This window comes from Papaver somniferum, chromosome 7 (assembly GCF_003573695.1).
Source record: "Papaver somniferum cultivar HN1 chromosome 7, ASM357369v1, whole genome shotgun sequence".
NCBI classification, from domain to species: domain Eukaryota; kingdom Viridiplantae; phylum Streptophyta; class Magnoliopsida; order Ranunculales; family Papaveraceae; genus Papaver; species Papaver somniferum.
In genome coordinates, this window is record NC_039364.1 from 76,014,017 (window position 1) to 76,086,105 (window position 72,089).

General features: G+C 36.3%; 2 protein-coding genes across 2 annotated transcripts; both read right to left on the reverse strand.

Annotated features, from left to right (window-relative positions):
- Nucleotides 1–12,068: 12,068 nt before the first annotated feature.
- LOC113294783 lies at nucleotides 12,069–12,665 on the reverse strand. Its single transcript, XM_026543163.1, has one exon. It carries the CDS (start codon nucleotides 12,663–12,665, stop codon nucleotides 12,069–12,071), a length of 597 nt encoding a protein of 198 aa, XP_026398948.1.
- Nucleotides 12,666–23,909: 11,244 nt separating this feature from the next.
- Nucleotides 23,910–25,741, reverse strand: LOC113297665 (protein GPR107-like). The gene has a single exon (XM_026546221.1). It carries the CDS (start codon nucleotides 25,575–25,577, stop codon nucleotides 24,255–24,257), a length of 1,323 nt encoding a protein of 440 aa, XP_026402006.1. The 5' UTR covers nucleotides 25,578–25,741; the 3' UTR covers nucleotides 23,910–24,254.
- Nucleotides 25,742–72,089: the final 46,348 nt, after the last annotated feature.

The window sequence follows — 72,089 nt, forward strand, 5'->3', positions numbered from 1 at the left end:
GAGTTATATCAATTTAAGTTATTTGGTGGATTCTCACCATTAACTAGGTCATTTTGTTTGACCAAGTCAACATAGCAAGCCCTCGGGAATTTGGATGTCATTCAGATCCACATACGGTATGAGCACAAATACAGTTTCGTTCACTTATGGTAATTTATATACATCTTGGCACTTTGTTGAAAAAGTTACATCAAAAACTTCCGCAAATCATTTCGGGAAGCTAGCAATCTATGAAACAAGTTCTCACTGTGTTGAAGAAGAATGTAGACTTCACAAAAGTATTAGTCGATGACAATACTGTTTATCCTACACAAAAGAAGACTTCATTAACAATCTGACATCTTTATGAAAGCACATTAATCTTCTGCATTTAAGAAATCGTTCTTCAAAATTGGAAAGTCTCGACTCAAAGATTTGCAAGCCAAGATTTGAATGAAATATTCACCAGGGGGAGCGCCATCATCAAAGGCATTTACTGGACTTATCACGTTATACTCTTTTTCCTTTATCAAGGTTTTGTCCCACTAGGTTTTCCTTGTCAAGGTTTTAACGAGTCAACATGTGCGTGTCCAACCCTGTTTCTAGTCTTTACGTGCTTATGCAATTTCAGGTTTTTCTCTTTTGAGTTTTCCTGGTATGTTTGTAATTACTTGGACACTGTGGTCATCAGGGGAGTATTATAAACCAATGTTTATTTACTAAGATGCATTGTGTATAAGATTGGGATTTCTCCTATCCCTACTAGCAAATATGCACGCGCGATGCAAGTGCCTTACGATTTCAAAAAGTTCTTCTCTTTCAGTTTCCGTCATTGTCGTTAGTTTAGCTAAACACGGTAATTGTGTAATTGAATCTCTCTCCAATGTTGACGCTGATACTTAACTTCTAAATGAATATGATCTTGTTCTATGATGGGTGTTGGTAGTGGCTTGTGCAGAACTTGGACGTTCATCTTGAATCGCGTTTGAAGAACTTGTGGATCTTCGGTTCTTCACAAAAAATGGCCTCGCATATAAATTAGTGCGTGTCCTGTACATCAAGATATACAACTTGGATCGGGGTGAATGCATTACAGACTTCACTGTTGTGTTTTTTTTTTTTTCCTTTTGAATAAAAAGTGTTTTTCTGGAAAAAAAGAAAATAAAAAAAAAACACTTAGACTTAGTCTTATGGGCTAGATAGAAGGTGCTAGATTAGCACTTAAGTGTTACAATTCAAAAAAAAATGTGGCAAAAAAGTTAACACTAGTTCTCTCTCCTACCGTTTGCTAGCATGTGAAGTAGTAGCTAGATAGTTTCGTTGTATGATTCAGCGCTGAGAAACTACCTTTTCCCAGAGCGAAACATCGCCAGAAAGAATATTCCAAGCATATTTTCTGAATGGTTCAGCATCAAGCTCTAGCGTTGATTGGAAATGCGCCACACGTTAGCGTTATATCATTCAGCGCTTGACCTTTTTTTTTACTTTTTTACTCCATCGGTAGTTCAGTAATTAAATTTTATACTGTTTTCATTCTTTGTTTTGTCACACTCATGTTATACCACCAGACAGGTATGTTTTCAAATTTTGAATTTTGAAAAGTTTGACAATTTGTTCCAACGGTTGTTTGTTTCAAAATTTTAAAATTTGGCAATCTAAGAAATTTTTCATTACATTGCAAAACAATATTGGTAGAGCACTGCTCGGTCGAACTCGCATGCGTTGATATCTCAAGCATGTTTGTCAATATTAGTGATCAAAACTATAAGTCTTGATTTCTAGTCTACTATAGCTACGTCTCGGACTAGGATAGAAAGTGTAGCTGAGCTCAAGAACTCCATGGCGATCATCATACAAGACGAAGAACTACTCAAGGAACTGGTGGAACTTCATCGACTAAAAGGTATGAGAAGACTTGAACTTATCTATCACTCAAAAGTATATCTACTCTATCTCCTATCTTGAGACAAAAGTCGTTTTTCTATATAGACTTTGATTATACACATTTGTTATTTCGAGCGGGGTTTATCTCGCTTTTCTCGAAATATGTGTTGGTAAGCTTTCGCTTTGGCCAAGTTCATCTTTACCTAGTGACAAAAGTCATGTTATGTTTCAATCACTTGAAAATGGATTTGACGAAAAATGGTTTATGAATAACAACTATATAACGTCCTCTAAGAATGTTTCAATGATTGAAATGAGAGTTTAGATTATATAACTAATGTTGGATATAAGCATTGTGTGGTAACACATACATGTATAAGTCCTTATTCCTTGAACCAAAGTCTGTGTACTTTGTTGCTCAGGAAACCGGAACAGAGTCCGCGAACCCAGTCCGCGTACTGTAGGAGGTTCTCTTCCCGAGAAAATCTGTTGGAGATTGTGAGCTATTTACAAACTTATTCAGGGTACTTAAGTCCGCGTACCTGGTCCGCGTACTTAGCTTGGTTATGTTCTAAAAACGATTATTCGTGAACTTATACTTATATTAACTAAGGAATGCAAGTTTGCAAACCGTGGCTATAAAGTTCATGAATCGATTCGAGTGAATCAAATCATTTTGCTTCGACTGTGTCTTGTATAATTCTATAAGATCTAATCAATTGAACAACTCTCTAACTAGTTCATTTGAGTCATTTAAACTAGTTACGGTGAAGAAGAATATGGTTGATGTGAAAGTGCTCATATGGCTAACCATTTGGTTGACTACTGTTGAACCAACAAATGTACATGTTTGGGTACGGTTACACAAACCTAAAATGTGCATTTCATTTGTGTGTAACAAGCTAAGTTTTCGATCTAACGGTTGAAAGATATTAGCTTGAATCTAATTAGGTTTTCATCTAACGGTGAAATTGAATGCTTTGTTACTAAGCTAACATTGATTGCAAACCCTGATTTGAAAGACTACATAAGGGAGAACTCTAGCAAGTGGGAAACTTAATCCCCACACCTCCTGTGTGATACTAGTTGTATAAGCTAGAGTCGATTCTCCTTTAACCTTAGGTTTCTACCCATGTAGGTTAACGACTTGAAGACTTCATTGGGATTGTGAAGCCATACCGATTCTACTTTCTTGTAGTTGTGTGATCTGATCTTGATGTTTCTATCGTATTGAGTACAATCGTGACGATTGGCTTGAGATTGATATCTTTGATAGGCAAGATATAAAAATAATCACAAACATCTTCGTCTCATCATTTGTGATTCCACAATATCTTCTTTCGCCGCGTCGATTAAGATTATTGTGAGGTGATCGATAATACTAGGTTGTTCTTCGAGAATATAAGTATGGGTTATCAATTGGTTCATGTTCGCCTTGATTTATCAAAAGACGGAATAAAACTCGTAGGTATTTTTGTGGGAGACAAATTTATCTATTATCGTAGATTTTTCTGTGTTATACAAATTTGTTTATTAAAGTCTTCGACTTTGGGTCGTAGCAACTCTTAGTTGTGGGTGAGATCAATTAAGGGAATCAAGTACATAGTATCCTACTGGGATCAGAGACACAGGAGCATAACTGTACCTTGGATCAGTGTGAGATTGATTGGGGTTCAACTACAGTGCAGACTGAAGTTATTTTGTAGTAGGATAGTGTCTGTAGCGGCTTAATACAGTGTGTGTTCAATCTGAACTAGGTCCCGGGGTTTTTATGCATTTGCGGTTTCCTCGTTAACAAAACTCCTGGTGTTTGTTTTATTTCTTTTCCGCATTACATTGTTTATCTTTATAATTAAAATATCACAGGTTGTGCGTTTGAATCAATCAATTGATTCCAAACTTTGGTTGTTAATTAAAATTGATTGATATTTGAACATTGGTCTTTGGTACCGTTCAAGTGATTTCTCTTGTATTCAATTAGGCTCGCATATTTCTATTTGCTTGAGTAAGTATTGAACCAAGAAAGAGAGATATAACTCATCGATATACTTTATTAAGATTGAGTCTAGTTGATTCTCTTGAAAGTATATTGGAGTTAGTCCATACATATTGCTAATCAAAATATTGGGTGTGGTTGTTGTACCCCCGCTTTTTCAATTGGTATCAGAGCAGGCAAACACATTGAAGACCTTATAAGTCTGTGGTTGTAGCGATCTGATATGGACAGAAGTGTTATCTCTATAAATGCACCACCAGATCCAGGGCTTTATGAATTCTCTTCCATGAATGATTTGATTAAATCAGTAAAAGAAATTCTATTTAAACCTCGTTCAGGTTTGAAATCCCTTGAAGTGTCTTCAGGGATTGAAAAGAAACTGGAAAGCTTATCTCTTGATGTTGAGTTATACCTCCAGAAAGAACAAGAATCTCTTGATAAGCTAAATCTAGTGATGATGAATAATATTCATGTCGAGGTTGACATTGATTTACTAATCAGTGAAAGCAATAGTCCTCCTCTATGTAATCCAACTAGTTGTATCAAACTAAACGGTTTACAAGAAGAGTTTAAGTTTAAGTCTTCCGACTGTACTACCTCTAAGCATGAATCAATTCATTGGTCAATTCCTGATACAATGTGTCATGATAATTGTTTTTTTTACTGTTGTAAACATGTCAGGATGTCTCCTTACACCAAAAGAGTTTCTCTGCGCAGTACTAAACATTATCTGCAGACACAGTTTTTATTAAGTTTTAAAATGAGACATCAGGGACTCAAATTTTTGTGTATCTCTCTTTTGCAAAACTTGTAAAAACAAATTCTTGGATGTTTCTCAACTTTGTGGAATGCAAAAGTTGTTGTAAAGAAACTATTTCTTGGTGCCATGGTGAGCAAGATATTGTTCGCCTCAACACAACTTGATTGTGTTGTAAGTGCATCCTCACCAAGGAATGTCCTGCTATGTATACGGTGAGGGAAGCACGAGAATTGAGGCACACAGATTATATTCGATAAGGCTGTAGAATTCGATTGGATTCTTCTAAAAAGGTATGTCTATAAACTTGAGCAATATTTGTGTTTTTGTTTGCTTATATTACTTACAATGATCCATGTACCTTGCTTATCGTTCATTTCTACCTAACTTGATATGTGTTTAAGGTTATTATATGTTTAGGTTTGAAAATAGTAGTTCAGGATGTTTGGACTACATGGTACACATACCAGGTATGCATGACATCATTTAAAATCAAAATCCATGGGTTTTAAGTACGCATACCCGTTTGCATACTGCTCTAGGATACGAAATTTCGTTTGTAAACCCGTATGCATACTTGACGTCGATATTCGGTTAATTTGTTTTGGCCGTAACTTCTTCGTCCGAACTCGGAATGACCTCATTCTTTTTGAATTATCTTCCTCTTTGAATTGTCTTCCAAATGGAGATGATAAACCTTGAATTTGGATGAGTTAAGATTGGTATTTGTCTTGTCTCTTGTTTTTGAGTGTTTTGGTCCGTTTCGTCGCACTTGTTCCACTTCTCTTGGACTTGGGCACTTGGATTCTTGGAGTAATAATTTTCTAAGCTAATTTGTAGCTTTTACAAGAATATTGTTGGTGAATCAAAAAGAAGGAAGTTCAATAATGGGCAGTAGTACGCATTGCTATGTGATTCTTGAATGTTCACAACCATCCTTTGTGAACTATGGTGCATGGTCGTTAATGACTTTGTATGTTCTTCTTTGTTAAAAAATATTTTTATACGCCTTTGGTAGTTATTCTTGGTGTAAATCCATGTGAAAAAGATTGATTCTACCCTCTAAGGACAAATCATCGTGTATGTGCATTACGAGTTTGTCTTATGTTTAGGAAACTTCTTAATGAGAATTTATTCTTGTGATTTTAAGAAGGGATTACTAGGGTTTGGAATAGCCATTATTGTGAGTACACATAGCTATGTCCAACGTTTTCATCTTCAATGTTTTTAGATTTATTTATTAAAATTCTAAGTTTTTGGAAGATAATTTTTGCAATCTTAATCTCTATGATTTTATATATTGCAAATTGTTATGGGATATGTTGTTTACGTCTGTGAACCCGTGACTGTCCCATACTTGTTCAAAATTTATCTCTATTATGCCGATATGAAAGTATTGATAAAAGATAGAATGAACTTTTGACATTACAAAAGTTAAAGCCTTTTATGTCATTGTTTTGATGGAAGAAAGGATAAAAATTTTGTTTACAAGGATTAAGTCTATTGTATGTCATTGTATAAATAGTGACGGAAAATAAAATGAATCCTTGTCTATTCCGCAGTATTGGTGGATTTCCGATCCACATTTCTGTGCATGTGTTGTGTTGCTCCATAAGTTTTCTTATGTTTGAGAATGACCTATTGAATTGATCATTCTCTTGTGGTCAGTTTAGTTGTTACTCCGTAAGATTCTCTTATGACGAGCATGACCAATTGAATTTCACTAACTTGTGGTTAATTTGGTTGTGTATTCCGATTAGATTAATCATGGGTTTTCTTGTGGTTAATTTAATTGAGTATTATTTGGATTCAAATTCATATTCGTATGTGATTTGTTATGTCCAAAGAAATCCTTCTTTTCTTATGAAATTAAGGCCGCTCTTGTCGTTCTTTCGGGAATGACATTTTATGGGGGAGAGTTCTTAATTGAACTTATGCTTAATTGCCAAATCTTTGTGGGGAGTGCGGCTGTGGAATATTATAGGTGTTATCTTGTATCTTTACAAACTCCTTGATGAAAGCATTTAACTTCGGCTATATGATTGCATTTAAATAAGCTGATATGTGCTTTCTTTTGGTCATGAAATGTCTCTATGGAAATTTTCGTTAGGATCCCATTTTCGTACCTTTGCCAAATTTATTGACAAAAAGGGGGAGAATTAATGTGTAGTTCACACTACAAATACATATGGTTTTCGGATCATTATGTAAGAGGGAGTGGTTTCCATGTGAGATGGAGTATTGACCAAGGGGGAGTGATACATATAACCATAGTATTGTTGTCGAAGTTGTGATACAATTGAACTTTGATGTTGTATAATAATACTATGACACTGTATAACAATGATTGAGAATTCTTGTTTTCTCATTGTTATAGCTACGGATTTTCAACAACGATGATGCTAAACTTACAACCTTTGGAATCATTGGAGTATTTGGAAGTGATGAAGGTTTCGAGTAATGTTGAAGATTAGGCATGTGGAAGAAGAGATGCAAAAGTTTATTTTATATATTTTTGTATTCCATATGTATTGATAGTTTTGTCACTAAAATTGACAAAAGGGGAGATTGTTAGAGCACTGCTCGGTCGAACTCGCATGTGTTGCTATCTCAATCATGTTTGTCAATGTTAGTGATCAAAACTATAAGTATTGATTTCTAGTCTACTGTAGCTGAGTCTCGGACTAGGATAGAAAGTGTAGTTGAGCTCAAGAACTCCATGGCGATCATCATACAAGACGAAGAACTACTCAAAGAACTGGTGGAACTTCATTGACTAAAAGGTATGTGGAGACTTGAACTTATCTATCACTCAAAAGTCTATCTACTCTATCTCCTATCTTGAGACAAAAGTCGTTTTGCTATATAGACTTTGATTATACACATTTGCTATTTCGAGCCGAGTTTATCTCGCTTTTCTCGAAATATGTGTTGGTAAGATTTCGCTTTGGCCAAGTTCATCTTTACCTAGTGGCGAAAGTCATGTTATGTTTCAATCACTTGAAAATAGCTTTGACGAAAAATGGTTTGTGAATAACAACTATATAACGTCCTCTAAGAATGTTTCAATGATTGAAATGAGAGTTTAGATTATATAACCAATGTTGGATATAAGCATTGTGTGGTAACACATACATGTATAAGTCCTTATTCCTTGAACCAAAGTCTGTCTCAGGAAACCGGAACAGAGTCCGTGAACCCAGTCCGCGTACTGTCGGAGGTTCTCTTCCCGAGAAAATTTGCTGGAGTTTGTGAACTATTTACAAACTTATTCCGGGTACTTAAGTCCGTGTACCTGGTCCGCGTACTTAGGATGGTTATATTCTAAAAACGATTATTCATGAACTTATACTTATATTAACTAAGGATGCAAGTTTGCAAACCGTGGCTATAAAGTTCATGAATCGATTCGACTGAATCAAATCTTTTTTGCTTCGATTGTGTCTTGTATACTTCTATAAGATCTAAGCAATTGAAAAACTCTCTAACTAGTTCATTTGAGTCATTTGAACTAGTTATGGTGAAGAAGAATATGGTTGATATGAAAGTGTTCATATGGCTAACCATTTGGTTGACTACCGTTGAACCAACAAATGTACATATTTGGGTACGGTTATGCAAACCTAAAACGTGCATTTCATTTGTGTGTAACAAGCTAAGTTTTAGATCTAACGATTGAAAGATATTAGCTTGAATATAATCAGGTTTTCATATAACGGTTAATATTGAATGCTTTTCTACTAAGCTAACATTGATTGCAAACCCTAATTTGAAAGACTATATAAGGGAGAACTCTAGCAACTGGGAAACCTAATCCCCACACCTCATCTGTGATACTAGTTGTATAAGCTAGAGTCGATTCTCATTTAACCTTAGGTTTCTACCAAGACCCTGTAGGTTAACGACTTGAAGACTTCATTGGGATTGTGAATTCAGACCGATACTACGTTCTTGTAGTTGTGTGATCTGATCTTGATGTTTCTATCGTATTGAGTACAATCGTAACGATTGGCTTGAGATTGATATCTCCGATAGACAAGATATAAAAGTAATCACAAACATCTTCGTCTCATCGTTTGTGATTCCACAATATCTTCTTTCGCCACGTCGATTAAGATTATTGTGAGGTGATTGATAATACTAGGTTGTTCTTCGGGAATATAAGTCTGGGTTATCAATTGGTTCCTGTTTGCCTTGATTTATCAAAAGACGGAACAAAACTCATAGGTATTTATGTGAGAGACAGATTTATCTATTACCATAGACTTTTATGTGTGATACAGATTTGTTTATTAAAGTCTTCGACTTTGGGTCGTAGTAACTCTTAGTTGTGGGTGAGATAAACTATGTGAATCAAGTACGTAGTGTCCTGCTGGGATTAGAGACGTAGGAGCATAATTGTGCCTTGAATCAGTGTGAGATTGATTGGGGTTCAACTACAGTGCAGACCGAAGTTAGTTTATAGTAGGCTAGTGTCTGTAGCGGCTTAATACAGTGTGTTTTCAATCTGGACTAGGTCCCGGAGTTTTTCTGCATTTGCGGTTTCCTTGTTAACAAAATTTTTGGTGTATGTGTTATTTCTTTTCCGCATTATATTGTTTATCTTTATAATTGAAATATCACAGGTTGTGCGTTTGAATCAATCAATTGGGAAATCCAATCTTTGCTTGTTGATTGAAATTGATTAATACTTGAACATTGGTCTTTGGTACCGTTCAAGTGATTTCTCTTGTATTCAATTAGACTTGCAGATTTCTATTTGCTTGAGTAAGTATTGAATCAAGAAAGAGAGATATAACTCCTTGATATACTTTATTAAGATTGAGTCTACTTGATTCTCTTGAAAGTATATTGGAGTTAGTCCATACAAATTGCTAATCGAAATATTGGGTGTGGTTGTTATACCCCCGTTTTTTCTAATATTACAATGTTTTTTGAAATTAAAAATTACATTGAAATTAAAATTCTACTTCTAAAAATTAAAAAAGTACATTAAAATTAAAATTCTACTTCTAAAAATTAAAAAAGTACATTGAAATTAAAATTCTATTTCTAATTCAAACTTAAAAATGAACTTCTAATAACTTAAATTATTACTCATAAATCACTTTAATTTATGGGATTGGTTCTAAGCCATTACGAACCAAAATCTCGTTCCTCCATTTCTTGTAAAGGGGTATCTCCCAATCCGCTACTTCATTCAAATTTTGGCGTAGGATCTTCAAGTCCGATTCTCTTTTTTGGGTTTGTTCCAAGATTGTAGTGTTTTCCATATTTTTCTTAAGGAACTCTTCCTTCGTTTCATACTTTGAAACCCTTTGTGCTTGTGCATTTTCAAGAAGTTGTATGAGCTTGTCCACTTTATCATCTGCTCTCTCCGATGCTTTAGCCTCACGAGCCCTTCTTTTTGAAGCGTATCTCTCTGAACTTCTAACATCATCTGTTTGTTCGAAATAGCGTCTTCTACGCGATATGTCTAAGGTATCAGAACCTTGGGTTGATGATGATCTAGCAAACCTTGCCATATCCTCCAAATCTTCATCCATAGTTACTGGAGCGGAAGTACTTGGTTGAGTTGCTTGAGTAGGTTGAGTTTCTTGACTAGGTCCAGCATCATTATTCACCTCTGGATTGTAATCTGGTTGATAGGTCTTCAGGAGCTGGAATCCCGATTCATGTATCCAACGTTTACCCCCTGCTGCTTCATAATTTTGTGTTCCAAGGCTATACTGTGGAAAAAAATGTATTAGTGTCTTATGAATGAAATATATTTGGAAGAAAAAAACATCAATTTTTTTAAGGTACTTACATAATCTTTTTCATTCAATCCCGAAGGTTTATTGCGGATGTAAGGTCTTATGAATGAAACATATTTCCTCACTTCGCTTCTCAACGTGTTACACCTTGATTGCAATGCTTTTTTTTTCCCTATCCTTACCTTGCGGACATTTTTTTAACGCACTCTTGCATAATTCTCTTCCAAAGTTGTGAACCTTTTTGATCTTTTCCTCTAATCGAATCGTTACTTTCTATAATCCAAGAAATAATTAGTGCATCATCATCTTTTGTTTGAAAGTGTGTCATATTTTGTATGAACAAAATTGTAGAAGATGGAGAAGAAGAGAAGAAAAAGAAGAAAATCAATGAAGAAGAGAATCAATTGATTTTGGTGTGAGGGATGAAGGATAAGTAGTTCTCTATTCATAGGGAAGCCTGAAAATATAGCTGTTGAGGTTTCAAACGGCCATTAACTGAATCGTTGAAAATGCAACAGTCATCTTGATCTGATGGCTGAGAAGAAAAGCGCTGAATGGTCCAGCGCCAGGCGCAGAACTGTCCAGCTTCCGGCGCGGAATGGTACAACGCTCAGTTCCTATCCGTTGAGAATAACGTCTAGTTTTTGATCTAACGGCTGATAGGGCACAGCGCTGGATGCAGTTTGGTTCAGCGCTTTTGTAACGGCTACATTTTCCAGCCCAAAATCATATCATTTCTTCTCTATATATAAACTCAACACATGAACTCAAAATCCCCACCCCAAACTTGTTAAGTTTCACTATCTTCTTCTACTCCTAAATTCTTAATTCAAAATTCAAGCATGGTTGCATTCTCAATTGCCGAAGACAATGATTTGGTGAGAAGTTTTCACAAAATTAACAACACAAATCCTTTCGAAAAGTCTCAATCAAGCAACACATTTTGGGAACAAGTTGTTCAAGAATTTGTGAGAATCAATGGAAATCATAATGGAAGATGCCAAAAACAATTACAGACTCGGTTTGCATGCATCAAGCTTATTGCAAACTTTTTCACATTTCATTAAGGGCGTTAAATGGTAATCGTGAAGATACTTTGAATTTATACCAACGGATCATGGAATTCCATTCATTCATATCACCGCTTTGGAGATATTTGGTGGAGCTCGAAGTTGATTTGAATGAAATATATGCATGAAGAAGTATTATGAAGTTCTAGTTAAATATGTAATGTAATTGTAAACGTGCATGAAGAAGTATTATGGAGTTTATAAGAACTAATTAAATTGTCTACTTAATGAAAACGTGCTTGATTGAAAAATGGAGTATGAAATTTACTCCCCATTCTCATAAAATGCTCCATCTCCTTGAGGGTTATATTGGTCTTCATCGGTGTCCACGTCGGTTGTACCCTCATGAACTTCCGGTAAGGCATCATCCATCACTAGGTTCGGAATATCTCCATCTCTCAAACCATCTCCATGTCGTAGCCAAATGTGTGTAGTGAGTTCTTCGCGAAGTTCCGCCCAACGCGCCTTGTTGTATAATACTTGAGGAGGTAGCCTTATATTTCCTTGAATTGGCGGTTGAGGTTCTTGTCCCGTGATCAACCCCCAATCCTCATTGCGATATTCCATCTCAACATATATTGTGCATTATCAATCACCCCCTCATAATTGCCTTCATGTCCGATTTTTTATAATAACGACATGTTTTCAATAATACCAAACTTACCCTTTAGACCACCAAATGCACGTTCAATGTCTTTCCTTTTTGCTTCTTGATATTGATTGAAAATACTTTCCGCATTGTTTGAGGCGGGTTTGTATGCTTCCACAAGACAACCATACATAGGATATGCTCCATCTCCTAGGTAGTACCCCGTATTGTAGTTTCTTCCATTGATTTGATAATGACAAGGAGGTGATACACCATTAAGTTCTCTATCGAACAAACCCGAAGCATGCAAGACATTACAGTAATTATTCTTCCCGCCCAACCCAAAATAGGAATGCCATATCCATATATCATATGAAGCTACCGCCTGTAGAACAACCGTGGGAATTGACTTATAGCCCACGTGGGATCCTGCCTGATCCATAGTACATGCTCTCCATGCCCAACGAAAACAATCCACACTACCAAGCATCCCAGGAAACCCACGAGCTTCATTCTCTGCCAAAATACTCTCAGTATCTTGAGCGGTAGGCTGACGCATGTATCGACCATTATAGATCCAAATAATTGCATCCATAAACTTCTTAGCATAAAAATAGATAGTGCATGTTGCCATTTATGTGTAATCATCTAGAGAATCTGGTGCAATTCCTTTGGAAAAATGTTTCAACACGACAACCATTTTCATATATGGAGAATGGCCAGGAATACCGCAAGCATCGGTTTTTTGACGAAAATCATGGTCATAATCATAAACTTGTTCTAAAATTCTCAGAAAAAGGGGATGAGGCAAAGCAAACCGACATTTGAACTTCTTTGGACCATATGTACACCTGAAGTTGAAGTATTGATGCATCATACTTTCATCGGCATCTACACGGTTTATGTGCACCTTTTGACGTTCCTTGACTTCATTTGGGATGGGTTGATGTAGTCATTGCCTCCTCTGTGACTCCAAAAGTGTAGCCACTGTTATAACATTTTACTCAATATCATCTTCATCATCTGGAAGACCGAACAAAATTCTTCTCAAAGCTCCTTGCATAATGTACCTAATATAACAAAATTAAGACAATCTATTAAAAAAAACGCTTCATATAACACTCTATAATAAAGAGAAAGATAGTACTTAAAACACTTCATAAACACTCCATAAAAAAGAGAGAAATAGTACTTAAAACACTCCATAAAAAAATAAATAACAATCCATATGTTTTCATAAACACCCCATAAAACAGAGAAAAATAGTACTTAAAACACTTCATAAACACTACAAGTACTTTCATTCACTTGTAGTTGCTCCATCGTCATAAACAATGTTAGGTTCGATATCTAACAACGCATCGGTAAATTCATTGCTTTGGTGAGGTTGTTGTTGATTGTGTGATGTAGTTGATCCATCATCACACCTAGGATGGTAACATCCTTGAGTTGAAGGCCATTGATTAAATGAACCACCCAATGTGAGATCGTCTTGATTGATTGGTTGTGAGGAATATACAGATGGTATTGAAGAAGAAGATATGCTAGATGAGGAACATGAACTTGAGGCATAAATGCGCCTTGACTCCCTCAGTACTACTTGATGAGCTCCATTGTAGAATTCATATTGTTGTGACATATAACTGAAGCACTGATCCTACAAGCATAAAGGAGGTAGGTTTAGTGGAGTATTCAAGAAACTTAAAATGAAAATGAAAATGAAAATGAAAACAAATGTAAATGAACATACCAGTATCAAACCCATCCCAAAAAAGTTATACGAACAAGGTTTCCTTGGAACTTCTACTCGCTCTTCAACGCCAGCTGCATTAATGGTAAAGTGAAATCTATCTCCAGTAGCTGTATAGGGGCTCAATCTGTGTGCCATAAGTATAGGTCTGTGACATTAGGTTAGAAGGCGGATGACTGGGTAACAAATGGCCAGGAACAGCGGTGCTACCCACTGCTATCTCATCGACATTCTGTGAATGGTATGACTCAATGAGATAAGGTCCAACACTCTTCATCTTCCACCACCTGTTGTATTGATCCTCATTGACTGCCAAATAGTGTTCGACGCATACAACTACAATCTCCCTGTCCCCAACTCTATCCAAATATGGAGGATTTCCTGAGACTACAATCTCACCTTCTATCTGCCTCTGGAATCTCTCAGCCAAGTAACAACTAACTCTTTTGTAGTTTTTTTCTAGGTCAAAAAACACAACTCTCACTCTGGATAACTGTAGTGCATATTCATAATGTTCCCCCTCATAATACACAATCTCCATCCATGGTTGCCATATACATAATGCACTGGTTCTAGTGTCAATTTGTGCTCTTGCAGTGGACACTGAGTGTTTCTTCGTATCTTTTTGGCCTTCTCTTTGGCCTCTCTTCCTTGATTTAATGTTAGTCTTCTTGAAGAGACTAATCTTTGGGAAAAAATCATGGTGTTCTGCTGAAGGTGTATGACAAAGCAAGGGTTGCATGTTGCAGAAGTAATAATAGTACCAATACTCAAGTAGCATAACTATGCCAGATAAATCCTTCCCATTCTCTGACCATCCATCAAGAAATTTATATGTATTACCTAAGGAAGATAAACCCCAATTATATTCCCCAACTTTGTCCAAATTATCCAACAATAAAACCCAACGTTTATCTACTCTTCCACTAGAACCCGCAATAAGAAAATGACCAAAACACCAAAGAAATTAAGAATGCTATTGTCAATACATTTGCACATTCAACATTGTTGGTATTTTCTCCACTTTTAATGTAGGTTCTCAAGATAGACAGGGATATTGTATTTTGTTTAGTGTTCCATTTTTCAAATCCTTTGAAATTTTGAAAATACAAATCATCCAAAGAAGCATATGTTAGCTCACCCAATGCCCGGATAACTACTTGATGTTTTGTAGGGTCACCAATGAGAATTATCGTTAACATATACCAATCTAAAAGAAGGATGCCAAGCTCAAATTCTCTAAAATGGAAGCTCTTGGATTTTTTCCGCGCTTGACCGAGTTGACTGGTCAAACGCGGGATGGTTCAGCGAAAAGTGAAAACGTTGAATGGTTCAGCGGTTCGCCATGTTTTATTTCAGCGACTAGCATGCTAGATTAGCATTCCCATAAGACTTAGATGGTTATGCTAGTTGACGTGGATTGCTAATCTAGCTGCTAGATTAGCACCCCATAAGAATTAGCCTTATAGGTGATGCATTAGATAGTTGCAAGTTGCAACACGTCCCATTATAGAACCATCCAAACACACGGTGTGTAGTGTGTAGAAAGTAATCTATTCTTGTCCACCTCCCCACAACTGCTCAACACGATTTAGTTTTTCATTTTCTCTCAAAAACTCTGATACTCAATCACCACCTGGTTAGCTTTTCACTTCTGTCATTCACCATCTGTCATCTTCCTGTCTAATACTACACCACTTCTGTTCCAATACTTTGTACACACAAATTCTGCTTTAAGTTTGAGGTAAACTTAATTTTGCATTTTAATGACCGATAATTCTTGGCTTTTATTTAGAAGCGTTGTTCCTTTAGCGTAATCTATTCAAAACCTTATTGAATCGTAATCGTACAATAAAAACTGTGAATCAATCTTGAAAAGAAAATCAATTGTTTAAAAGGAAATGAAAAAAAAAATATAGATGTTATCTGAAAAATGGTGGTGGTTGTGGTAGTATTGGTGGTGCTGGAGGTGGTGGTGGTGTCAAAGGTAGCGTAGTGTTGGTGGTGACAGCGACGCTGTATAAACTGAAGGAGGGAGAGCCGAAGAGGAGAGGAAGATCGGATTTTTAATATATGAAGCAAGTAAAATAAAAAAACGCGGATGGGCATCTATGTCCAAAAAGGGCCCTTTTCTTTATTATAGTAAGATAAATAGAAACATAGATCTTATAATTCTACACACATATTAATAGAATTTTTCTCCGCTTCTTCTCCCTATTTTCTGGATACTTCTCTTTTACAAGAAGAACAAGGTCTAAAATAACAAATGATAACTATGATCACTTATACAAAATATCGTCGGAACGCTTCAAATAATCCAGCTAAAACGAGATCAACAACTAAACCCTATGATATTTTGTTTTCATTACAGAGGTTTACCAATTACGACAACGTGAAACGTGAATCCAGAACAAACTAGTACACCATTTTGAACATTAGAAATAAAAAACGCATTGGTAAGAGACACGGTGACTACAGAAGGAGCTTGGGATTTGAGTTTTGCTAGATCTTTGAATGAAAGTGAACTGCTTGAGGTGATTGATTTACCGCTGGTTATTGATGAACCAAGTATTAGCTTGACGGATGATAATTTGTTGCCAGATAGCAGACATTGGAGTTATGGCTATGGGAAAGATTTTTCCGTTTCTAATGCTTATTCGGCATTGGAAACTGATGGTTTTCTTTCATTTCCGGATAAGCAGTTATGGAATCCTAAGGTACCATTGAAAGTCTGCTTCTTGGTTTGGATGTTGTGCTGCAATGGTGCACTAACGTTGGATTACTTATACAATGCAGGCATGGTACAAAATGTTGATTGTCTTTTTTGTAATCAACACATAGAAAATAATTCCCATTTATTCATTCATTGCAAGTTTACTTATGAGGTTTGGTCGTATTTTTGGTATTACCTGGGTGTTTGGTAGTGATGTAAAGAAAACCTTATGGGAATGGAGTAATAAGAGCAGCAAGAATAGAGTGAGACGGATATGGTGCTACTTACCGTTTGCTATTTGGTGGAGTGTTTGGGACGAAAGAAATAACATACTTCATAATACTGGACAAGGAACACATATATGTTTGCAGGTTTTTCTTTATCCACAGTTCTATGTAATTGGGTTGTTATCTTTGATTCAACCATGTAATTTCAGAACATAGTCACTTCTCTAGTGACTGTGTCTCTTTTCTTTTATAAAATTTGCCCTTTTCAGTCAATTTTTTTTTTTTGAACATTAGAAAATACTCCATAATCAGAGGGAGTATTGTTTTAGATTTGAATCGTTAAGAAAACAACTGACCCGTTTAAGAAATGTTATTTTTGGACCCCCGACTACAAGGCAAGGCGTCTAAGCCCAGTTGTTAGCAATTAAGTGTTAATTTCAACTTGTTCAATTTGGATCCATGGAATGGCAACAACTAATTCTCGGATATAGAGTTCTAACAGTTTTAGTGCAAGGATGAGGCGTCTTCATAATACTATTCGGTTTTTGAAAGGAAAGCAAAAAAAAAAAGGCAAGACGTCTAAGCCCAGTTGTTAGCAATTAAGTGTTAATTTCAACTTGTTCAATTTTTGAAAAATACTAGAACCCCCTACTATATGGGTTCAATATATAGAAGCTCCACTAAATTGATCCTCCCCTATCAATTCCATACTTTCACTTTTTAATATTTCTAGGCCCAGAACTTTAGATTTCAGGGCTTGGTAATAAAGTTTAGGGTTTGGGAGAAATTCGTAATACCAAAAATGCTCTTTACTATATATACCTAATGAAATAGGCTATAGGTTTCATTTCCAGATTCATTTTCATTTTCACTTTCTCTCACTTCTCTCTCATCTCTGCTCTGAAAATTTTAGGGTTTTCAGATCGTCAACGTCGCTGTTTTACGGAGAAGAAGAAAACGATTTTAGTTTCATCGATCTCAACTGTCGATGTTTATGATTCTCTGCTGATGATGTTTAATTGATTTAACAGCTCAATCAACTCGATTGAACTTAATATGTATGATCTACGTCAATTTAATCTGGGATTTTAGTTGATTAGAAGATATCTCAGGTATTGATTTAATTAGTTTTTGTTTCGAGAAGCAAAAACTAATTAAATTATCTGCGTGTTTGTTATTAGAAGAAGCAGATCTATTTGAAGCGGTGATAAATCTGAATTTTAATCTTTACGTTTAGGAATTTTGATGTAATTTTTTGAGTTGATCCTGGTTTCGATGTGTTGAAGCGATTTTATCAAGATCTCATTATTTTTGTTTGAATTCGTGAATGATTTTCTGATAGATGCGATTTTAATGTAAAGTCCTTATAGTTTAGATGATACAAAATAGATCTATGTTTTTTAATCATATTCAGTTTGTTTTAAATCGTATAAATCCATACAGATCTTCACTTTCTACACCTGCAGTGGATTGATGATGCATACCAAAAGGTAAAACTCACTTTTTGGTTTTGAATCCTGAGTTGTGGGGAATGTGGTGGTATTATCAAAATTTTAATTGATTTTTTCTTTTCTGTATAAAGTTTAATTGGTGTTTAAAGGATTATCAAAAGCTAAAGTCGATAAAATTTGTGAAGCAACTGAGAAAATAGCTGTAAGTATTCAAATCATCTACCTAAACTACTTTGGGTCATGGATATGTTGATTGTGTGAAATTTCCATTCATTTTGTTCATATTGTTCATTATTTTATTTTTGTTAATTAGCTTAACTACTTTATGAGGAGCCTTTCTTATTTGTCTGGCTAACTGTTTGAAAATTGACTCAGATAGTCATGAAGTGAGTACCCATAATATTTCCTGTCTTTTCCATTCATTTTTATGTTGTATTAGTGCTGTATTTTTTGTTACTTAATATTGGTGGTCATGGCTTGGACGTCACGTGTTGTTGTCATCAAAATTCCAAAATGTAATAATGTTGATGTAACCTAATCCGATTTCTTTTATCAGGTGTACTCTGATACTGTCAGCAATTAAGGACTACCTAATGAGCAGGGACTAACTAATGAGCCTTACAGATTCAAGGTTGGATACGATAAGCTTGTCATTGCTGCAGGAGTCGAATCTTTGACATTTAACATAAAAGGAAAGTGCACGCATTTTTCTCCTCCGTGAAGTGAATAACGCGCAAGAAATTAGGAAGAGGCTTCTTCTTAATGATGAAGGTTGACAATCCAAGTCAGTAATGTCTTTGATTTCTATGTTTCGGTCCGGTTGTTTTATGATTTTATTAGTCACTGTAAAACTGTTTTTCAACTATCATTTGATTTGAAACTTGATCCACACTAATTATTAATGGTGGTATCTATTAGGGTAATAGAGTCGGATACTAATATACCTCATAAGAATTCATATTCTTGTTCACATTAATAGGCTATTAAGAAAGATGCAGTGAAAAAAAAGAGAGCATAATACTATTACTTTTGTTGTTGGTTTGAACTGATTCACAAATAATTCAACTAATAATTGGAGTTTAAATACTTCAACTAATAATTGGTTTGAAACACCCATAGATGTGTAATTTCTAGTTACACAGACTAAATAGATGTGTAATTTCTAGTTACACATGTTAATTAGATGTGTAATTTTTACTTACACAAACTGTTTGAATGTGTAACTTCTGGTTACATAGATTTTACTTACATATAGTAATGGTTGTTACTACTAATAATTTATGTGTAAAATTATTCTGTTAATCAGTGAGTTGTGTATTTTTCTCAAACGATAGTCAGAATCTATTTGTTCGACTTTTTACTTGAAAATGTTGCATTCTTTCCATTAAGGTTGCATTCTTTCCATTAAGGTTGCATTCTTTTCACTCTGGTTCGATTTTAGTTTGCTCATCTTGAGTCTTAGCCTACAAATATGCAGTTTGATTAAAGAATTTGTGGTGGTGTTGATGGTGGAGGTGCGGGTTTTAGAAGATGATGAGGAGGCAGTGGTGGTAGTGGTTGTGGATCAGGTTTGAGGATAATTTGGATTTGGAGTTAGTGGTGGTGTTTTGGTATGAAGCTGAGAAGTTTGGTATGGATGTTGGAGTTGTACTGTACACTGTAAGTTGGATCTACTTTACATTATGCTTGTCTTAGTTTTTTTTTTTTTTTTTTTATATGTTGGTAGTTATGATCTTGCTAGAGCATGTGTGAACAATCGTAAATATATATCGATGCAAATCGTGTTTTAAATATGTTAGCCAGCTATAAGCTCAGCTTCTATCCACTATGAGAAGGATATTCTGTGATATCTATAACCATATCCTTGCTTATCATTTTGCAGCCATGTGTACTCTACATGACAATTTGCACGTTTAACTAGCATTGGTAGACTATGGATGTGTAACTAGTAGTTACACATGCTAATTAGATGTGTCACTTATAGTTACACATGCTAAATGGATGTGTATCTACTAGTTACACTTGTAAATTAGATGTGTAACTTATAGTTACACATGCTAATTTGATGGGATATGCAGTTCTTAGAGGCATACCTGCTGATCTAATTGAAATTCGTTTGCTGATCTACTAGTTTTGTGTTGTTTTGTGCAGGTAAACACATTAGGAAGTTGTTTAAAGATGGATTTATCAGCTGCAAACCAACCCAGATTTACTATCGATCTCAGAAGAACAATTGGATTGGATGCAAAAATGTCTGAGAACCTTTCAGACTGTTGGTAAATCACCTACTCTTAATATTTTCTAGTATGTATCTTAATATGTATTTCTATGGAAGTAATTTCTAAATACATATAAACTTTTCTGGAACAATTGATGTCTATGTAGGTCTCAATGTGGTTTGCGCGCACTGACAGGATGATCCTTTGCTCATGGATGATATCGTTGACTATGTCAAGTACTTACAGCTTCAGATAAAGGTACTTGTCCCTCTTATATTCATGGGTTTCATTTGGACATGGATAAATTGTGCAAAAACTGATGCAATAGTAGCATCTGGAAGTACTAGGCAAAGTTTTTAAATTTTGCTAGTGAATTTCCTTTTAGATTGGTAGATATAATAGCATCTTAAATGATGGATGTTTTATTTGGGTCTTACTGTACTGGTTTTTGTAATGTTGGTGTGTATCTCTAGGATGCTTTTGGAGTGTTAGATGTAATAGAAGCCTAGGATGTTTTCCATTTGAGAGTCAAGGTACATCATTTTGTTAACTACGATGTTGGTAACTTCTAGTTACACAAGCTAAATAGATGTCTAATTTCTAGTTACACATGCTAATTACATGTATAACTTCTAGTTACACAAGCTAAATAGATGTGTAACTTCTAGTTACACATGCTAATTAGATGTGTAACTTTTACTTACACATACTGATTGAACATGTAACTTCTGGTTTTAGTGATTGAATTACTATTACACTAGTCGGATGCATGTGTAACGTACTGTTACACAAGTTATATGCCATATGCATGTGTAATTTCTGATTACATCTCTCTTCATAGTTTTTTTTTTTCTGATTACTTTAAGTTGGTTACATGGCATATGCTCTACACATTCTGTTTTTCTTCTTCTTCGTCCCAACCTAATCCCATGGGTGTTTATTTTCTTTCAGATATCCAAGCATTTTCGAATCGAGGAAGACAAGAAGGGAAGAGAATATTTCTATTGTAGGATATCATGGCTTATTTCTAAGATATATCGGCTTATTTCGAGGATTTCGTTTTACATATCTAGTTTTTTGACTCGTTTGTTGTGAATAACAAGCAATTACTATAATTGATAAACAAACAAATTATTGTAAATGAATATTAAAGTAATACATGTATTTTATATGTGTAGTTTTGTTGTATAACTAATAAGTACACATATATGCATGTGTAACTTGTAATTACACATGCCATACACATGTGTAACTTCTGCGTACACATGTGTAACTACTGAGCACACATCTATATACAAGTGTAACTTTGCGTTACACATGTCATATGCATGTGTAACTTCTGGATACACATGCCATATGTTGGTGATGGTGGTTGGCGGCGGCGGTTGTCAGTGGAGGTGGTGGTCAGAGGTGGCTGGTGGCGGTGGCTGGTGGTCGGAGGTGGTTGTCGGAGGTGGTTTGAGGGTGGTGGTTGGTGACGGTGGTGGTTGGAGGCGGCGGTGGTCGCAGGTGGCTGACAGTGGGGGTCAGAGGTGATTTGAGGGTGGTGGTCAGAGGTGGCTGGCCGGAGGTGGCTGGCGGCGATGGTGGTGGTCGGAGGTGAATGGAGTTGGTGGTCGAAGGTGGCTGGTGGCGGTGGTGGTCGGAGGTGGTGTGACGGTGGTGGTCGGAGGTGGCGGTGGTGGTCGGAGGTGGTTGAAACATCATCACATAATATTTTAATAATTTTGGGCCTAAATTTAAATTTTATTTAATTATGGGCTTGACCATATGCATAAGGGTATCAACGACTTTTAATAATTTGGGCCTAGATTTAAACTTCTTTTAATTAAGGGCCTCATATTATGGGTTATCCATGGGTTGGGCCTGTCTAATTTTCCCTTCTCCGATATAGAGTTCTAACAGTTGTAGTGCAAGGATGAGGCTTCTTCATAATACTATTCGGTGTTTCTTGAAAGGAAAGAAAAAAAAGTAAAGGAAAAAGAGACACCACCCATGAGGATGAGCATCAAAATGCTGGTTAAGAAAACACTATAGCATAATACTGCCTCTGTTTCAGGAAAGAGTTACCATCACTTTTTCAATTTAGCCTAAAAAGTGATAGTAATTCCTAGGACTGTACATGGGACGGGACGGGTTTTTGCCTAGCTCAGTACTTATACCTCGCTATGGCCGGTACCTGTACCTTGTACTTGTACCTGTGCAGTAGGGGACGGTACCTGTTTAACTCGGTACGGTACCGGTTCTTTACCTGTAGCGTATTTAAAATTATAAAAAGAAAATAAAGCAAAAAATCTTCTAAGTTCTAAGTTCAAATGAAGTTATGAACCACACAAAAAAATTCAAAAACCCTAAAATCAAAAACCAAAAAATTACAATCAATTTCAAATCTAAAGAAATCAACAAAAACTAAATAGAAATGAACAAAAGCTAATTAATTTTGAAAAACCCTAACTATTATGAGACGTTATTACTAGTTGCTCAGTACTACGGGATGGGACGGGAATAGCCTAGAACCGTTACTTGTACCTACTCTAGGCACGGTACCAGTTTTTGGTACTTGTACCTGTCCCATCTGACCGCGGTTCCGGGACCGGACAGTTCCTGCCCTAGTAATTCCTGAAACGAAAGGAGCGTAACATACTCAACATAGACTTGTCTGATCATCACTCTAATAAAGAACCGAGCTGGAGATCACAACTGCATACCCTTGCTCAGAGCCTCAGACGACTGATCTTCCATGAATCTCAAACACAACTTATTGCAACAGAGTTTTTCTCAAGAAAGTGCAGTCAAAAATTTCCGCAGAGCATGCTACCGAAGTTTCCACCAGGGGAAGGCTAGATGGTCACAAACTGAAACAAGTACACCAAGCTCTTTTTCGTTCCAAGCATTTTACTTCCAATTATTGTTTGCCTGGTCCCTGCACTACAAACCATGACGAACAGCCTAGACAACCCGAAGCAACCCTACTGTGGCGTAGTTGCAATAAAGAGTTAGAGATGATGAACATAAAAAAGGATTCATAGAACCATTGAAACCATTGCTCTCCAAAAAAAAGGGTAGGGCATCTTTAATACACATTCTTGGTGCTAGTGCTATTTTGAACAGCCTAGGCAACCAGAAGCCTGCCCTACTGTGGTACACTTGTAATAAAGAGTTAGGAAATAAACAGAAAAAATGACTCATAAAATTATTGAAACTATTTGCCCTCCGGGAGAAGGTAGGGCACTATAATACAGATTCTTCGTGCTAGTGCTATTCTACCCGACGTATAATCTCTTTTTCAAATGGAAAACTGGCATATACCTCCTTATGGAAAGAACCCAAACTTCTCAACCTCCTTCATCAGAAACAGTCTACTGATCCTAAAAGCATTTCATAATCTTGTGGCTACATTTTGCTTTTCTACATGACAGCAGCTTATGTAGAAGTAATAATAATTAGCAAGAGTTAGGCAGTTATTATGATGTAAATCTAGGGCTATAAAAAGTTAAACAACAAAATACCGAATCTTCTTGGAATCTAATGTTGATGCATGTATATAGCGAACATATAGAAAGAGTATGCCAAAAGGATTGTATATTGGTTTCACGCGTTACATATGAACAAACAGACAAAGTAACGAAACCAAGCTGTTTTGAGTACAAAAATACAGTGATAAACGAAGAATAACATAAGTGAAAGATCACACATAACTACAGAAGTATTATGGCATCCCTAAAAGATAGAATAGTACGTAAACATACCATATTCCTACCTGGCTAGCTCAACCTTCCAAAATCCTTGATAACACATTGATGTCCCAGTATAATCATCTGAGGCATCACACACTTTGTCATTTTTCCAGTATTGCGAAATAATCACAATTCAAATTCGTCTTCAAGTTTCAAAGCTTCAGCTGCAGCTTCTTCTTCATCATCATCAATCATGAAATATGGATTATGAGCTTCAGGCCTAAATTTATACCCTGTAAACACATAGAAAGCCAATGTAGCTAACTCCCCCGCTACAACACTAGTCCAAAGGTATCGATACGAGGTAATTGTCTCCAATGCATATACCACAACTCTTGTGAAATATATGTAGCAAATAACAACAATGTAGTAATGCCTGAATAATGTTAATTTCATCAAATTCACAGCAGCTTTCCCATCAGTTCTAGCAGCTTCTCGGAGATTCTTAATCGACCAAACAATCGGGAAAAGCACCGCACAACAACAAACAACATCCACGAGTAGAAAAACTTGTTTCCATGTAATCCAATCTTGAGCGTAAGGCCCACTTTCATCAATCACAACTTGAGCAATATTCGCAACAACTTGAAGAGGGATTACAATCATTAATACTTTCTTTTCCTTATCTTGTAAATAGGGTTTCAAGAATGACCATCCAGTACCAATCAATACAATCAAAGTGAAAAGTGTAATACCTTTCAAAAAACTGAAAATGTAAAACAAAACATCCCAACCATGAGCACTACCAGTCCGTTTAATATATGATTTATCTTCAGCTTCGCATAGCAAATTCAACGATTTCAATATCAAAACAGCTAACATAAAGTAATGTATATGATAAACTGTTGATCTTTTCTTGTATAGAAAATAAACCCAAATAACTGATAGTGAAAAATACGCCAAAAAGAAAAGAAAATAAACCCTAGGTAGAACAGTTTTTCCAGCAGATAAGTAATCACGATTACTATTCTTTCCATCAAGATTGTACATCTCAGATCTAACATCCATTGATACTTGAAGTTGAGGTAAGCAGTTAGCAAAAACAAGAGTAAATTGATTAGACTCCGATTCAGAATACACAATCCCTAATTCTTTTGCTCCTTTGAGTTTATCAAAAGTATATACCACTTTAACAAGTTCTGATTGAAGTGCACATGTAATATCGAGATCTTGAATTTGCTGAAGAACATGAATCCATGAATCTCTTGTACTTAAGAAAAACCCTATTTGTGAAAGATCTAATTCAGGGTTAGGGTTCGATAAAGTAATGTGTGATACGTTTAGTTCTAACCGACCTGTATGTGTGAAACCGAATTCATCAAAGGGGATGATTGATCTATCATCAGAACGAATCTCAGAAGAACGAATCTCAGCAGAAGTGAATATGACGAAAAGGGAAATGATGAAGATGATTTGGAAGAGATGAGAGAGACTTGATGAAATCGCCATGGCAGTGAGATCTGAGAAGTTTTAGCGATCAAATCCCTCTCACTCTTACTCGATTTCGATTTTCTCTCAAGAACTCAAGATTTCTCTCACACTAATGTTTACGAAGCTTATGTCGGTTCCTCCGGGTTTTGATTCGATACTGGTTTTGTATTCGTTTGCCTCGTACGTGGAGAAGAATCGGAATTTATTTTCTTTAAGGGGCACATTTGGGGATACCTCCACGGATCGGAGATGCTCAAGGTTCAGTGCGCAAAATTAATACCAAGTAGAACTGATCTTCAATGACATGTGTGTAGAGATAAATGACAAAATCCACGTAGGATGCACATTTATTTTTCCTAAAATCATTCTCCAAACCGGATGTCGTAAATCAATGTATGCATGACTTTAGGTAGAAAATGTCAAGGGGATGTCTAGTTTTCCACATTCCTCTTGACATTATCTACCATCCTAGTCAGCTTTGTTTAATTATAAATATATTTTATTTACTAAAATACAATACATAATCATTTTTAGATCTAATAAAATCTTAAAATTAATACCAAGTAGAACTGCATTAGTCTCCGCCATTAAAGGGGAAGTAGCATCAAATAGATTTCGCAAAATTAATACCAAGTAGAACTGCATTAGTCTCCGCCATTAAAGAGGAAGTAGCATCAAATAGATTTGTAGCACACTCTTGGAATATTCCAGAGTGATCCTGTGCTACCGCTCCGACCGCTCCTTTGTTTGGGACGAAAGTTGCGTCCATATTTATTTTGATCACATTCAGAGGAGGAGGTTCCCATCGATGATTTCTACTTTGTTGTGGATTAAAGTTGTCTTCAACATGTTCTTGCAAAACACCATTGAGAAGATCAGCTTGTGCTTGTTTCAAAACTCTGCCCGGTGAAAAGGAGGCATTGGAGAACACTATATCATTCCTCATTTTCCACAGATTCCATAAAATGCATAAACCCTTTTCAAACATATGGTTATCAGGATCGTCCATCCGCTGGATAAAAATTATCTTTGGGTCTTCTACCACCCTTCAAAACCAAACGCCTCAGAGAAGTTATGAAAAACTGTACGTGCCCACGGACAGAGTAAGAAGAGATGCCCCACAGTTTCTTCTTCTTGGTTGCAGAAAGAGCAATTTTGGTTAATATTGTTATTGAATTTGGATAGATTACCTTTAACAGCGAGGCCGTTGTGAATGATTTTCCACCCGAAATACAATATTTTAGGAGTAAAATTAGAGTAACTCCAAAATTTTCTCCATGGAAATTGTATAATTATTGAAGTAGATGGTGCAGAGTCTGCCAATAATTTGTAAGCAGATTTTGCCGAGAATTTTCCAGACTTTGTCGGAGTCCATATAAGCTTATCCTCCGCATCTTCATTACTAATATATATATTCTAAATCTTCTCACATATATCTGTCGGGAAGTAAGTTTCCAAAAAGTGTATATCCCAATCAGTAGTGCCCGGATTAAACAAGTCTGCAACCACTTGTATATTGTCAGGAAAATTGTCCGGCTTTGGCAGAATGTGTAGAAGGAGATTTGGAATCCAAGGTTCTTCAAAAATCTTGATGGTAGAATTCTTTGAAACTCTCTAGAAAACTTTATTCACCATTAAATTACGTACTTAAATCATGTTATTCCATACTGCAGAGCAATGAATAGGAGGTTCAGTTGTCCAAAAACCATCACCTTTTAAATATTTTGCATCGAGGACTTGAGCCCATATAGCATCTCTTTCTTCTAGGAATCTCTAGACCAATTTGCAAACTTGAGATATGTTTACCCACTCTGTATTTCGTATTCCCAAACCGCCATGTTCTTTCTGTAACATGTGTTTGCTCCAGCCAATGAAATGGATTTTTCTGACATATATTTGGTGACCCCACCAAAAACATCTCATCGTTTTATCAATATAGTTTGTTACTCCTTTTGGAAGTAGGCAAATACCCATGTGAAAAATTGGTATTGCAGAAATTACGGATTTAATGAGAACAGTTCTTTCCTCTGTATTTAAGAAAAATTGTCTCCAGCCTGATAACTTGCCAATGTATTTTTCTTTCAGATTTATGTAAGTCCCCACTCTGTAGTCTGATTTTAGAGGTTGAATACCCAGATATTTGTCATCTGCCTTCATCAGCTTTACACCCAGATCTTGAATGATAAGTTGTTTTCTGAAAGGGGAAATTCCTTTACTAAAATGGATGGAAGATTTTTCGTAGTTGATCATTTATCCAGAAAGGTCTTCATATTTCTGCAAAATTTCTTTTAAATGTTAACATTTACTCTAGTATTCTCCCCAAAGAAGAATAAATCGTCCGCAAACATCAAGTGACTGATTGTTGGCGCCCGACTATTCAGTCTGTACCCTTGATAGAGACCTTGAACTTCATATTTATGCACTAAATTTAATAAACCCCGAGAACAAATAATGAACAGGCTTGGATAAAGTGTACATCCTTGTCGAATACCACGTTCGCTTCTGAAAAAACCTTGAGGGCCACCGTGCAAGTTGATTGAAAAAGTCGCAGTGATAACACATTTCATTATTAAAGAATGAGCCTCACCTGATATCCCCATTAACTGTAACATATCTCCTAGAAAATTCCAGTGGACACGGTCATAGGCCTTTGACATGTTTACTTTTAAAGCAAAGTATCCATTAGAACTAGCTGATGAATTCATGGAATAAAGTAACTCCTTTGCAATGATTATGTTATCCAAAATCTGACGCCCCGGGACAAAAGCATTCGGAGACCAAGAGATTAGCTTGTATAAAAAAGGCTTTATTCTATTTGAAAGAAGTTTTGAGACCACCTTATAGAGAACATTACAGAGTGCAATGGGTCTATAATCACCAGGCGACATAGGGTTCTTAATTTTTGGGATCAGAGTGATTAAAGTATGATTCAACCTATATGGGAATTCAAGATATTGAAATATAGATTTTATTGCATTCACGACATCAGCACAAACAATTGACCAACAATTTTTATAGAAGATTGGGGAGTACCCGTCAGGACCTGGAGATGTGTAAGATCTCATTTGTTTAATGATGTTCCAGATTTGTTCTTTCGTAGGACTTCTAGAGATGCTTTCATTTTCAGGTTGAGTGATATGTGGATTCATAGACATGTCCACAGATATTGTTGTTGAATGAGTAGGTTGCTGGAATAGAGCTTGAAAGTGGCGGACCAGTTCCCCAGCAATTCCATCTTGTTCCGATATCCATTGAGAATTAACATCTTGTAAATGATTAATTGTGTTCTTTCTTCTACGTTGTTGGACCGAAAGATGGAAATGTCTAGTGTTACGATCTCCTGATTTTGTCCAGTTTTGCTTCATACGTTGGTCCCAGTAAGTATCATCCATTACTAAATACTCGTTAAGTTGAGAAGTAACGAGTTTTTCTTGGCGAAGAGAATATGCAGACGGTCTCCATGACTGAATTCGCAAAAGACGATTTTCAGAAAAGTAAGTTTTTGTTTGACACACCCAATGTTATTTCTGCTCCAGTGCGTAAGGAAAGAACCCAACTTGAATAATTTATCCTGAATGTTGTCATCACTATTTGTCGACCAACATTCTTCCACCTTTGCTTTAAAATCTGGATGAGAAATCCAAAAGGCTTCAAACTTGTAGGTGGGTGATGCTCTAGATATATTTCTTTCCGTGCTGAGTAGGATAGGTGCGTGATCACTTGAAATCCTCGGAAGATGCAAGACTCCCACTGAATGATGAGAAATACACCAATCTGGTGACGCCATATCTCTATCCAACCGCTGACGTATTAAGCCATCTATCTCTCTACCATTGGTCCATGTGGATGCCGGTCCACTAAATCCAAGATCGATCAGATAATTTTGTTGGATAAAATTGTTGAAATAGGAAATATTTGAATCCAACACCGGTAATCCACCAAAATTTTCTTGACGAGATGAGATTGCATTAAAATCCCCGGTAAAGCATTTGCTACCTTGGATATCCTGAATCTGATTTGAGATATTCTGCCAGAAAGAGGATCTGTCAGATATATTTGGCGGACCATATAAGCAGAAAAGATTCCAAGGATGTCTCAGACCATCATTGTGTATTACTGCATGAATCAAGTTAGAAGCAGCAGAGACAATATCCAAATTCACAGATTGTTTCCATAGAATCCAAAGCCCTCCACTTCTCCCTATTGAAGGGACAATATGATAATTGTCAAAGCCAAATTGATTCACACGTTGCAGAGAAGATTCCATCGATAACTTTGTTTCGGAAAGGAAGAGAATATCAGGATGACAACCTTTGAGGAAAGAATGCAGAGTTCGAATTGTAGGGTTATTCCCCAGACCCCAACAATTCCAACTGAAAATCAACATTTATCTTGCGGCATTTGAGGATTAGCCGCCTTACCATTTGTAGATGTCGATTTTGAAGAAGACTTTCTCTGAATTTTGGGTTGAGGATAATTTCTTCTAATGTAGTCTTCATCCTGACCTCTTTTAGAAATTTGAGTACCATTGTTGTCTTCTATGCGAATTGATGAAGACTGTCCTTGAGATCTTGCCTGTAATTTCCAATCATGATAGTTAGAAATTACTTTTAGTAGTGGTTTAGCAACCACCTTCTTCATCTTCACTAATTCATGATTCTTGGCATAAGTGACTATGGGATTAAGACAAATGGGACTTTCAATCACTATCTGATCATGTTCTGCAAGCCTGAAATTATTTGAAAAGTTTACATTCCTTGAGATAGTTGCACCTTCCATGTTGTGATCTTGCACAATCCGCTTTCCTCTATCCAATAACAGATTCATACGATTTTCTTCAACCTGAAACTCCCGCGAAGAAGATGAAACCCTCCTAGAACTAGAAGCCGCCTCTGATTTTCTAGTAGTCACAACATTTCTTGGATCAACAATTTCCGATCTCACTCGAATTTGTGGTTGATACCCAAAAACAAAATTTGTTCTTTCATATTTATGTTCCACAGTAGAAATCAATTCTTCTGCCGTAGTGGTTTGATAGGATTGATGATTATTTGATGAGAAGTGAACGTTTTCACTTGTTTCAGTTGCTGGAGACTCACCAACTACATAGATATCTTTAAATTCTGGGACCTCATTAGTCTGGGACTTTCCAAAGACATTAATTGAAGGATGATATACCGGTTTTATCATGTCCATCACCTGTTGATGAAGATATTCTAGATGATTTGAAATATAAAGTCTTTATAATTGCTAACTTTTGGGCAACATCGCATCAAATGACCGATAATTCCACAAAAGAAACAAAATTTTGGCATCCTTTCATACTTGATAGTAACAACATATTTACGGTTGGTAGGGAGTGGGAAAGCAATTGCCTGTGGAAGAGGACGCCGGATATCAATGTGTGTTTTGGTTCTAGCAAATTTTCCCCATGTAGTTGCTTCATAAACAGGTATTGGACGGGTTTCACCAATCTGAGAAACAAATTCATGTACAAACATTGCACTTAAGTTTTCTACAGGCAATCCATGAATTTGCAGCCCAAATTCCACCGTGTTGAACTTGTAATCACGTGGTAGTTTACCTAATGGGCATCTCTCCAGTGCATATAAATCATACTTTATAATCCATGGTATGCCATCCATAATCATGTCAGTATCAGTATGAGACTCGAACTTTATTAAAAAAGTATCTTCATTGAAGACCGATACATAAAAAGCATGATTTGTTTTCCATAATTTTTGAAGAATTTCTCTCACTGTGGTTATTTGTAGGGATTTATTTGTAATAATTTTGAGGACTAAGCACATATGATAGTTAAGTTTCGAACCAGGGAAGTAAGTGTTTATATTGATTTTGGAGGAAGACTTTTCTTGAGCAAGAAGATTCGCAAAATCACGTAGAAGATCATTCCGCAAATGTTGTTCAAAATTCTCTTGATTAGAAGACATGATGGAAAAGATTGCACTTATCTGAAGAAAAATCTATAGAAGCCTTATAAGAAAAGTTCTGAAAGAACCGATAGGGTTGGTTTTAAACAGTATTGGGCAATTACTGAAACAAGTAACCGTAAAGATAACTAAAAATTAAGGATGATCAAAATATGGAAGAGAATGGTGGGAAATCATATACTGATTCCAATGAGAGAATCTACAATGATCTGAAAACGTAGTTTCTTGATTGAGGATTTACTTTCTGATGGGTTTAACAACGAAGTGGTTTTGAAAACAAGAAAAAACTGAAAAAACTTTAGGCGATGTTTTTTCTTCGAACAACTCAGGACTTATATAATTAATTGACAATTAAATCAGGATTCAGGATTATAATTATGAAAACAAAATTATTTCAAAGAAAATTACTTATTTAGAGATTTAGTTTGAAGGTTTTTCAAAGGATTAATGGAGAATTTGCAGAGAGGAGAGAGAGTTCAAAGAGGGAGAGACCACTTTTTGAGATAAATCATATCTATAGTCGTTATTTTTGTGGGTAAATTAATGAGGTCTAGATAAATCGGTAGATTTTAAAAGATATCTCGTTGAAGATCAACCCATTTCTATTATCTATACTCAATTATATCGCTTACATTCAAATTTTTATTTTGTTGTAATAATATCACTTTTAAACACTTTTGGTCTGCATCAGATTCTCTACTCATTGGTCCCATTTCGTCAAGCTAGTAGGTTGAAGTGTGAAGCATGTCTGGTTATAGGAGAAGTTACTCGTTTTGACCCAACATAAATCCTAGTGCTCTCATGTATATGTATGGAGTAGAGAGTGAACTTGAACACGTATTGTGATTGGTACTTACCCCGATACATGTGTCTTTAGCATGAAACCCTAGAATTAGTTTGTAAATCCTAGTGTAAGCGCATGATAAGTGGGTCATTCCCTTACAGTGAAGGAATCCCTTCTAATCTTCGCGTCTTTAGTTTGTATAAGTACTCGGATCCCCTATAGTTATAACCACACCCAAGATGTAATTGAGATCGCATAGAAGATTTTAACTGTGACGAACTTGAAGAGAGTTAAGACATCAGTATCCGGAATCATAGTTGAGAATCTCTGGCTGTCATCGCGAGGAATGAGTCTTGGTCCCCCGATGTCTTGCTAGTCATGCTTTAGCTGTCGTCGAAGACTTTGATGTTTTTTTCACATCCTAGTGATCTTCCGTTGCTATAGAGGATCATGCTGATGGTGGGTATAAAGTTCTCTCCCAGTACACAATTTGATATATGACTAGGGTTTGAAGTTGACATAGAGATGCTTATTGTCTGAGACAAGGCCTAAGCTGGATGGTTGATTAGTTTTCTTTTCTATTTTTGTTTCATTGATGATCTGTAGTCATTAATTCATGTGGTTATGGGATTCCTATCCTGAAACCACTTTTTTGATGAAAACAATAGAAAAAAAAAGGTTTATTTATGCAAATATTTCAACAAAAATATCAAATGTTGCTTTACCGGGTGATCTTTTTGAAGAAAGCTTGAATCCATGGAAGTTTTCTCTTATAGAAAGATTGGATTTACAGAAGATTAAGCTTGTAGATGCGTCTGTAATTTTATGTAATCAATGAAAATTAGTTGGACATTGCATGCTTATTCCGTTGGGAAAAGGGTTTTTCACTATTAAGTTGGATAATGAAATTGATAGACAATATATTAAATCTGGAGTAGAAGTAACAAATCGGGTTTTACGTATCAGGAATTGGATTTCTAATTTTCGTCCGGCTAGTCAAAGAAGTTCTAAGGCTCTAGTATGGGTTCGATTTCCTGGGTTAGGTTTGGAGTTTTGGAGTGATAAGATATTGTTTACTATTTGTGAGGAATTTGGTACTCCAATTAAAATTGATGCTGCAACTGCAAAATGTGAGGTGGGTTATATGCTAATGTTCTTGTTGAAGTTGATTTTTCTCAATCAATTCCTAGTAAGGTATGGATTGGTACTAAGTTTGGTGGTTTTTTCCAAGATATATTGATTCCATATTGTCCAAAGTTTTGTACTACTTGTGAGATAGTTGGGCATTTAATCACTGAATATGGAGTGGAGAAGAACAAAAAAAACACAATGTGAAAGAAAGGTCAGTTCCCATTCCTTTTGATATTTGTGAGAACTCTGAAATGAATGGCAAAGACTCAACTATCAAAACTGTAAATGATGTCTTAGGTAAAATTTCCGATCAACCAGTATCAGGCACTTCATGGGTTAAGGTGGTGGAGAAAGGAATAGTTATATCAAACTCATCTGTTTCAGAAAGTCCTGATTATAAAGATACTTCTATAGATTCAAGAAAGGATATTGGTACTAATGGTGTGAATGAAGATACTTATACATCTAATACTGGTATGGGAAACATCTTAGTAGAACCAGTTACAACTACAGGACCGGTGGAATCACAAACATATCTAAGTTTAGTGCCTCAATTTGGTAATTTCCAGAATATGGGAACAACCCATGCCTAACATTTCTCTTGATGATAACCAATTTGTATCCTCACAAGACTCTGAAGTAGGAAGTATATTGTTCTACTCCTCAACAGGTAACTATTATGGAAAACATTTTCGTTGATCCTAAAGTTAGCATTATGTCTAAAAATGTGGTAGAGAAAAAACCTCCGATAAAAACCGCAAAACCCAACACAATACCTGTCACTAGAAAGGCAAGTAGGGAACTCTTGAAATCAGTTAATAATAAGGAAGCTCCTCAACTTACCAGTCTTCTACTTTCAAATGAATATTATTTTTTGGAATGTCCGAGGCCTTAAAAGAGATACGACCAAAGACAGGTTAAAATCTTTAGTTAGACAAAATAATCCTTCTTTAGGTTGTGTAGTAGAACCAAAAATAAAGCATCTGGATGCTAGAAGAATAAAACTTCTCGGTATGCACTATCAAATAATTCACAACTCCTGTGAGAAAAAAAAAAGGAAATATATGGGTTTTTTTATTTTTTTTTGAATTGTTTTATTCATACAATTATTTCTATCTGTAATACAAAACAGAAGGGATTTTTGGCCTTGGACCGTTGCATAACATTTTAAGAGACAAACCTTGGATCCGACCATCTCATCCATAGACATCTGACGGATGTAAGATTTGTAACCTACTTCCATCATGGATATATGCACTTATAACCATCATAATTAGTTCCTCACCAATTAATAAAAATAAAATAAAATGTGGCAACAAAACAATAAAGTGAAGAATTAAATATTATAACCATTTAAAACTCATATTTTATTATTCAAAAAGAAAAAAAGAAAGAAATTTATTTGACTCATACTTTATCCACTGTCTGGAGATAGTCGGAATGGGATTATATCTAGACTCATACTTTGTTCAGACAACTATAAATTATAACAAAATAAGAGTTGAAGACACTTATTTTGTAACAACTAACGGACAGATAACATTTTGAGAGACAAACGGATCATCCGACCATCCCAGTCTCATCCAAGCCAAAGACATCCGAAGATCCTAAAATTTATAACCTCTCTCATTTATAAATTTACGTTTATTGGATGTCATTATGAATTTACATTCTTCTTGCTAAAAATGTAAATGTTAAAAAAAGAATCAAATGCTAATAAATTCCTTTTAATAGAAAATATGATCACGTATATTTTTTAACATCGGCAGTTACAAACATCATTTACCAGTTCTACAGTCACCTACCTATTATACTACACGAATATTTAGTTTTCACATTGTATTCTCCATGCAAAAATAAAGCATACAAAAAATCTTTAAAATCAACAATCCCCAAATAAATTTTGTAAGATCCACAAAATAAAATTAAAGTAAATTATCATTCATGGTCATTGAAAAATATGTAAAAAAACCCATATAACCACTGTAAATCATATGGATAATAACCTATGTGAATCATAAGAGAAAAAATAGTGATGGACGTGGGATGATAATTAGCAAGGATAATATGTAGTCGTCTACTTTTCTTCTTCTTCTCTCCTTCTCTCTCCTAAAAATAAATAAATTAAAACTTCCTTCTTCTTGCTCAGATTCATTCCTTTTGGGCTAGATTTGAGCAAGGATTTTTAGTTTTTATGAATTGAAAAAACGGAGGTATAACAACCACACTCAATAATTCGTTCGGCAATCTGTATGAACTAACTCTAATATAATTCCGAGACCACCAACATAAAAGCGAGCTCAATCAAGAGATATATATCAAAGAGATTAATCTCAATTTCTCAATACAATCTGCAATCGAAAAGATAGAAATCTGTAATCCTGGTTGATATGTGAAATAACTTGGATGGTACCAAAGACCAATGCCCAAGTGCCAATCAATTCCTATCCAACAATCAAGGCCGGATTTACCAAATAATTGAACTACACACAACCTGTGATATTTCAATTATATAAAATATAATGCGGAAAAAAAATAACACAGACACCAGAAATTTTGTTAATAAGGAAACTGCAAATGCAGAAAAACGGGAGCTAGTCCAGATTGAACACCACACTGTATTATGCCGCTACAGACACTAGCTTGCTACAAGTTAACTTCAGACTGAAATTTAGTTGAGCCCTAACCAATTCCCACACCGATTAAGGTACAGTCACGTTCCTTACGGCTCTAGAACCACGCCTGATTCTGCACACTTGATTCCCTTAGCTGATCTCAACCACAACTAAGAGCTGCTACAACCCGAAGTAGAAGACTTATAAACAAATATGTCTCCCACAGATAAGTCTATTATGATAGATAAATTTGTCTCCCACAGAAGTACCTATGAAGTTTTGTTACGTCCTATGATAAATCAAGGTGAACAAGAACCAATTGATAATCCGGTCTTATACTCTCGAATAGCAGCCTAAAAATATCAATCACCTCACAATAACTTAACTATATGGTGGTGGTAGAAGTTACGGCGGAATCACAAAGTCTGAGATGAAAAACTTTGTGACTACTTTATTATCTTACCTATCGGAGATAAATCTCGAGCAAATCTTAGAGAAGATAGTACTCAACACCATAGAACAAGTAAGATTAGAACACGCAACTACAGAGAAAATAGTTTGGTCTGGCTTCACGAATCCCAAATGAAGTCTTCAAGTCGTTAACCTAATAGGGTTTTGGAAAAACCTAGGTTAAAGGAGAATCGACTCTAGTTTGCAACTAGGATACAGGAAAGTGCCAGGATTAGGTTTTCCAGTTGCTAGAATTCTCCCTTATATAGTCATTCAAATCAGGGTTTGCTTAAAGTTAAAGCTTAGATAACTTAGTAACAAAGCATTCATTATTCATCTTTAGATGAAAACCTGATTTAAGATTCAAGCTAAGTCTGCTTTAAAATAAAACAATCAAAATAAGGATTATCAATAAGGATTCGATTGCGGTAAATAAGGATTCGATGCTCGGACTTGAAAAGATTTTTAAAGCAAAAATATATACAAAATTGTCACAGGATCAAGAGACACTAGGACTCAGGATTCCACCATAATCATTCATATAATTAATATATTTATTTCCAAAACAATTATAGCTCACATAAAAATAGGGACTCTAATTCTTGCCAAGGTAGATTTTTAGAAGATTAACTGTAAATCGAAAGCATGGCATATCAAAAGTACTAAGACCAAGCATAAACCATCAAAAGAAATGACAATCAATTAAGAAAAAATCATAAAACATTTAATAAAAATGCAAGAAGTCATAAAAGAATTAAATATAACTTTTATATGTGTAAAATATGGCTTCCTCCATCATCCCAGTATTGGGGTTTAGCTATTCATATCAATCACACACTCAAAATATTAATTCAAAGTTCAAAAGTGTGATTAAAAGAGTCAAAAGTTATAAAATAGTGGTTCTGAGACTCACAAAACACGTCCAACAGAAACGATAGAATATAACTGCAGCTAACTGCGACACTTCGCTGGTGCTGTTGACGCTGCTGAAAATAAGTCTGCCCTGGAGAGTCTGTTCTTCGTGTTCTTGAAGCTTTTTAATGGCAGCAGCAGCATCAGGTGAACATTGCTGTTTTTCCTTCTTCTTCGCTCCTCCTGGCTCTGGCTCGACCCAAAACTCTTCATCCCCCTTCTCTGACATAAAACCAACTATTTATAGGCTTTAAATCCCCTTGAAAATCGATCAAACCCCTTGGAAATCTCCATTATTCTTTACGGGTTGTTTGAAGAATAATCTTCTTCTTGTTGCGTTACAGGCTGTTTCTAGCTATTATCTCGTATCAAATATCTTCTAGGACTTTTACCCAACTGTTTTGATGTATATCCCACGCAAGATATCCCATAAATCTCTCAAACTAATCTCAAACCCTAAACAGAAACCGTGTGCACTGTCTTGACTTTGTGTGGATTTTCTGACTTATCCAGCCCAATTAGATGGGTCTAATCGCTTCTAACAGGTCCCTTATGTCTTGTAGAGTCCGTGGGTACCAAATTTGCCCATTGAATCGCCTCCTAGGTCGCTCAAATCTTGATCCAAAACTGTTGACGCTGCTGCCTTTTTTCCGCCAAAATCCAGTTTTGAAACTTTGAAGATGACCTCCCCCTATCCAGTTCCGGTGTCCCTTTGTAATTAGGTTACCCCTTATCCAAAGTGAGAGTCCGTATAGTAATTTTCTCCCACGAGCGCAAAAACCACTTTTTAGCCAATTTCGCCGCAAAAGCTTATTTCTCCAAAAACACCTACAAAGACATAAAATAACCAAATAAGTACAAAATCGAGCACTAACAATATAAACAATTGGGACAAATTAGACACATAAATGCGTCTATCAAATACCCCCAAACTTATTATTTGCTAGTCCTCGAGCAAATCTAATCTAAAATAAAATGACTACACTTAGCACGTGCAGTAAGCCGTTAAACCACTAGGTGGCCCTAGTGGCGGAGTGTTGTCTCCGGGGGGTTTACCAGAGGTGTACCCACAAAACCTTAATACTCCAGAGCTTAGCTATCTACGCAGAACCTTGGAAGGCACTAAAGAATCTCCTTGGTTGGCATACTTATTGACTACAGGAAGAAGTACCCTGATGCGAAATTCCAATTGCTGTACACGAGTTTGCACTCAAGCATACTAAAATTCATATAAAGTGACAGAGCTCTACTCAGATAGTTGCACTATGGACATCATATTCGGAGTCTAAACTAATCACATGGATAGATCAAGAAGATGGATATAGAAAACATAGATGGTTTTGATGTTTACTAAGTGAACGACGTTTCCCATATCTGTCTGAAGGCCTCCGCCAAAATGAACCTATCCTAATGGATTGAGATACTAGTCTGACTAATATCAACACACTGGCATATACAAGGGTACCAGTGGTCGATAACCTAACTCTAGGTCAACACAACTGGCATATACAAGGGTACCAGTGGTCGACTTTATTGAATTTATTCCTTTTGGTCAAATGGTCTGGTCTCAATTTTTTTTTTTTTTTTTTTTTTTTTTTTTTTTTATTTTTGGACTACCATTTTTTTTTTATCTTTTTTTTTTTTTTTTTTTTCATGGTATCTCAATCACTCTAATTCACCCTAGCATTGGTAACAACTTGAATCGTGGGCCCCACCTATCACTTAGAGAAACATAGTTTAAAAACAAAATAAAATAAAAATAGAAGTGAAAAGGACTCAACGAGATATGGTGAAACTATCATGTTATTTCTAACACCTGAGCTCTGTGCTTTTATGAATAGACTCTTTAGATGTTTCCATCTAATCAGATTGGTTCCTCAAACTCCTACAATCAAAATGCTTCCATCCACTTAGATTGGTTAGTGCATCCTAAATAGCATAAATTTCTAGCTCTGGAGTTTATTTATTCATATACTAAAAAGTTTCTCCCATACCCCCAAACTTAAACCTAACATTGTCCTCAATGTTCTAAAGATGAAATTAAAAGCATGACAATGAACGAGAGAGAAACTGTTACCATTTGAAGTGAAAGAGTTACGGAAGGATATTACCTGGTTGCATGAGATTGGGTTACCTCCCAAGAAGTGCTAAGTTTAAAGTCTTCAGCCAGACTAAGAAAAGGATTAGTCAACTCGAACCGTATAACAGTAGCCGGAATAACTGTGGGTCTTTAACACCAAAAAGAGCTGACAAAAGGAAACTGCAGTGAACCAAGAAAATGTACAAGACTAGCATGCCCTTACCTAGTTTCCTGATTAAGATATCTATATCTAATTGTGGTTCAGGTTCAGGTTCTATAAAAGGGTCTAAATATATTTCTTTAGGCTGCAACTCCTCAAAATTGAGATCCGAATTATTAGGTCCTAGAGTCTGTAAATACTTAAATAAGAACTTAGAAGCACAAAATAATAACCTAAATAATTGAGGATCCTCTAAGTCAATCAGGTTTGACTTACATAATTGACCACAGTGAGAGTAGCGGTCATTCTTAAGAAAATGTGTCGATTCTAATATCCTAAAGTAATTAGGTTTAGTCTCAGAACTTAATAATTGACACATTTGAAATTTATACGTTCCCACAATTTTTGAAAAATATTTGGTGGGAAAACAAAGTCGATCTTAGTATCATAGCCTGGTCTAACCTCATCAACCAGAGGATGGGTTTCTAACAACTGAACTTCCTTATGGACATCACTAGGTTCAGGAAAACGAGTATGAAAGTAATCTTGTAAAATGGTTGAGGCATTGATGTCAAGTCCTAAGTGTGGGGACTTTCTGAGAGTTAAAGGTAAGGCACTAGGGAAGTGATAATCACCCCCAAACTTAGAGTTTTCAGTTTCTCTAGATAGACCTCTAATATTTCTTGAATTTCCGTATCTTCAGAGTCCTTAAAATATTCAAGAGATTCTTCTAAGTTATTATCAGGTAGTGCATCTTTACTCATCTCTACGGGTCTATCTTCTTCTTCCAAGACTATTGTTTCTAAGTCGCTGATACTCTAAAACAGTATTTTCGAAATGAACCCGTTCCTCTAAACCACTATCGGCTTCGTAATCAAAAGGAAAAACTACATCGTCTAAAACGGTGGTATCCCTAATCAAATCCTCGTCCTTTTGAATAGGTGAATAATCATAAAAATTATTTGGATTTGAAGTAGAAATAATATAATCACTATAAAGCTCAATTGGATTACTAGATTCCTGATTACTATGCCTACATATTTCAGATTCTTCATCACTACTATCCTCATCATCATAATAGTACGAAGATGATTGAACCTTATCTAAATAAGTAGTGTTACCAATTATAACCTCGTTATCTTGATTATGTGAAAAAGTATCTTCATTCTCAAGGGTATTATTGGATACACTATATTGGCAATTCAAGTTATTTCGAGCAATACTTTCGTTCGTCTCTAACTCAAGTCTACGTGTCGACTCAGCTATCCTCTCAAGGGTCTCTTCCAAAGAAAGTTCCCTTAGTGTAGGATCTAAGTTTTGAGTTAATCTATTGAGGATATCTTCTACAGATTCAGTTGTTGTTGCAGTTCTTTCGTCCATATCTACGTTATTCACCTCATCTAATTTATACGTCGATTCAGCTAACTGACGTGATGACTCTAAATTCCTAGAGTCTCTTCTAGAGAAGGAATAGGAACTGAAGGATCATAATAAGGACTACTTTTCAAAGTTTGATTGTATCCTCTAGACGAAGAACTAGTACTATAATCTTCTTGCTCGTATGACTGATGCGCGTGCGGATAGTAATTGGGATCACCATGGTATGAACCATAACCTTGAAAAGGTTGGCGTCCCCAGCCACTATTCTCACTATGGTCATAATACTGATGATGTCCATATTCAAATTCAGGTCGATATTCATTGTATTGGCTTCTATCATACCAGTTCGACATTCTTAATTGCAGGGGAATTCTACGCAATCACAAACAAGTCCGACTCGACCAAATCAAACCTATAGAATCTAGCAAACAAAAAGCATGATGGCTCCACTTAGATTGTTTTCTAGACCAGCTTCTATTCCTTCGAAAAGGAATTCGTTACAATTTGAGCACACCCCTCTGGAATCAATCCGAGCTAATGTAAGTTGAATCGAGGCGAGGGAAGCTCAGTGGAGCTTTGATACCCAAGGCCTCACCGCTATCACAAGGCGGCGCAGTCACGCATTCAACTCACAGAAACCATCATGAACTTTGAAATGTGCTTAAAGAGCAACCAATATTTTTCGAACGAGTTTCCTATTAAGCTCGTTACCCTATTGGTCTCGTTCTATTCAAAATTTTAGGCTTAGGTTCGCGTTTGGTTTCGTTTTCCTAAGGCGGGCAAGAAGGAAACGGTGATGAAATCCGAGTCCTTATCTTGATTTGGCCAGGCCTTGCCCTTTACTAGGAAAATAAAGACAGTCTGAATTCGTCCTCAATCAATGAATCACCTTAAGGAATACAGTAACTCGCTTACAGGGATTCGCGAGTGTTTCGATGGACTTACCTCCCGTACCAGACGGGCGATGAACCGTTGTCGTCGACTCGGGCCACGACTCCTATGCCGTGTGCGAACCCGAGGGGCCGAGACGATATCGTAATCGTCGTCCTTCCCTGCAAACAGTTTGTATTTAAGGATACCCTTCTGTAGGGTTTAAAATTAAAATAAATTGTCCAAAGTCCAGAATAATGTCCAAATAAAAAGTCCAAAAATTACAAAAATTATGAAAAATAAAGCCTATTTACAAATTCTAAAAATATAAATAAAAACTATATACAAAAAAAATAATAATAAAAATTAAGTCCTAAAAAAAATTATGTCTTTTTTTCTTCTCTTTTAGCTTTTAGCTTTTAGCTTTAAGCTTTTTGTTCCCAAGTCCTTAGTATTCCACTTCGAGCCTGTAAATCAAAGACACAAAAAGAAACGTAAAAAGGAACAAATAATAATAAAAAAAAAAATTAAACCTAAAAACAAATCTATATACAAGTCCGCGTCGGCGGCGCCATTTTGTTGTAGTAATTCGATTGCGGTAAATAAGGATTCGATGCTCGGACTTGAAAAGATTTTTAAAGCAAAAATATATACAAAATTGTCACAGGATCAAGAGACACTAGGACTCAGGATTCCACCATAATCATTCATATAATTAATATATTTATTTCCAAAACAATTATAGCTCACATAAAAATAGGGACTCTAATTCTTGCCAAGGTAGATTTTTAGAAGATTAACTGTAAATCGAAAGCATGGCATATCAAAAGTACTAAGACCAAGCATAAACCATCAAAAGAAATGACAATCAATTAAGAAAAAATCATAAAACATTTAATAAAAATGCAAGAAGTCATAAAAGAATTAAATATAATTTTTATATGTGTAAAATATGGCTTCCTCCATCATCCCAGTATTGGGGTTTAGCTATTCATATCAATCACACACTCAAAATATTAATTCAAAGTTCAAAAGTGTGATTAAAAGAGTCAAAAGTTATAAAATAGTGGTTCTGAGACTCACAAAACACGTCCAACAGCAACGATAGAATATAACTGCAGCTAACTGCGACACTTCGCTGGTGCTGTTGACGCTGCTGAAAATAAGTCTGCCCTGGAGAGTCTGTTCTTCGTGTTCTTGAAGCTTTTTAATGGCAGCAGCAGCAGCAGGTGAACATTGCTGTTTTTCCTTCTTCTTCGCTCCTCCTGGCTCTGGCTCGACCCAAAACTCTTCATCCCCCTTCTCTGACATAAAACCAACTATTTATAGGCTTTAAATCCCCTTGAAAATCGATCAAACCCCTTGGAAATCTCCATTATTCTTTACGGGTTGTTTGAAGAATAATCTTCTTCTTGTTGCGTTACAGGCTGTTTCTAGCTATTATCTCGTATCAAATATCTTCTAGGACTTTTACCCAACTGTTTTGATGTATATCCCACGCAAGATATCCCGTAAATCTCTCAAACTAATCTCAAACCCTAAACAGAAACCGTGTGCACTGTCTTGACTTTGTGTGGATTTTCTGACTTATCCAGCCCAATTAGATGGGTCTAATCGCTTCTAACAGGTCCCTTATGTCTTGTAGAGTCCGTGGGTACCAAATTTGCCCATTGAATCGCCTCCTAGGTCGCTCAAATCCTTGATCCAAAACTGTTGATGCTGCTGCCTTTTTTTCCGCCAAAATCCAGTTTTGAAACTTTGAAGATGACCTCCCCCTATCCAGTTCCGGTGTCCCTTTGTAATTAGGTTACCCCTTATCCAAAGTGAGAGTCCGTATAGTAATTTTCTCCCACGAGCGCAAAAACCACTTTTTAGCCAATTTCGCCGCAAAAGCTTATTTCTCCAAAAACACCTACAAAGACATAAAATAATCAAATAAGTACAAAATCGAGCACTAACAATAGAAACAATTGGGACAAATTAGACACATAAATGCGTCTATCAGTTTGCTTAAAGTTAAAGCTAAGATAGCTTAGTAACAAAGCATTCATTATTCATCTTTAGATGAAAACCTGATTTAAGATTCAAGCTAAGTCTGCTTTAAAATAAAACAATCAATCTCCACCGTTAGATGGTCTTAGCTTGTTACGCACAAATGAAATATACCTAAACATGTGTATTGAGTTGGCTTAATAACAGTTAACCGAAGTCAGCCATATGAACACTTTTGTCTTAACAATATTCATCTAACACTTCTCGATCAAATATGATGATCAATCAATCATGAAAGATAATCAAATGAATCTAATTGTGTATCAAATAAAGTTATTTAATTGTTCACTATCTCATAGAAATATATATGAACCAATTGAAACAAAATCGGATTGATTCGTAATTGTACAAAGTACTTATGCAAGAATCAATTCATGAACATTAAGCCACGGTTTGCAAAGATAACATTCTTTAATTCATAAATTTTTAGTTCATGAGTATGAGAATCATACTTAACCGATTTTAGAACTTAAACCACTGTATTCGCAAACCATGTATGCAAACAACAGCTCCGGACCTTGGCCTTTCCAGCCGTTCACAAACCAGGTACGCAAACAACAGTCCCGGACCTAACTCAGGTAAAACCATTCGCATACTAGGTACGCAAACAAGGTTCCCAGACCTGAATCATAACAATACAGTTCACATACTAGGTATGCATACCGTGTTGTATCCAGACATGGTCAATTGTTCTAAACTCCCATTTCGATCATTGAAACATCCTTAGAAGACGACAATAGCTGTCTTACACAAACTATTAGCTTCAAGTAATTTTCAAGTGATCAAATGATCAATACGAAACTTTCCAAGTCGACATCAAATGATTGTCTCACACAAATCATATAAAGATATTTCAAGGCAATTTTCACATGATCATCTTTTAACTTAATATTTAGTTTCCAACAAATAAATTGTTTCCAACTAAACTAGTCAAGAATAATGATGAACATAGTCAAAGCAAAAAGCTTCCAACACATATTTCGAGAAATAGATAATCGAGATAAACTCAGCTCGAAATATCAAATGTGTATAATGTAAAAGTCTATATAGCTATACGACTTAGTCTCATTAGGAGATAGAATAGAATAGACTTCTGAGTGATAGATAAGTTTTAGTCTCCACATACCTTTTGTTGATGAAGTTCCTCCAAGCTCTCCTCAGTAGATCTTCATCTTCAATCGATGAACACCGTGAAGTCTAAAGCTCAACTACACATTCTATGCTAATCCGAGACATATCTATAAGTAGACTAGAAATCAAGACTATTGTTTTGATCAACTAAACTTGACAAACAAGCTTGAGATAGCAACGCTTGCGAGTTCGACCGATCAATGCCCTAACAATCTCCCCCTTTGTCAATTTTAATGACAAAACTATCAATACATATGGATTACAAAATAAATAACTTCTCATCCATCATGCTTGGTTTCTTTGGTTCTTCAACTTTCCTTGAATTCTTCGTTACTCCAAGTACTCCCGTGTCCTGAATGTGTTCAACTTAGCATCATTGTTGTTGAAGATCCGTAACCATAACAATAAGAAAACGGATGTTCTCAATCATTGTTATACAGTGTCATAGTATTATTACACAACATCAAAGTCCAGTTGCATCACAACTTTGACAATAATACTACGGTGATATGTATCATTCCCCCTTAGTCAATACTTCATATCACAATGAAAACCACTCCCCCTTACATAATGATCCGTAAACCATATGTATGTAGTATGAACTACCAAATAATTCTCACCCTTTTTGTCAATATAAATTGGCAAATGTACGAAAACTATGGGATCATAATGAAATTCTCAAAGAGATAATACATGACTAAAAGAGAACATATCAACTTGTTTCAATGATTTCACATAGTCAAAACTTAGTGTATTCATCAAGGAGTTAATAAAGATACAAGATAACCCCTACAATATCCCACAACCGCACTCCCCACAAAGATTTGGCAATTAAACACAAGTTCAATTAAGAACTCTCCCCCATAATATGTCATTCCCGAAAGAACAACAAGGGTGACCTTACTTTTACAAGAAAAGAATGATTTCTTTGGACATTAACAAACCACGTGGATTTGTATCCGGTAAACTGGAATAAATTAACCACAAGAAGACCTTTTTGATTAATTCAATAGGAAATGCTCAACATAAGAAAACTTACGGAGCCATACAGTACTTTCACATAAAAGTGGATCAGGGAAAGATCAATACTGCGAAATTTTTCAAAATTTCATTCTATCTTTTATCAATATTTGCATAATGACACAATAGACTTAACTTTTGAACATATGAGATAATCATAGTTCACGGACGTAAACACAACATATCTCATAAAAAATTTGCAATATATAAAACCAATAAAGATTAATACTGCAAAATCATCTTCCAAATAACTTAGAATTTAAATAAATAAATCTAAAAACATTCCAAGATGAAAATTGTTGAAATAACTGATCGTTGTCGTATCCGTCAAAAATAAATTACTTTCTCACTACTCAAAATATATAATATAGCAAGGGCAAGAAAGGATCGTTCCCATAGAGAGGACTTAGGTTGTCAATATGTTTTGGTTTCCTAAAAGTAACAAGGGGGTTTTATGATTTTTATGTAAAGGAAAATAAAGTAAAAGCAAACAAACAAATAAACAGGCAAATCAAGGGTGTGAAAATATAGGGTAAAGGTTTCATCTTCAATTGTAAACAAGTTTTTGAATGTATGAATAAAATTCGTATTTAATCTCGCTATCATCAAAAGCCCTAGAATACCTTATTGCAAGAATACTCCGTAAATTTCCTAAGTTCATCAACACACACATTAGAGTTGCGTATGTGAATCTACCTAAAGAATAACCTAACGCCTTGCACTAATTAAGTACAATTCTTAGGAGCATTAAGTTTAAGAAATAGGCTAATCAATCCAATTGTCATACACTGCGCATGACAATTCGGACAAAGGTCAATTTCTACATATGATTACAAGAGTGCATCACTACAAACCGTAATCATACTACTCATATTCAAGGTTATCGCTCGATAATTGACCCTAAATTAGCTATAGATATGGATGTGAGTTCAATCAATTCTGGACTTAACTAAACAAACATTCAATCATATTGCAATACGTCAATCATGCAATTATTATACGAAGTAGAAATCAAACGACAATATTGAGAGAAAACTAATTCATAAAATCAATTACTTGGTTGCAAAATCCAACTACATCTTTAACCAATAATAAGACTTAGTTACTTGTGTTTTTGGAAATCATCAAAGAAAGCAATGAAGAAGTATCATGTGAAACCCTAGAAAACAAGTAGAAGCCTCCCTAATGAAGATATCTAGGTTTAGAGAAAGAGTGTTCTATTTATATGCTTCTCCCATTCCAAAAGGATACTCTTTCTAAATTTAGGTCTTCTCAAAACCCATCTCCACGTGGTCAACCAAGCCCATGTATGTAACATACGTCTCTGGAAAATTACGTCTAAAACTGGTCGCCGGAGTTGATGACGTCATCACCGGAATCAGGTCATCGACACCGGAATCCGGTTATCGGAAAATCATTCTAACCACCTGAGATATCTGAAACTGTCACCAGGCAAATGTGTACTTCCAGCAACTCATCTTCCTTCTCTATAGTTCATACACTCACAAAAACCATCTAACCCAACTTCTTATTTCTTGCGAAAACGTATTCAAAAGCGTGACTCCAAACTCATGTACGCCGCGGCTTACTGTTGCATCCAACACGCTCTACCTTTATGATTCATTGAAACTTTACGATCCCCACTTTCAGTTCCAAAATCCGGCAACCGGAACTAGTACCACCAGCTCGTCATTCTCGCTGCGTTTCTGCAATTCTGGAATTTCCATGCACTTCAATCCTTCTTACCAGCTCACAACACCAGTAGTTACTCAGCTCTGCAACATTTAACACACAGCTTCATTCATCACTGCCTCAAACTCACTGCAGTACCTACAACAGTAGCCACTCAAGCTTCCACCATCTCAAATTTAGTTCAGTTCAGTTCCTGCAGCTGCAATATCAAGTTTGCCTCAAAAGCCTTCTTGCACAACCATCTCACTTAATTCTGCCATTACCTGCACTCAGCAACAACACTTCTTTACAGACTGACACAAATCAGCTTCATTCTCTGAGTTCCATAGCAGCAGCACACATACTCTCCCCTACAGTTCCATTGCTCTGTCATTTTGCTCAAACAGCACCACCATTATCAGCAATTTTCACCATTTCCTGCAAATGCAGCTGCAACATAATCATTACTCCCATCTCATAAACATACAACCAGCCGCATCTCCTGCAATCTCACAAATCCAAAATCTGCAACATTTCATTGCATTCGCGCATCAAGTCAGTCAACACACAACACCAATAACTCCATCTCTTTCTTCTTCTGCAATTTAACACAAGCTCTCAGTAGCACCAGCACCTGAAGTCTTACAACTCCACCCGCAACAGCATCAAGTTCAGTCCACTCCTGCAACTCATTCTTCATTCTCAATCCACCAACATCACACATTTCCATCTCCTTCATTCTGTCACTGCAACTGCAATTCCTGTATCACAGCCAGCAAACCATACTGCCATGTTCCAAGTCCTTCAGTTCCAACAACTCAAACACACCCAATTTGCTCAATTCAACAAACCCATTTCAGTTCAATTTTGATCCACCTTGCTGAACCTACAAACTTCAGATCTTCTTAACCCATTTAATCTTCTCTCTTTTCTCCATCCAGAAGCAGCTTCATAATCTCCTCCCTTGAACTATTCACTGCATTATGTCTCAAGGCCAACTGCTGCCATTCCAGCTAGCTTACTGCATCTCTCCAGGCCAACCAACACTATCCCCTTGCTGCCAAACTCAAATCCCTGCATCTCCTCTTCATTGCAGCATAACCTGCAATCTTCTCCTCGAGCCATTCTCCACATCTTCACAGTTTCAAACCAAAACACCACTGCATCACTAACAACAGCTTCAGTCCTTAACACCAACAGCTTCTTGCTTGCAGTCCCATTCTTTCACAACATCAGCAAGCAATCTCGAGCAGACATTGAACCCATGACCAGCAGCAGCAAAACTTCTGTCTCTCTCAATCACACAAGCACCAACATCACCAGCTTGCACATGGTACCAGTTCTTTCTCCCTTTGCTCTCTGCATCGCAATTTCAGTTCTATTCACTCCCTGTAACTCATATCAGCTCAACAAACCCATAATAACACTCAGATTCAGGAACCCTTCAAGCACCATCTCAATCTCAGATTCGGCAATTTAACAGCATCAGATCTTCTCAATTCATCCCAGATTCGAACCCAACATCACTTGAGCTTAACCAATTCTTCATTCATCTGATTCCCTGGATTTCAATCTCAAGATTTCACATCTCAAACCCTAACTTCAATTTCTTCACTGCCAACCAGTTGACCTAAATCCATGGAAACAAACTCCATTCCTTCCAATTCTTCAGTGATTCGAATCTAGAATAAACCCATCTCTCCAATTCCTTGCTCCATTTCCTCGAAATCAACAGTATTGAATCTGACTTCAACCCAACCACAGACTCCATTTCTCTTCCAAAGCAACGACAACAACCCCTTTTCATGCTCTGAATAATCATCTTCATCAAACCCTTGTTGTTCTCAGACTTAACCCTGTAATACCCCCATCTCAACCACTTAATGGCGCAGCCATTTTTCACTTTCCTTTTCTCTGAAACTCATGTGTCTGGTAATGAGGGGAGAAATTCTCGATTTAGATTTTAGTTATGTACTGAAACTGGGACGGCTATAGACAGCCCAATGGCTGGATAAGGGGCCACCTGAACATTCTGATTTCATCTGTCAGTTTTGGAAGACCGACAGCCTAATCCTCTGCTCAACTCATCTGTCAGTATTTTGGGAACCTGATAAAACTTCAGTCCACAGCCAATGCCTCCAAGTATAGCCTCCAAGTCTATTTCTCCTCTTTTTCGTCAATATGACTCCAAAACACCTATAAACTCAAAAACAAACATAAAATACACAATTCATAAAGAAAATAGCAAAGAAAGCATAAATATTAGATATAAAGTTAGGTGTTTTAGACACCTATCAAATTCCCCCACACTTAGACTTTGCTATTCCTCGAGCAAATCAAACAAAACAATTTTAAATCATACATACAACTCCGTCTCGTCGAGGATACAGTTACTCTTAGCATGAATAACATGCCTTTAAACCTCTAGGTGTCCCTAGTGGACGAGTTTTAGTCTCGTGAAGGTTTACAAGAGGTATACCTACAAAACCTATATTTCTAAAATCCAGCTACCTTGAAAAGTCTAATGACACTAAATATTTTGTAATTGGCATACTATCAATGATCACAGGAGGAAGTACCCACTTTCAAATCCAATTCATAAATTAGTAATATAGCTTTATCAGAAAGTTGAACACAACCACAATACTAGGAATCGGATCAACCACAATCACATGAAAAGATTAAGAAGATGGATATAGAAAGTAGATGGTGGCGGACTGTTGACTAAGGTGACCGGTGTTTCCCATATCTGTCTGTAGGTCACTGCCAAAAAAAACCTAAAAATCCTATTGGATTGAGCTACTGGTCTGAATTCTAATATCAACACAGCTGGCATATACAAGGGAACCAGCGGTCGAAAAACTTAATTCTAGATCAATTCACTGGCATATACAAGGGAACCAGTGATCGATTTTATTCAACACAATAATAATAATTTTTGTTTTCTTTTTCTTTTTTTTTCACTTTTTTTTTCTTTTTCAAATCGACAGCATGATTGGATCTTTTTGAATCCAAGCGCATGATTCTTGTCAGCAGATTACATGGTAATTCCCATGGATCCTGCATTCCACGCTTGCTTAGGCGACAGAGACAAGGAGAACACACAGACATATTGATATCCAAGTGTCAACCTTTTTTTTATGTACACCGTTTGGTCAAATTGGTCTGGTCTTTTTTTTTTTTTTTAATTTTTTGTTTGTAGTAACTCAATCACTCTATTTCATCCTAGCAGTGATAACAATTCGATGCTGGTGCCCCACCAAATCACTTAGAGAAACAATAGATAAATATGGAAAAATAAAAATAGAACGTGATATGGTGAAGACTCCGAGATATGGTGACAACTAACATGTTATTTATTTTTATATTTTGTTCGTTTTCATATGAATAAACTCTACTAATGGGTTCCTCAACTCCTACAACCACGTGTAAGGCACAAGTTTCTAGACTTAGGTGTTTATCATCTTTTTTTAGTTTTTCTACTTTTTTTTCTTATAAACACACGGGAAAACTAACAAGACTAAAAACTCTATATGAGAACACTCCCCCACACTTAAACTTTACATTGTCCTCAATGTAAAATTAGTCATTCAAAGTAAAGTTCAAGATGGGAAATTCATAACATGATATATATACACAATAAGAAAATAAAATGCATCATAAAAACTGATACTCCAACTCATAGCTATTTCTGAACAATAGAGGATAAACACTAAACAAACTATTTAGTTGGCATCTAATCCTAACTCAGCCAATTATATACCTCATCGTCAAGAAAAAATTCCATCTACTTAGAAAGGCTAGTGTTTATTCTAAATTGTTCAAAAATCTCTAAAAGTTGGAGTTTTGATATGCAAATATCCAAAATAAGAAAATAAAGATAAAAGACTTGAGAAATAAAAAGATAGAGATAGATACACAAAACCAGTGGGTTGACTCCCATTTAGCGCTTGGTTTAAAGTCGTCAGCCCGACTTGCAAGACGAATTCTCCATACACCAATAATCAGAAAAGTTGGGGATCCACCCATAGCACCTGGTTCGCAAACACTAGCTTCACACAAATATTAGTAATATAAAACAGAAGTGAAGCTATTAACCGATAAAAGTTTCCCCCACACTTATTCTTGTCCACACTTGGAAGTGTATAAAAAACATAGAATTTGGGAACTTCCATGGTTTCTTGTTCCAAAACCTGCATAGTATGAGAATCAAGTATATCTAATGGCGGAAATCGAGAAACAAAGTCATTCAACAATGTTTCCGAAGCACATACATTCAAACCAATAAGAGGTAAAGGAGAAGAATCAATATGCAAAGGGTTAGACAAACTTCGCACAATCTCTTGTATCACGGAATCCTCTTCATCCTTGAAAAACTCAAGTGAATTATTCACCTCTTTTATATCGTGGTCCTCTATCAAACTTTGAAACCATTCTTCGTCCGTCTTTGCCTCAACTAAAATCTCGGCATCAACATCTTCATTACAATCATTTGCAAGCTCAATTGGGTTTTCCATAATATTGGTCATATCGGTTTCATTCTCAACATACTCCTCTTTGTTGCAAGGTACATACTCCACTGCGGATTCAAGTCTCACCATAAGGAATTTTTTTTGGAACACTCATTGCATCATCCTCAAGCTCTACCTTTTGAATAGGTTCTTGATCGTTATAAAGATCAATGCTCGAGTAAGCTATACTAGTGTCATCATATTCCTTTTCATCTTCACCTTGATCGCAAAAAGACTCCATTGTACACTCTTCGGGGATGTCACCATAAAATGGTTCAAGCGAGGTACTTTCATAGTCATCATCACTATCATAGTTAACATAAGATTGGCTACCACTTCCCAAAGATTGGTCTTTCGCAGAATTTTGCATGTCCTCTTTGTATTCTTCAATGCCTTGTCTTAAAATGGAAACACCTTTTTGAAGCTCTTGGAGTGATCCATCCAAATTTTGAAAATAGTGTTCCATTTGTTGGAAAAGCTCGTTCGACAAGAAAAAAGTAGAATCACTTACTTCAGTATTGTTAGGCCAATTATCTTCCCTTTGAATGGGTGAATGATCATAACTACGATCAGAAATTGGGCCAAACATACTATGAGCATATTCGGTCGACGAAATTGGTTCCATGCTTGGTTGTCTACAAACTGACTCCATGCCCACCATAAATTGTTGCATCTCATCTACCAAACTAGAAGAAATATAATAGGAGCACAACTATTCTCCCCTCCTTGTGGTTGCTCACTTACATACCTACCGTAAGAAGGTTGATATGTATGAGAATAACTCAAAGGGTGCGTGGAATATTGACCATAACCAAAGTATTGATTTTGATTGTATTCCCCGCAAGGGTGATAGTTGTCATAATATTGTTGAGGTTGATAAACGTACCCATTGTTCCAATATGCTCTGTTCATAGTAATTGGTACCTGAAACAAGAGTTCTCAAAACAAGGTTAAAAACCAGAAAATAAAAACAAAAACAAAATACAAAACAAGACTAAAAACAAAAATAAGAAACCAAAAACAAATGACAACCGCTGCCTCCCCGGCAGCGGCGCCAAAATTTGATCGCTGTCGTATGCGTAAAAAATAAATTACTTTCTCACTACTCAAAATATATAATATAACAAGGGAAAGAAAGGATCGTTCCCACAGAGAGGACTTAGGTTGTTAATATGTTTTGGTTTCCTAAAAGTAACAGGGGGGTTTTGTGATTTTTATGTAAAGGAAAATAAAGTAAAAGCAAACAAAGAAATAAACACGCAAATCAAGGGTGTGAAAATATTTGGTAAAGGTTTCATATTCAATTGTAAACAAGTTTTTGAATGTATGAATAAAATTCATATTTAATCTCTCTATCATCAAAAGCCCTAGAATACCTTATTGCAAGAATACTCCGTAAATTTCCTAAGTTCATCAACACACACATTAGAGCTGCGTATGTGAATTCTACCTAAAGAATAACCTAACGCCTTGCGCTAATTAAGTTCAATTCTTAGGAGCATTAAGTTTAAGAAATAGGATAATCAATCCAATTTTCATACATTGCGCATGACAATTCATACAAGGGTCAATTTCTACATATGATTACAAGAGTGCATCACTGCAAACCGTATCATGCTACTCATATTCAAGGTTATCGCTCGATGATGAACCCTAAATTAGCTATAGATATGGATGTGAGTTCAATCAATTCTAGACTTAACTAAACAAACATTCAATCATATTGCAATATGTCAATCATGCAATTATTATACGAAGTAGAAATCAAACGATAATATTGAGAGAAAACTAATTCATAAAATCAATAACTTGGTTGCAAAATCCAACTACATCTTTAACCAATAATAAAACTTAGTTACTTGTATTTTTGGAAATCATCATATAAAGCAATGAAGAACTATCATGTGAAACCCTAGAAAACAAGTAGAAGCCTCCCTAATTGAGATATCTAGGTTTACAGAAAGAGTGTTCTATTTGTATGCTTCTCCCATTCCAAAAGGATACTCTTTCTAAATTTAGGTCTTCTCAAAACCCATCTTCACGTGGTCCACCAATCCCATGTATGTAAAATACGTCTCTGGAAAATTACGTCCAAAACTAGTCGCCGGAGTTGATGATGTCATCACCGGAATCCGGTCATCGACGCCGAAATCCGATCATCAGAAAATCATTCTAACCACCTGAGATATCTGAAACTGTCACCAGGAAAATGTGTACTTCCAGCAACTCATCTCTCCTTCTCTATAGTTCATACACTCACAAAAAACATCTAACCCAACTTCTTATCTCTTGCGAAAACGTACTCAAAAGCGTGACTCCAAACTCATGTACGCCGCGGCTTACTGTTGCATCCAACACGGTCTACCTTTATGATTCATTGAAACTTTACGATCTCCACTTTCTGTTCCAAAATCCGGCAACCGGAACTAGTACCACCAGCTCGCCATTCTCGCTGCGTTTCTACAATTCTGGAATTTCCATGCACTTCAATCCTTCTTACCAGCTCACAACACCAGTAGTTACTCAGCTCTGCAACATTTAACACACAACTTCATTCATCACTTCCTCAAACTCACTGCAGTACTAACAACAGTAGCCACTCAAGCTTCCACCATCTGATGTAGATTTTAGATAACCAAAATTAATGATTAAATGAAACCCAGTTATATCAGCAAGCACACAGGTCAATAGTAATATAGATAGCAAATGCGGTTCATTCCCACGAGGAGTGTGAAATACTCTACCAACTAATACCAAAAACTAAGTAATCGTAATATGATGTTTTTGAGAGTTTTCATAAATTCGGACAAAATGAAATAATAAATAACAAAGACGTAAAAAAAATGAGAAAGGGTTGTTAGGGTTTTCGATTTCCACCAATTCAATCATATAAAACTCTACTAATCTCTATTTATCACTCAAGACAAATTTCGAAATCAATCTCATGTCCCGGAAGATGTTATACTAAATTCTAAAATATAGTTTCTCCGCTTTAACTTCCTTCGCTTTGTATGTAGCGATCCTAAAGCATTACCTATCTATCCTTGCATACCTCGTCTAGGGATTTAACCGAAGCACGAAATATCAATTCAAAAGCATAAATAATCTAGAAAATCACATGAACGATAAAACACCAAGATATATGAAGAGAAATCACTAATCAATGAATCATTATTAGAAATATCATCGTAGAGTTTATAAAACTAAATTGGATTCTATCTAAACCCTAATACGGATTATCTAGCCATGGCTTTCTCCAAAAATCATAAACAAATTGAAATCAAAATTAGCTAAACCAAAATAATTGAAAAATGGGCAATGAAACTTCTCAAACCCTAACTCCTGTTCACGGCTCTCCGCCGCGCCTCCTTCCTGGTTTTTGGCTTGTTGCCGCAACCTCCTCTGGTTTCTATTCTCTGTCTGCGTTCTCTTTTATAGGTCTTATGCCAAAGACTCCCAATCGAACCAAATAATTCCAAGGCCCAGTCCAATGATCATCACCTGGCTTCCAAGACTCGTGAACCACTATGCCAATTCTTCCACTGGTTGCCTCGGTCCGTGCATTCTTTACCGCGAGCAAAGACTTTTTTTCTCCGGCCACAGCTCCTCTTATTTGTCCATCTCGGAAACAACATCTCGTCTTGTCTTCTAGAATTTCTCTTAGCCTCTTGTTCGCAGCCGTTAAACAATAGCAGCAACACCAGCTCCCTCGACTGCTTCGACTGAACATCACCTCCATTACTGCCAAGAAATGATGATGCTGGTATTAAAACAAAGCTCGACATCTTCCTTCGACTGTCAGCAGACATACTCACCACCGCTTCCGCCATATTGACTGCAGCTTGCTCTACCGTAAGCAATAATTTTTTCATTCTCTTCTGCTATCACCGGCTCTCAAAGCTCGTACATATAACCACTGCTGACTGCAATAATTCTGGCCATCTCGCTATAGCATCACTTCCTTTCTGTCCTTCATTCTCTTATCTCCTCGAAGCAACAACACATCTCTTCAGTCATCTTCTCGCTGCATAAATCAATGTAAACACCATCTACCAACTAATTTGCGAAACACTCATGAAAACACCCTTTATAAACATCACGAATTCTACCATTTACGACTATTCCATCCATATACCCAGCTTCACTATCGCCAATCGATAATCCCTGAACTTCTAGCCACTATCGACTGCATTCATCTCAGCCATCACGTACTCCATCTCCATTCAGTTGAAATCACCTGCACAACATTCTATCATAGCTTCCATTTCGAACCACAGCAAACCAGCACCAACACCTGCTTCCTTATTTCCTCCATCAACAACAGCTCAGTTCTCGTACACAATATACTGCCAGAACCCATGAAAATATCCGAATTCCAACCGACAAATCCAAACACAGAACCAACTCCTTAAACTACTGAGTCTTGTCACCATCTAGGCATGCGTACTCAAGTCCCTGTCCGTCCAAGCATCTCAGTCAACTACTCTTCCATGACGAACTGAGCACCATCTTGCACTGTTGATTCTTGCAATGACCACCGAGTCTGTAGAACGCACAACTGTTTGCAGCACCAAACTCATTCATTCCACCTCCATTCATTCACCGCAATTGCATAGCTCAACTGACTTGCTCGTCTCAGCCCCATCGTATTACTTCTCTACTCCCTGACCAGTCCATGCCAAGAAAAATACAGATTCAAGCAAACAACTCCCAATTAATTCCCGTCTGCGGATTTATATACGACCACCATTCATTTCCTTGAACATCTTCAATGCATTAGCGATGTGGCTTCAGCCCCCTTCTTCTCTGCTGCAATACGAATTAACCAACACGGACAACCATTCCTTCACCGACTTCCGCTATAAAATCCATCTCATCTCCCATCTCAAGAGCTGCAGAATCATCCCCAAACAACCACCATTATCCAACACCAAAACTAGGTCAAACCCGTCTCCGTGACTCCATGTATTGAGAGCATCAAATGAAACCTGTAGGATCAGAATCTCGTAACAATTATGTCTCAGCGAAATTATCAATGGTATTGCACAATAGCGTCGCAGAACAATTTCAAAAACAACGTCAGCAAGGATCATGAGAAAGATGTGATAGTCTTGCAAAAATTAGAGAGCTTGCGAAGTTAACATTTGTAAGGTTGCGAGAATGTCGCAAACCATATCAGAAAATAAAGGACAGATTAGTTGTCATCCACTATGTATTTCCTTATAAATAGTCATTCGAGTTGTAAAGGAGAGAGAGATATTTTTGAGTAAGAAACAAGTAAGTAGGAGAGAGAAAGTTCAGAGTAGAGATCATTCTTGACTTCTTTATCTTTCTTGTAAGAACATTCAAAAATTAATCAGTAAAATTAAGAGTGTAAACCTAAAAATGAGCTGATCAATGATGTAGTTTTTAAGTGGTAGTAAAGTTCGTTCAACTCAGACTTGATAAGATTGGGTTCTAGACTTGAAATAAAAATAGAAAATATATATACAAAAGGTTTGTCACAATGTCGAGAGAGACTGAGACTCAGGATTCCACCAAATTCCATTCATGTGATTCAAATAATAATTCCAATCAATTATAGATCAAATATTAAAAATATGGACTCTTATTCCTTGCCAAAAAGTAGATTTTTGAAAAGCAATGATTGTAAATCAAAAGCATGATGTATCAAAAATACATAGACCAAGCATACACCATCAAACAAAATCACACCCATTCAATAAAAATCATAAAATCGATTAAAAATCAATGCAAATAGTCATAAAAGAATTATTAGAATTACTAGAATTACCACATGCGTGAAATAGGGATTCCTCCGTCATCCCAGTGTTTGGGTTTAGCTCCTCATATTAATCAATTGCTCAAAATACATGTTTATAGCCCAAAAGTTGATTAAAATATGAAATAGTGCTAAAGCAGTGAGTTTAAGACTGCCAGAAAGGGTCACAGAAGAACGATAAATTAAAAGTGTTGTTACGCTGTTGTTTTAAGACCGTCAGACGCTGGTTGTTGTCACTGTTGAAGAACGACTGTCAGTCAGGGTCTGTTCTTCGTGTTCTTTAGCAGCAGCAGCAGCAGAAAAATATTTTGATCAAACTCTGATTTCTTCTTCTATGGCTCTCCTAAGGTTCCCAAACTTTGGACACCTCTTTTATATGGCCCAACCAATCTATTTATATTAAAAAGACCGATTAAATCTCACCAGAATCTTCCAAAATCTCTTCCTTTCTCTTCACGGCAAAGTTACGGCAATTTCGTGTTTTAGAGTTTCTACGCGTTTCTGAGCTTTTCTTTTGATTCTAAACTCTTCCTTAGATATATATGAATCTTTGGGAAGGTTTATAGCTCTTTAGTCTCTCTAGAATTTCCTAAAACAAGTCACACAAGTGACTTTCCATATTTTGTTGTTGAGGTAAAAACCCGTCGAGTGAGCCCAAGTTAATCGTTTCCAACACCCATATTAGATTCCTAGACCCATAAGGAGTCTATCCTATGAAAATCAGAGGTTTAGTCGACCTCAAACTCCTCCAAATCACGCACAACAAATCTGCCAAAGATGTTTCTCTTTTCCCGCCAATTTCAAAATTCAAAAGGTGAAGGTGACCTCCCCCTAGTAATTAGGTTACCCCTTATCCAAGGTGCTGGGTCCGCATAACACTTGTCCCTTGTGTGCCTTTAGTAATTTTTCTGGGATGTTTTCAACACTTTTTCGGGGTTCCTCCGGGGTATTTCTGGAGTGTCTCTGGCATACTTCTGGGGTGCTTCTGGTACGTTATCTACGGAGGTTCAAATGCCACATTTTGAGCCAATTTCGTCGCAAAAGCTTATTTCTCCAAAAACACCTACAAAGACATAAAATAACCAAATAAGTACAAAATCGAGCACTAACAATATATACAATTGGGACAAATTAGACACATAAATGCGTCTATCAAATACCCTCAAACTTATTATTTGCTAGTCCCGAGCAAATCAAAACTACAAAATAAAATCCTAACTCACTATCGCAGGCATCGTCAATTGCATTTAGCGTATGCAATAAGCCTTTAAACCCCTAGGTGTCCCTAGTGGCCGAGTTATAGTCTCGGGAGGGCTTACTAGAGATATACCCACAAAACCTTAATACTCCAGACCCTAGCTATCTACAACGAACCTTGGAAGGCACTAAAGAATCTCCTTGGTTGGCATACTTATTGACTACCAGAGGAAGTACCCTGATGCGAAATTCCAATTGATGTACACGAGTTTGCACTCAAGCATACTAAAATTCATATATAAGTGACAGAGATCTACTCAGATAGTTGCACTATGGACATCATATTCGAAGTCAAACTAATCACATGGAAAGATAAAGAAGATGGATATAGAGAAAAACATAGATGGTTTTGATGTTTACTAAGTGAACGGCGTTTCCCATATCTGTCTGAAGGCCTCCGCCAAAATGAACCTATCCTAATGGATTGAGGTACTAGTCTGACTAATATCAACACACTGGCATATACAAGGGAATCAATGGTCGATAACCTAACTCTAGGTCAACACAACTGGCATATACAAGGGTACCAGTGGTCGACTTTATTGAATTTATTCCTTTTGGTCAAATGGTCTGGTCTCAATTTTTTTTTTTCAACTTTTTTTTTTCTTTTGTATCTCAATCACTCTAATTCACCCTAGCATTGGTAACAACTTGAATCGTGAGCCCCACCTAATCACTTAGAGAAACATAGTTTAAAAACAAAACAAAATAAAAATAGAAGTGAAAAGGACTCAACGAGATATGGTGAAACTATCATGTTATCACTAACACCTGAGCTCTGTGCTTTTATGAATAGACTCTTCTAGATGTTTTCATCTAATCAGATTGGTTCCTCAACTCCTACGATCAAAATGCTTCCATCCACTTAGATTAGTTAGTGCAATCCTCAATAGGCATAAATTTCTAGGCTCTGGAGTTTAGTTATTCATATTGCAACTAAAAATTTTCTCCCATACCCCCAAACTTAAATCTAACATTGTCCTCAATGTTCTAAAGATGAAATTAAAAGCAATTAACAAGGAGAAACTGTTACCATTTGAAGCAAAAGAGATAAGGAAAGATATTACCGTGTCGCATGAATATTGGGTTACCTCCCAAGAAGTGCTAAGTTTAACGTCTTCAGCCAGACTAATAGATGATTAGTCACCTCATAGAATCATAAACTAATAGCCGAAATTTCTGTGGGTCATCAAAACCAAATAGAGCTATCACAAATAAAAGGAATCTGCAACCTGTCAAGAAAATAAGCAAATAAAGCACATCCTTGTCTAGTTTCCTGTTTAAGACAACTACATCTAGCTGTGGTTCAGGTTCAGGTTCTATAACTGGGTTCAAATAAAATATTTTCATGGGTTGAAATTCCTCAAAGCTAAGATCCGGTTCAGGTATTAGAGTCTGAAGAAACTCAAGTAAAAATTTAAAAGCACATAATAATAACCTGAATAATTGTGGATCGTTAAAATCAATCAGTTTTGACTCACACAATCGACCACGATGAAACTGGTGGTCAATCTTAAGCAAATGTATCAACCCTAATCTCTTAAAGTAATTAGGTTTAGTCTTAAAACTAAATAATTGACACATCTGAAATTTATACGTTCCCACAATTGGTTGAAAAATATTTGGTGGGAAAACAAAGTCGATCTTGGTATCATAGCCTGGTCTAACCTCATCAACCAAAGGATGGGTTTCTAACAACTGAACTTCCTTATGGACATCACTAGGTTCAGGAAAACGTGTATGAAGATAATCTTGCAAAATGGTTGAGGCACAGATGTCAAGTCTGAAGTGAGGGACCTTTCTAAGAGTTAAGGCACATGGAGAATGATAATCACCCCCAAACTTAGAGTTTTGGGTATCTCTAGATAGACTAGCTACAATTTCTTTAATTTCTAGATCGTTGGAATCCTAAAAATAGTCAATTGCTTCTTCTAGGTTATACTCAAGTGACGCATCCTCACTCATATTTAATAGCTGTACGAGTTCATTTTCTTCGTCTAAGACCATTGTTTCTAAATCGCTAGACTCTAAAACGGTATTCTCAGAATAAACTCGTTCCTCTAAACCATTATCGACTTCGTAATCAAAAGGAAATACTACATCATCTAAATAAGTGGTATCTCTAATCAAATCTCGTCCTTTTGAATAGGTGAATAATCATTAAAATAATCGGGATCTGAACCAGAAATAACACTATCATCATAAAGTTCATTTGGAGTAACAAATTCCTGATCACTATGCCTACATATTTCAAATTCTTCATCAATACTATCCTCGTCATAATCATCATTATAATAGCATGAAAATGGTTGAACCTCATCTAAAGTAGTGTTACCAATCCTATCCTCGTCATCTTGATTATGCAAATAACTATCCTCATTTTCAAGGGTACTATTGGAAACACTGTATTGGAAATTAAGATTATTTCGAGCAATTCTTTCGTTCGTCTCAGCTATCACCTTGAAGGATTCCTCTATAGAAAGTTCTCTTTCGATAAACTAAGTTGTTCATCTCAGCTAACTTACGTGTCGACTCCTCTAATTTCCTGAGGGACTCTTCTAAAGGAGAAATATAAGAATTTTGCTCGTATGACCGGTGCGTGTGTGGATAGTAATTGGGCTCATCAAGGTATGAGCCATAACCTTGAAAAGGCTGATGTTCCCAACCACTATTCACATTATGGTCAAAGTAGTAACGTCCATTTTGAAACTCAGTCGGATATTCGTTGTATTGGCTCTTGTAATACCAGTTCGACATTCTATTGCAGGGGTGTGAGTTGTCACACAAAATAAAACCCACTGACAGGGGATTCGTGGGTGGATAGAGTCTTACCTCCCGTACCAGACGGGCGATGAACCGTTGAAGTCGACTCAGGCCACCGACTCCGATGTCAGTGTACGAACCCGAGGGGCCGAGACAGTATCGTAACTGTCGTCCTTCCCTGCAAACAGTTTATATTTAATCTTAACCCTTCCGTAGGGTTTTAAAAAATAATGTCCAGTCCAAAAATAAAGTCCAAAAAGTGTCCAAAAATAAAAAGAAAAATTACAAAAAAAACCCTATTTACAGTTTCTAAAAATAAAACAAAATAACTATACAAAAATATTCTTCTTCACTCCTTTCGGATTCCTCTTTTCTTTCCTTCTTTGGCGATGCTTTCCTTTTATAACACTTTTTTTTCCTTGTAGCTTCGCTCCAATCTGAAAAGAATCGAAAAATACCAAAGGCGTAAAAGAGAAAAAAATCTAAAAAATAAAATAAATCTAAAAAACCTAATACAAATCCGCGTCGGCGGCGCCAAAAATTGATGTAGTTTTGGTGGTAGTAAAGTTCGTTCAACTCGGACTTGATAAGATTGGGTTCTAGACTTAAAATAAAAATAAAAATATTATACAAAAGGTTTGTCACAATGTCGAGAGAGACTGAGACTCAGGATTCCACCAAATTCCATTCATGTGATTCAAATAATAATTCCAATCAATTATAGATCAAATATTAAAAATATGGACTCTTATTCTTTGCCAAAAAGTAGATTTTTGAAAAGCAATGATTGTAAATCAAAAGCATGATGTATCAAAAATACATAGACCAAGCATACACCATCAAACAAAATCACACCCATTCAATAAAAATCATAAATCGATTAAAAATCAATGCAAATAGTCATAAAAGAATTATTAGAATTACCATGCGTGAAATAGGGCTTCCTCCGTCATCCCAGTGTTTGGGTTTAGCTCCTCATATTAATCAATTGCTCAAAATACATGTTTATAGCCCAAAAGTTGATTAAAAGATGAAATAGTGCTAAAGCAGTGAGTTTAAGACTGCCAGAAAGGGTCACAGAAGAACGATAAATTAAAAGTGCTGCTACGCTGTTGTTTTAAGACCGTCAGCCGCTGGTGTGTCACTGTTGAAGAACGACTGTCAGTGAGGGTTGTGTTCTGCTTCAGCAGCAGCAGCAGCAAAATATTTTGATCAAACTCTGATTTCTTCTTCTATGGCTCTCCTAAGGTTCCCAAACTTTCGACACCTCTTCTATATGACCCAACCAATTTATTTATATCAAAAAGACCGATTAAATCTCTCCAGAATCTTCCAAAATCTCTTCCTTTCTCTTCACGGCAAAGTTGCGGCAATTTCGTGTTTTAGAGTTTCTATGCGTTTCTGAGCTTTTCTTTTGATTCTAAACTCTTCCTTAGATATATATGAATCTTTGGGAAGGTTTATAGCTCTTTAGTCTCTCTAGAATTTCCTAAAACAAGTCACACACGTGACTTTCCATATTTTGCTGTTGAGGTAAAAACTCGTCGATTGAGCCCAAGTTAATCGTTTCCAACACCCATATTAGATTCCTAGACCCATAAGGAGTCTATCCTATGAAAATCATAGGTTTAGTCGACCTCAAACTCCTCCAAATCACGCACAACAAATCTGCCAGAGATGTTTCTCTCTTCCCGCCAATTTCAAAATTCAAAAGGTGAAGGTGACCTCTCCCTAGTAATTAGGTTACCCCTTATCCAAGGTGCTGGGTCCGCATAACACTTGTCCCTTGGGTGCCTTTAGTAATTTTTCTGGGATGTTTTCAACACTTTTTCGGGGTTCCTCCGGGGTATTTCTGGGGTGTCTCTGGCATACTTCTTGGGTGCTTCTGGTACGTTATCTACGGAGGTTCAAATGCCACATTTTGAGCCAATTTCGCCGCAAAAGCTTATTTCTCCAAAAACACCTACAAAGACATAAAATAACCAAATCAGTACAAAATCGATCACTAACAATATATACAATTGGGACAAATTAGACACATAAATGCGTCTATCAATCAACAATGAAATCATATGAGGGGTGTAGTGTAGGATTTCCTGCAACTACATAATGGCGCTAGAAACAGCGAACGAGTTGAAGATTATTCTAGAGAAAGCTAAAGATTGATATTGAGATTTATGAAAATTTAAAGTGATTGATTAAGAATTTTTCATAATTTCTTGCAATACTGTTAGCATTGAAGAAATGGCTAGAAGAAGAAATACATCTGAACAACCGACTATTATTAGAAGAAGCAAGAGAATCTGGAAGAGAAAGAAGTGAAATGGGAGATCTACTAGAATGAGATAACAGAAATATAATTCATCGCCAATTCAACAAAATGAGAGAGGAAATAGAAGAAGAGAACAAATAGAAATTATAGACAGGAAGAGAGAAATCAAGATGAAGGAATAATTCATGGAAATGAGGAAATTGGAGCGTTAGAAACATTGAGACGAAGAATACATGAAGAAAGAAGAGCCGAGGCAGAGAACGTGCGAATTTAACAAGGCAAAATCACGAATTAAGGATGGAGAATATCAGATTGCAGAATAGAAGATCGAGAAGTATTACAAAATCATATTCCAGATCGACTAGAAGAGAAATGAGGCAAAATTCACCCACGATCAATGCTGGAAACAATATTCAAGAAGAAATATCAAATCCTAATGAAGAATATCGCGAAAATAGAGAAAAACTGATGATCGTTACATTCCACAAAATGAAACTTTTGATGATGGGCAAATTGGAGGAAATCAAGAGAACGGGCAAATTCAGAGACAAAATAACCAAGATGGCGAAGGAAATCAAGAGGAGGGAAGAATTTTACATGTGAGAGAAAATCAAAGAAATCAACAGACAATTGAAGAAGAAATTGAAAGACATAATGCTGAACAAGCACGTTTAATCTGCGAACGTGAAAGGTTGAGAGCGGAAATGGAAGAGCAAGAGCTTCAGGAGACAATTCGCCAGAACAATCATGACAATCGAGAAAGAAGGCGTATACAAAACCGGAATAATGATAATCTCAATGAGGAGTATGATAGAGTGAAGAGAATGGCTGAAAGACAGCGAATTGAGTTGATAAGAAATGAACAAAATTATGGAGGGGAAAATGAACGACATCATCATTTGCGAATTCAAGATAGGGATGAGGAAGAGAATCGCAGAAGAAGACGAGATGAGGATAATGAAGAAGAGATACGAAATTTCGCAAGAGAAGATAGACGTGAACGCAGAAGAAGAGAAGCAAAATTAAAGAGACCAATGTCAAGATTCAGGTGTAAATAAACAAATCTTGAAAGAATTAGAAGAAATGAGAGGAATGCTAAATAACAGAGGAGAAGTAGGTAGAAGACAATTGGATGAAGCAATAGAAGAAGCTGCGAAAACTCCATTTACAAGGGAAGTACAATTAGGAGGAATACCACCGAAATGCAATTTGCCCGCATTAACCAGCATTTTCGATGGAACAACTTGTGCAATTCAACACATTAAAGCTTATGTGAGGTGCATGTTACAATGGGAAAATCATGATGCGGTATTGTGCAAATATTTCGCATCCAGCTTAACAGGAGAAGCGTTAAAATGGTTTGAAGGTTTACCAAAGAATACAATAACCTCCTTCAATCATTTGCAGACCACATTCTTGGGAGCATATATAAGTAATAATTCCTCACGACCTGGTATAGAAGATGTGTTTGGATTAAAACAAAGGATTGGCGAAAGTTTGAAACACTTGACTAAAAGATGGAGAACTATGTGTAGCGAAATGGCTGGCCGTGTAGATGAGAGATATCTCATATTATCATTTATCAATGCTATGTTTGCAACAAACCTGTTGTATGTTCAAATTTTCAGAGTCAAGAATACGATTACAATGACTGAATTGCGAGAACTTCAAGAAGAATACATTGCTTTAGAGGAAACAAAATGAAATGGAATCATATCCAGTTGCGAACACCAGCTCACAAACAGCGAATGCAAGCTTATTACCCAAGCTAATAAACACAGTGGCGAATACTTCGCAAGTACAACAAGAAAAGGACAAGTAACAATCAGCAGAAATTGGTAGCTATGGGGAGCCGAGATCAAGAAGAGTATGAAAGAGAAAGAAATTTCTACAATCGTGGAGGAAATAACAAGATTCAAAGACTCGATCAACCGCAAGAAACTTATGGAGGTCAAAGACCAAACTTTAATAGAGGGCAAGGAGGTCACAAGTAATATGGGAAGAAATCAAGATGCCACCTCTAAAGCAAGTGTAGAAAGATATGGGAAGCTATAATTTTGATGGAGAATATACCAACACCATGGAACATGGGAACGGAACCGCCCCAAATCACAGAAGTCATGAATTTTGTTCTTATCATCATTTTCATGGACATACCACAAACGATTGCAGAAATGTAAAGAGAATTATTTTGAGAATGATAGATCAAGGAAAACTAAACGACTTTCTGGTAGGGCATCCGCAATCTCAACCATTACCACCACCGCCAGAACATCACAAAGTGAATACGATGAAAAAGAAAGAAACATTCTTCATAGAAGTTGGTGCAAAAGCAAAAAATCTATTCTCACTCTATCGTACATTCATATAAGACAATTGAAGATTTTCATGATAATGTTTTAGTAGAGTGTTCGCAAGAGATAATAATGGAAGAGAAATTATGAATATTGCGAAAATTTCGCGACTAGAGGAATGGCAGAAACAGATCATTTCTTTTACCGCAGAAGAAATTCCCGAAGGAGAAGAGGTGCATGACAATCCATTGGTAAAAAATTAGAAATTAATCCAAAACCAAAAGAAGATGAGGATGATGAAGCTGAAGATTCATGGGCAATCAATAGAATCTAGTCGATACTGGAAGCTCTGTGAACATCTTATTTTATCATACTTATAAAACCATGGGTGGAAGAGATGATGATCTTATACCATCAACATATAAGATATATGGTTTTAATGGTACTGCTAACAAGCCTAAAGGGGAGGTTACTATGCAAATTCCATTGAAGGGAATATCTTCTGAAATCTCATTCTGTGTCGTTGATGTAGAATCACCCTACAATGCATTAATTGGTCGACCTTGGCTACATGGGATTCTAGGTGTAGCTTCAACTTTCCATCAATGCATCAAATTCCCTCACCCCAATGGTGTAGGAATCATAAAGGGAGATTGGGTTGAAGGAAAGAAATGTTACGAAACTGAGATAGAATCTTGCGAAGGAAGAGCAAACAAGAAGGAAAACTGGCGACACAAAATCAAGGATGTACAAAGAAGTGAGAAGTTGATGGTGGATACAATCGAAAAGAAAGGAGAAGAGATGTTGCAAATTAATGCTAGCTCAGGAATAAAAAGGATGAACATACCATTACCAAGGAAGCAGTAGCAGAAAATATAAAGAAGCAGAGGAGGCAAAAGTAATAAAAACAAGAAATGTATGAATGATTAAGTTGTTGCGATAATCTCGCAATAAGTAAAATTCTCAAAAATACATTTGATTGAACAACAAAATTGAGATTGCGAAATTCAGATACAATATTGAATTGCGAGACTCTCGCAGAGATAATGAATTTTACAGAAAATAATCAGAAAGAATGACAAAAAGAAAGAGGCGAACCTTTATGGCGTACACCCTAGTTCGCGAATACAATTTCGCAAGAGGCAAATGTAAGACCTAAAGTACGTCATATAAGGGGGTACCTATTGCATGATTCAGGGAAAGGCTACACCGCCACCGGAACCTGAGTCATGGAGATTTGGGGTCAATGAAGCCCATCCGGGAGAGGCACCTTGGATTCTCAACTTAAGCATATGACTTAGGTTGGGCGACTAAGGTAATAAGGACTCTCCCAAGGAGTGCAGAATCTGATCAAGGCGCCGAGGTACACGGTTGAGTCAAGAGTGCCGGGGCGTTTGAAGCGTCCTTGCCATTCTTGACAAGTCTTGGCTTATACTGCACTCGGCCTGAAGAAAACCCCACTTAGGGTGCAGTCTCGTAACCATAAGCCCTATAGGTAAAAGGGATAAGAGGCTGCGAAAACAACTGGTTGTTGTTAAGACTGGATGGGAGGAGCTAACCTTGTATGGTAGAAGTACGCCTCCTTGAAGGGGCAACCAGGGGGAGATAAGGGCGGCACCCTCCATTAGGGAGCTGATAAGTGTCTTAAGACGCAAATGTCATGAGGCTTTTTATTCGCAAGGATATTAAGGCTTGTCATATTTGTGCAACAATCCTGAAGAGGCAATAATACAAAAGAAAAATAAGACGAGATCAATGGGTTTTCGCATGAAAGTGCGAAGACGTCCTGCGATTTCGTCGCAAGACGGCAATGTCATGGGGCTTTATTTTCGCAAGAATATTTAGGCCTGTCATATTGTCGCAACATTCCTGAAGAGGCCATAATACAAAAGAAAAAGTTAAGGCAAGATCAATGGGTTTTTGCATGAAATGCAAGGACGTCCTGCGATTTTGTCGCAATGACAAGAGGTGGCATAATAAGACCTTTAATTAGGAAGGCAAAATAAGACCACACAGGAATGAGATTTTGAAAAGAAACAAAATCACTTCGCAAAAGGCTGCGAAATTATACAATAAGAAAAGTTATGAAATCTCTCATTTGGATTCAAATAACAGAGGCAAGTATGGGAATGTATGAAATTAGAAAATGTTATTTATCTCCATATGAGAGATTTACTCAAAAATTCAAGAATTAATAATTATATTGATTAATTGTATTGCAAAGAAGAATTGTTTTCATTTACGCAGGTAAAATGAAAGAAACACAAATATACAGAAAGAAGAAATAATGTACAAGTATTACAAAGAATCAAAGAAAGAAGTAAAGACTATTTCTTGGTTAATTCATTATCTTCACCAGACTTGTTTCCTTCTTCATCTGCGTCAGAATCTTTATCACCATCAGAACTTCCATCACTATCAGATCTTCATCGTCAGCTTCGCTATCAGAGATAATCAAACTGGGAGTATTCTGTGGGATTTCTTCTAAAAGACAAGGATAATCAGAATGTGGGATATTATGATCATCACAAACCATTGGATGGTTTGATTGCGAAAATGCATAGCGTCATTCTTAAAATTCTCAAGTGATTTGATTTGATTCTTCAATCTAGAATACTTGTCGTTGCGAGAAGAAAGATTCTTTGCGAGTTCCTCTTTTCAGCTTCAAGTTCTTCAATCTTTTCACGATATTTATTTTCAGAATCTGCGAACAAAAGCAACCAATTATTAACTTGATGAAAATTCATAAGAAGCAAAAGATTAGTAAAGAAGAGCAATTAGCAACCTTCTCTGTCAGAAATCATGTCTCTAATCAAGGCTGTATGTTCAACTTGGAGACTAACATTTACGCCTAAATCTTTTCTAGCATCATCTAAAATTTTCGCAGCCCAGACAAATTCATCCTCACTACTTATGAGAAGACGAGAACGAATTTGATTTTCCCTTTCGCAGAGTTCAATATTCTTGCGGTTAGCTTCATCTCGCTCAAGTTGAACTTCAAGGAGAGCCTCTTGGAATTTCGCTAAAGCCTTGGCACCTTGATCAGAGATACGATCCTTATCATCTATGAGACCGCTAATTTTGGTTCTTAATTCATTGGTTTTCTCTTTGGAATCAATAAGGAGACGCTTAAATCTGTTGGCTAAGCCTAAACTGGATCTATGATCAATTTCTAAGAGGCGAAATTTCGATCTAAGTTCATTTAGAGAAAGAGATGAAATTCTATCATTTGAAAGCTATTTAAGGAATTGTTAAGACGTTCAAGAAGGGTATCATTATCCAAGGCATTAGGAAATGAGCGAAGAAGGGTAGCTTCATCAGAAAGACCATAAATGTCTGCAAAAAGGATCATTTAAATAAGATAAAACAACAGGATGAATGAATAAAGAGAAAAAAGAACATACCGTAAAGCTGATTATTAGCTTGTTGAAGACTAGAAATTTATTCTTATACGAGGAAGAATCAATTTCTAATTGTCTATTTTTCTCGCGAAGACTTTTAACTTCAGCTTCCAATTCTCTCATTCTTTTGCGAAATTGAAGATTCTTCTTTTCAAGATTTTCGCGTCTTCTCTCTAGATCTGAGGCAACAAAAGAAGCTTTTCCAGCCTGCGAAAAATAAATAAAAATATTAATATAGAAAGAGATTTTGAGTTATAACAATGAAAAGTAAAAAGATAAAAGTATACCAGACTATTGAGAGAATGCAAGAAGTCGGGAGTCACTGATCTAGAAACCGCGAGAGAGAGTTATCACCATCCAGTAAAGGGACATCACAAAGGGTAGCGAGAGCTTTGCAGGTATTTGCGAATTGGCTATCTCCCATCCTTGTAGAGAATCAGAAAAGAGGCCAGAAAGCTTAGCCATAGAAGATTCAGGTGGAGAATCTTCAGTTGCAGCAAGATCATCGTTATCTTCATCACCCTTATCTTTCAGAACTTTCGTTAGGAAGAACATTTGAAGGAGAAGAAGAACGAACTTTTCTTTTCTTTGGAGGAGGACCAGTTGATTTTTCCCTGCGAAGAGTACCTTTACCTTTATCACCAATCGCAGCATCAACAGATTCTTCTACTTCAGCAATAACCTTCACACACAGATAGAAATAAGAAATGGAAGCATGGAAGTAACAGTACTATTTAAAGTCATAAAGAAAATTTCTTACCTCATCTGTGTATGAGCGAAGAGCTAACAGAGTACTAGATTTCCCAGTCCTGTTATAACTATTTTAGTTTTTGGATCTGCGGAATATCGCAAGAGTTAGCGAACAGAATAGTAAAAATCAATAAAGAATATAAAAATGAGTTAAAGGGGAGAAGTATACCTCTTTCTCCTTCTCGGGCCAGGAGAAAACCCAAGGTTGATATGCAGCGAGATTCGCAGGAAGAACGTTTGATCCAGCAATGTAGGACCCTTTAGCATTAAAGGAAAAACACACCATTTGTCATCTTTGGATTGGCGAGGAGTTGTTTTTTACCAGAATGCCAGTCAATATCTTGCATAAGAATTTTGGCTTCATCAATGTTATTTTTTCTTAATCGAATACCCCAGCGAGTATTCTCTTTCTTCATGGAGATAAGTTCGTAGTTTTTAAAGAAATTCGCCACTGTATATTTCTCAGCAACTATCTCTAGATCTGTGAATTTTGGATCCCTAAGTTCTTTGGAGTAAATAGATCCTCTACCAGCACCACGATTAGCGAACTCTAGCATCAGACGGATGCAGTCCCCACTTAGTTGGAAAATGGCTCGCGAAAATCCCGGATGAGCGAGAATTTCATAAAATAAAGAATGTTTGGGTTATAAAGAGGGATAGGGAGACCTGCGAGAATTTGACCTAGCGAAATAATGATTGATTGATCATCACAATTTTTATTGGAGAAAAGCTTGACAGAAAGAATTGATTTGGCATTCACACCAGGAATGGGGGAGAGTGACCTTTATTAGCAAGATCTTTTTGGACATCTTGTAGATTCTTCTCATATCTATGACAGCTATAATTGAATATAGAGTATGTGAATGTATAGAAAGTAAAAGAATTGAAGGAAGAAAAAATTACAGAAGCAGAATTTGCAGAAGAATGACAGAGTTGCAGAGATGAGAGAATAAAAATAGAAGAGAAAGTAAAAAGAAAAGTGGAAAGAGGGAGGGAGAAGAGTATATAAAGAAAATTTACTTCTCGAAGAAATAAACACCATTAATACGAAGAGACGTGAGCGGTTGAAAGGTAGCGGTTACAGAAGACGTGTCAAGAAATAAATGGAAGAGAGAGTACGTGTGATAAATGTGAAATATGAAAAGATAAGCAATTGCGGCATTTCTCACATCATTCTCTACTTTGCAGAGAAGATATGAGAAGAGGCAAGATGTAGGATCAGAATCTCGCAACAATTATGTATCAGCGAAATTATCAATGGTATTGCACAATAGCGTCACTGAACAATTTCAG

What these genes read in the sequence shown, in the direction of transcription:
- LOC113297665 (XM_026546221.1), bottom strand. Translation starts at nt 25,577, where the DNA reads ATGGCGATTTCATCAAGTCTCTCTCATCTCTTCCAAATCATCTTCATC.
- LOC113294783 (XM_026543163.1), bottom strand. Translation starts at nt 12,665, where the DNA reads ATGGCAACATGCACTATCTATTTTTATGCTAAGAAGTTTATGGATGCA.